Consider the following 63,865-nt stretch of genomic DNA (forward strand, 5'->3'; position numbering starts at 1 on the left):
ATCGGCTGTGTCTTTGTAGTGTTGTATTCCCGGGTGACACCCACCAGGTGCATTGACAGTAGGGCCAAATAGCTGTGTGTGGATGTCCCATTAAGGACACTCAGCCCTCACAAGAAACTCATCCTACCCAGTAGGCAGGCTCTGGCTTGAGTGGAGCCCAGCACTGCCCCAATAAATCATCTCCTTAGAACGGGGGAAAGGACTGACTTCTCGGAACTGATCAAGAGTCGCAGTGCCTTGAAAGTTGACTGGAGAAGAGTTACACTGGACAGGACCTGAAGCCTGGAATGGCCTTGAGACGTTGCAGTCTATATGGTTTTATAAAAATATGCTAATGAGTGAATATAATGTAACTGGAATATGCTTCATGCGAAAGGTCTCTTGTAAGGTATTGTTACAAAGCTTATAATCTACTGAGTGTGGTTATCCTATTTGTATAAATGTACCACTCTTCTATCTGACACTAGAAATATAACTCTGAGGACCTATTGTAATTATGCAAAGTGTGGGCCATTAATGGTGCTTTGGAATCTTGACTCCCATTAACCAGGACAACTGTCTGCAGATGGGTGTGTTTTACCTGTAAGTCTTCCTGTGCACATGTGTGCTGGCAAGTGTGCAGTGAAGTCTTGCAGTGCCATGTGCTCATGTCACCTGAGCTGGAATCCATCTTTAACCTGGTGTCTTTCCATTGAGAAGGAGGGGGTAGGAACCCAGAGCGGGACAAAAGATTCCCACCTTGTGCAAAAGATATATACAAAGGGGTGGGACAGAACAGAGAGGAGAGAGGAGCCATCATGAGCAATCCCCTAGCTATCACCTGAACTGGAACAAGAGCTGTGCCAGGGGAAAGAATTGTGCCCAGGTTGGAAGGGATCCAGTCTGAGGAAAAAATTACTGAAACATCTCTGAGGGTGAGATTATCTGTATTTAGTTTGATTAGACATAGATTTGCACATTGTATTTTATTTTGCTTGGTGACTTACTTTGTTCTGTCTGTTACTACTTGGAACCACTTAAATCCTACTATCTGTGTTTAATAAAATCACTTTGTACTTATTAATTAACTCAGAGTGTGTATTAATACCTGGGGGGAGGGGCAAACAGCTGTTCATCTCTCTCTATCAGTGTTATAGAGGGCGAACAATTTCTGAGTTTACCCTGTATAAGCTTTGTACAGAGTCAAACAGATTTATTTGGGTTTAGACCCCATTGGGAGTTGGGCATCTGAGCGTTAAAGACATGAACACTTCTGTGAGCTGCTTTCAGGTAAACCTGCAGCTCTGGGGCAAGTAATTCAGACCCTGAGTCGGTGTTGGAGCAGACGGGCGTGTCTGGCTCAGCAAGACAGGGTGCTGGGGTCCTGAGCTGGCAGGGAAAACGGGCAGAAGTAGTCTTGGCACATCGGGTGGCAGCTCCCAAGGGAGGGTTCTGTGATCCAACCCGTCACGGGCCTCTCACAAGCCAGTCGGCCAGATGGGGACAAACTTGACCCCTAACTTTCTCAGGAAGGCAGCTACCAACACCATTCATTTTGTAGTGCCTCAGGGTGCTGCTGACAGGCCGAAAGGCAGCACCATGAACTGGGAATGAGATTGGTATGGCAAGAATATCATACACCCGGTGGCCTTTTATAAAGGAACATACTTCCATGGGCAGTTTAAGTTGAGAATGGCATACCGGTCTCTGGGATCCAGGCAGGGGGTAATGGCAGCCAGCGTGACCAGGTGAAACCTTCATCTCTTTTAGATACCTGTTGAGTTGACATAGATCTAAAATTGGCCTGAGATCTCCCTTTGCTTTTGGGATAAGGAAGTAGCAGGAATACAACCCCATTCTTCTATGACACTGTGGGACCTATTCTATGGCTCCCACCCAGAGTGGAGACTGGGGCCACTCCAGGACGTCCAAAGAAGAAGGGGCAGGTGGGAAGGAGGGGGAAGAATCATATTGAAGGGTGTATCCCACTTCCACGCTCCTTTAGACCCTTTGGTCTGATGCAATTTGGGACCAAGCACCAAGGAAGACCTGCCTGGCATCTCAACTGACCCATCAAAATGGCTGCTAAGTCCCCCAGTGGGCCTACGTAGACCAAGAGCTGCTGCAGAAGAAGGGTCAGCCTGTGCCTTTAACTCCTACTCTCTTGCCTTGATAGGCCCTGGCGAGGGGCAAGACTGGGGTATGGATGGGACTGCTGAGGATGAAAGGGCAGGAGTATGTACCCTCAGACTTCAGCATCTCCTGGGAGCCCTTTAAACTCAGATGTTTATCATCCACCTGCACTGCAAAGAGGGCCAACCTTTCAGTGGCAGGCCCTGCACAGTCTGCTGTACTTCTCGAGGCAACCGCGGAGACTGAAGCCATGCGCAGCTGCACATAGTGAGGGCAGAGGCCATGGTCCTAGCAGCCAAATCAGTCGTGACCAAACTGGCCTGAAAGAAAGTTCTTGCCACTAACTTCCCTTCCTCCACCAGCTGAAGGAAATCCTCCTCAGGGAGCTTATCCTTGCATTTCAGAACAGAGTCCTGGATGTTAAATCATGTCACCCGCGTGGTTGGTGATTTTAGGCTGTAGCCTCACCGTAAAAGAAATGTTTTTACCCAACAAGTTGAGCTTTTCGGCATCCTTTGACTTAGGGACAGATGCCTGGTGCCCATGGCGTTTTCCTCTCGCTCACAGCCGAGATGAGTGACCCTGGAGAGGGGTAGGGGTGAAAATGCTCCAAGCCTCGGTAGAGTTCATAATCTCTGTGCGCTGCACAATGTGGTGTGGGAGGGAGTTTGCCACTGAATCTTAGCGGGCTCCAGAATCACCTCATTAATCAGACCAGCGCCACAAGATGGAGCAGCCAATGCCAGAACATCAGTGAGACGATGAGAGGACTCCTCAGCGCTACTTGGATGCTGAAGGCAGAGGTAAACTTCCTGAGACCTCCTGGCGAGCTCCTGTGGGGGCGAAGACACTCCAGAGCAAGTGGCTCCATGCGGAGAGGAGGTGGGTGAAGCTAACAGGGGTGAGGCTGGGCCTCCTCAGACAGTTGCCCCTTAGGTCCTCTTCAACTTCTTCCTTCTTCTCGGTACCAAGCCCGGCGCAGGATCAGGAGGAGCTGGATGAGACGACTCCCCAGGTCTAGATGAAGAAACGGAATGTGAATGGCATGGGGAGGATCTGGAAATGGGGGGGGTCACTGAAAGGGCATTGCACCCCAGTGACTTCCTCGCCACGATTCCATGCCAGCACTGGCAGAAGAATCTCTCTAATACCCCGAGTGGTGAGGTCTAGGAGGGGGTTGTGACGGGTTGGACCCCTTGGGAAGCCACCTGATGTGCTGAGATACCACTGAGTCTGCCTGTTCTGCCAGCCTGGGCCCCCTTCACCTGTCTTGCTGAGCCAGGCTCTTCAAACCTCCTCTAACACACACACAGGCAGGGCCACCCCCAGCTGCAGATCAGCTCTGGGCAGACTCAGCTTCAGGGACTGGCTCCAGCACTCGGACATCCCCCTTCCTTGGTGTGCAGACCCAAACACATATTACATAATTTGCCCGTTCCCTCTCTATGGAGAGAGGTGTGCACACTTCTTACCTCCCCCCGCCCCAGTTAGAAATGACTGGAACTGGGTTTAATAATAAACAAAACAAATTTTAACTATAAAAGGCAGATTTTAAGTGGTAAAATGGGTAACAAACAGTACAAAGCCGATTACTAAGCAAATGAAATCAAACACGCAAACTAAGCTAGTTTCACTAAAGAAATTGGTTACAAAGAGTATTTCTCCCCCTAGATCAGGGGTTCTCAAACTGGGGGTTGGGAACCCTCAGGGGGTCGCGAGGTTATTACAAGGGGGGGCGTGAGCTGTCAACCTCCACCCCAAACCCCACTTTGCCTCCACCATTTATAACGGTGTTAAATATATAACAAGTGTTTTTAATGTACAAGGGGGGGGTTGCACTCAGAGGTTTGCTGTGTGAAAGGGGGCACCAGTAAAACAGTCTGAGAGCCACTGGACTAAATAGTGTTGTAGGCAGTTTGCAAAGTTCCTGTGGTTCAGAGTTCTGGTCTATTCCTTTTCAGACTGGACCCCTGTCTCAGGCTGGACTCCCCCTTCCCTTCAGTTTTCCTTCTTCGGCAGACAGGCCATGGAGAGGAGGAGGAGACCAGTTTGCCTTCCTCCCTACCCTTCAATAGGATTTACATAAGGCAAGAATATTGTTTCCTAAACTTGATCCTCCCCTTCCCTTGCGGTGGAAAGTTACAAGAAGTCCCAGGTAGTGTTTAGGATCAGGTGATAAGATCACCTGACTGTAGGATCACAGCGTCCATGAGTCAGTGGCAATATGGAGTGTCCACGGGAAGGCCAAGCTTTTCACAGTCCATTGTCCTCTCTGATAATACAGATCATAGACTATCTAGTTCAACCCCCTGCTCAAAGCAGGACCAATCCCCAGACAGATTTTTACCCCAGATCCCTAAATGGCACCCTCAAGGATTGAACTCGCAACCCTGGGTTTAACAGGCCAATGCTCAAACCACTGGGCTGTCCCTCCACCAGATACAGAGTCAATATTCCTAACTTCAGATACAGAAATGATACAGGCATACAAATAGGATTATCACATTCAGTAAATCAGACCCTTTCCAGTGATATCTCACATGAGCCATCTTGCTATGACGGTGCTGCCCATGGGAGCCAGCTGAGGTCACTCAATCAGGATGAACTGCAAACAAAATGGGGCAGACAAACCCCAAATGCTGGTGGTTATTCCAATACTTCGATTTACCAACCAGCACAAAACAGCTTCTATAGTACCTCACTGGTTACGTAGAAGTTTAAACCACGCAGTTCCCTTAAAGTGCCCAGCCTCAGGCCTCCATCCAGACACACCTGTCAGATATGATGATGATTCCTGATAATCTTACTTCATCGTATAAAAGAAAAGGTTCTTCCAATCCCAAAGGATCAGCCACACACCCAGGTCCAATTATAACTTAGATCTTACTCAAAATATACGCTACAGCCAATTCTTATTAACTAAGCTAAAATTTTTTTAGAAAGAAAAGAGAGAGAGAGAGAGTTGGTTAAAAGATCAGTATACATACAGACTTGAATTCAATTCTTGAGGTTCAGATACATAGCAGAGGTGAGTGTCTAGTTGCCAAAAGTCCTTTTAGAAATATAGTCTATAGGTTATAGTCCAATTTTCATATTCAGGGTGGCTCCAGTCAATGACTCGGGATCTCAATCCTTATGGTTTAAGGTTTCCCCCTCTTGAAACCCAAAGCAGATCTGAGATGAAGCAGGATCGTGTCCCAGGGTTCTTATACATTTCCAGCAGCCTTTCGGCCTGAGAAAACAATAGGCTTACCTCCTTCTCCCAAACATCCTGGCAATTAGCACAGAGTAATTTATTCCTTAAACAGTTCAGATACAGGTTACCACAACCTTCAAAGAGACACATAGACAATAATACTATTTCACTCAAGTATCATCTTAAATGCTAATATTCCCTTTTTGATCTTTGAATTAAAGCTATAGCAATAGACAAGCCTTGTTTGCTGACATCCCAAGACCTGAGCAAACATCCACCCTTCTACCTCTAACAATGCAGACTTGCATTTCAAAGCTCTGTTCATTTACAGATCTTGCTAATCAGTCCGTAAGGTTCACCCATGGGTCAGGTCAGTTAATTAACTCTTACTGGCCCTGTCCTCTTTCAATGAGATATTATATTACACTCCTAAGGTCACACTTGCATAACGTACATCTCAGTTATGTCATAGTCATATCACAAGCATATTTTCATAAGGAATATGGAACGACATGTCACACGGGTGGCGAAACACACTCTGGGCTGGAAGATGTAAGAATCTGAAGAAGAAGAATCATCTCACAACCGTGGAGGGGCCAGTGCTGGAGGCTGGTACCCAGAGTCTGGGGAATAAGGAAGAGAAGCCATCAGGAATGGTACTGATGGCCGAGAGCTCTGGGAGCCGGGAGGATTACTGGTACCGGCTGCTGCACTGCAGAGGCTGGTGCCGTGCGTTCTACTGGTACCGCTGAGGGTATCTCCTGCACCACTGGGCACACCAGAACTGATAAACTCAGCAAGTCCCTGGCTGCTGCATATGCCTCTGGCATGGCCAGTCCTGGAATAGTCTGACCAATGCACAAGAGATGACGACGGTGCCCCAGATAACGAAGGTGCCGCTTTGGGCCCTGGTCTGACAGTGCCTGCCCTGTGCTGGAGTCATGGTGCCATCTGACCCCATGAGCGAGTGCAGGAGTGCTTCGATTTTGCCTGCACTCTACTCGACCCTTCATCCCTTTGCTTGGTAGATTTAGGAGTGGCAATCTGCCTCTCCTGGCAGCATCCTTGGAAGCCTGATGTTCCTTCTTGGGCACCAGCCAGGATGAGCGGTGCCGGGACTCAGCCAGTATTGGAGGTGTCCTTCTCACACAGTCCGAAGTGCTCAGTACCCCTGCGACTGAAGATGGTCTCACGAGCGGCCTCCAGCAAAGGAAACTTTGGCCTGGCCTCTCTCTCCTTCTTGGTCCTCAGCTTGAAGTCCATACAGATCTGGCCCTGATCCCTAATGTGGGACTCACCTAGACACACTAGAAAACTAGAGCACGGGTTGCTCACAGGCTCACAGGTTTACAGCATGAAAGGCAGAGCTTGAAGCCCGGTGACCCAGGTATTCCTTGGTACCGACAAACAGAGCCCCAGAGCTGGGGAACCGAGAAACTAACTTCTGCTAAACAAAAATGTATCTATTACAACTAACACCAAAAAAGGAGTCTATGAACAGGTAACTCTGCATCTGGATGCAAAGAAAACTTGCTGAAGCAAGATAAACAGATTCCAAGAACTGTTACAGGTGGTAAGGAGGAAGTGAGGGGGGACAGGGATGGTGTAACAGGGTGCGCTCATCCCTTGTGAGTGCCCCCTTGGCCGAGTGCATGTGCCTGCACTCTCTCTCTCTCTCTCTCTCAGTTTGTTCCTTCTCCGGGATAGAGCAGTGCCCCAGGGCTCCCTCCCAGAGACAATGTCTTCGCCCTCTTGGGGCTTCCTGGCCACAGCTCTCCAGCTGGGCCACTACAGTTCAGTTCCCCCCCGGGGTGCTTCACTGTCCAGGCCAGTTCCCCCAGGGGGTTGGGGGGACCCAGGCCCACCCACTACTCTGGGTCCCAGCCCAGAGAGCTGTAGATAGCAGCTGTCTGCTGTTATCTAAGTCATGCTGCTGCACTAATTCCCTGGGCCACTTCCCCACAGCCCTGTGCCATCTTCACCTGTGCCTCAGGGCCTTGTCCTCACGGAGTCTCTGCAACCAGCTCAGGCTCCTTCTCGCTCTTCCTGCTTCTGGCAGCTCTGCCCTGTCTGGGGTCCTGTAGCTGTCGGCCAGCCACACCCCATCCACACTTCTTCAGCTCCAGCACGGAACTGGACTCCCACTCACCCTGCAGCTCTTTTTATACTAGGCTGCTGGGCCCTGATTGGCTGTGTCCCACACAGCCACTCTAGGCAGCTTGGAGGACTCTCTCCACTGCCCTTTTTTGGGGCAGGGTGTGGCAGGGCCACGAGGCCTCCAGCAGGGGGCCTCAGAGCAGGGCCGGCTCCAGACCCCAGCGCGCCAAGCCCATGCTTGGGGTGGCACGCCGCAGGGGGCGTTCTGCCGGTTGCCCGGAGGGCAGCAGGTGACTCTGGTGGACCTCCCGCAGGCGTCCCTGCGGAGGGTCCGCTGGTTCCGCGGCTCCGGTGGAGCATCCGCAGGCACGCCTGTGGGAGGTCCACCGGAGCCGCGGGACCGGCGAGCGGCAGAGCGCCCCCCGCGGTGTGCCGCTGTGCTTGGGGCAGCGAAATGGCTAGAGCCGGCCCTGCCTCCGAGGGTCTGGTGTACCCCATCACAGATGGTTTCGCCCTTTATACCTGCTTGCAGTGGCATGTGGCAGCAAAGGGTGCTCAAGCCGCCCCCGACGAGTGCTGCTGAGAGAAAAATTTCCAAGCCCCATGCTGGAGGTGAGCACACGCCAAGAGTGCAATGCACATGTGCAGACACTCAACGAAGAACTAGTGGGGCCTCCTAGGGGTTAGTCCTGGGTCTGGCACTATTCAATATTTTCAGTCATGAGGTGGATAATGGAGTGGAGAGGCTGCTTATGAAATGTGCAGACAACCCCAAGCTGGTCACAAGCACTTTGGAAGCAGGATCAGAATTCAAAGCGACCTTGACAGCTGAGAACTTGTCTGAAATCAGGAAGACGAAGTCGATAGAGACAAGTGCAAAGTACTACAGTTGGGGAGGAAAACTCAGCTGCACAGGTACAAACTGGGGACTAACTGGCTCGGTAGTAGCACCGCTGGACAGGATCCGGGGGTTACAGTGCATCACGAACTGAATGAGAGTGAACAGTGTGATGCAGCTGTGAAAAGGGCGAATCTCATTCTGAGATGTAGGAACAGGAGCATCGTATGTAAGACATGGGAGGTCACTGTCCTGCTCTACTTGGCACTGGTGAGGCCTCAGCTGGACTCCTGTGTCCAGTTCTGGGTGCTGCACTTTAGGAAGAGAGTCCAGAGATGAGTTACAAAAACGATAAAAACTTTAAAACACCCAACCTAAGACTAAAAAAACCTGGGCATGGTTAGTCTTAAGGAAAGACGACTGTGGCTGATAACAGGCTTCAAATGCATTGTGGGCTGTTCTAAAGAGGGCAGGGATCAGTTGTTCTCTGTGTCCACTGGAGGTAGGACAAGCAGCAATGGGCTTAACCTGCAGCCAGGGAAACTGAGGTTAGATATCAGGAAAAACTCTCGCTTTCAGGGTAGTTACGCTCTGGAACAGGCTCCCAAGGGACCTGTGGGCTCCCCATTGCTGCAGGTTTTTAAGAACAGGCTGGACAAACCCCTGTCAGGGCTGGTCCAGGTTTACTTGGCCCTATCACAGCACAGGGGGCTGCACCTGATGACCTCCTGAGATCCCTTCCAGTCTGTCCCCTGGGCCATCTCTCCTTCCTGGCTCCAAAGCATGCTCTGCTGTGGCTGGCTTGTCCAAGGAGCTGCATTTCTTTACACAGGGGTTATCAGGCAAGCAGAACACAGTCTTCACTCAATCTGCGGCCCCAGGCTTCAGGGCAGCCCCTCCCACGGGTCTCTGGCCCTCCAGTTCCCGCCCCGGCAGCCCCCCAGCCTCAGCCAGCTCTGCTCCCTTCCTGGAGCAGCAGTTGCAGGGCTGCTTCCCTGAGCCCTTGGCTCCTTGCTCCAGGGACTCACCCCAGGAGCTAGCTCCACTCCAGCATGACTTTCCCTCTCCAGGGCTCAGCCGGTCTCAGTTCTTCCTTCCCAGCTGCTCCTGAGCAGCCCTTTCTAGGTTCTAGTGCAGCCCAGCCCTCTTTAATTGCTGGACTGGGCTCCCCTGCTCCAGTCCAGGGCGCTGGGCTCAGTCTAGTCGCAGGGACCAGTTACATGTCTATGATTCTGCACCAGCAGCTGAGCAGCCCTGAAGGAATCATGCACCTGTTCCCTTGAACCACATGCACCCGTCCTGGCCACAAAAGTGAGACAAGAACAGGCCTGAGGGAGGCCTTTGGGGACTTCCTGGACACACTTGTCCATCCATCCATGCTGTCAAGTTACCGGAGAATCAGCAATAACCAGACACTTGCTGTCCAGTGCCAGGCCTGGGGGGGTTCTCAACCTACCTCCTGTGAGCGTCGAACCAGCCATGGCTGGACAATCCTGCTGCTGTTTCGTCTCTGAGAAGTGTCCAGAAGCCAGGCCCAGCCCTTTAGAAGCTCCTCAGCCCCGAAGCTGAGAGCGGCTCAGTCCTGTAGCAAGAGGGAGAGAAATGCAATAGTAACATCCCAGTGGCTGAGTGAGACGTTTTTTCCTCCGTGTTTCCCTTTATTCCGGTTAGGGACCCCTGCGCAGGCACCGTGGGATCTGCTGACTCCTGAGCTGCCCTCCAGCCTTGTGTGGCAAGGCGGGTGAGCGAACAGCTGCTGCTGGGGAGAGAGACCAGCGTTCCAGCCTGCCCAGGGCTCTCCTTAGCTCTGCGGGTGGGCTCTGGGTGACTCGACAGTGGGTCTGTCTCACCAGCAGAAGCTGGTCCAATCAAAGATATTCCCTCCCCTGCCTTGTCTCTCTAATATCCTGGGACCCACACGTCTCAGCACCACTGCACTCCAACCTCTGGCACCATACCACTCACCACCACACGAGGGTGCTCCAGCCCCACGCATGGAACCATGGCCCTTGCCCCCCTCCTCCAGAGGCACAACTCCTGGCCGGTGGGGACTCCTTGGTCACCCTGGTGCTCCCCGCCCAGCAGGACTGGGAGGCTGCTGATGCGGACTACTGGGCCCCTGGATCCTGGGAGGACATCGCATGATGACACATGAAATGTCCTGTCAATACATGCACAATGGAAGGAAAAACAAACTCCTTGGACACCTCCTGGAGGGGTTAAATGAGCAGTATCCTCTGGGGAAAGGGACCTGGCTGTCACTGCAGACAGAGCAATCAGGACGTCTGCTCAGTGTAGGGCTCATCTGAACAACACATGGAGGGTGACAGAACAAGCAGCTGAAGGCATGCTGCCAGTGCAGTGCTGGAGCTACGAGGCAAACGCGATGCTTGGATTGAGAAGCCGGGATGCACCCCGTTGGGGGCAGGGAGGGGCTATTATCTCAGTGTACAGCATTAGTGAGGCCTTTTCTGGATCCTGCGGCCAGTTCTGGTCTCTACGCTGTGAGAGGCATTGGAAAATTGGGAAGGATTCTGAAAAGAGGCTCGGAGGGCTCCCTAGAGGAGAGACTAAAGAAGGTCAGTCTGTTTAGTGCATCCAAGAGAAGGTCCAGAGGAGACCCGAGTACAGTCTGTCCGTACCTACGTGGCAGAGAGATTTTGGAGAGTGGAGGGCTCTTTAAGCTAGCAGAAAAAGGATGCAAGATGCAGTGGCTGGACAATTCAGACTAGAAGTAAGCTGCACATTTTACCAGCAAGGGTAATTAAGCATCAGAACAACCTAGCAAAGGAGGTGGTGGATTCATGGCTGCCAGAGGGGGGCAAGTGGGGCAAGGGGCCCTGCGAGCCCTGGCCCAGCAGCGCTCCGGGTCTTCAGCGGCATTTTGGCGGCAGGGGGTCCTTCTGTCGCCCGGGTCTTCTGCTGCATTTCGGCGGCAGGGGGCCCTTCTGTCGCTCCGGGTCTTCTGCTGCATTTCGGCGGCAGGGGGTCCTTCTGTCGCCCCAGGTCTTCTGCTGCATTTCGGCGGCAGGGGGCCCTTCTGTCGCTCCGGGTCTTCTGCTGCATTTCGGCGGCAGGGGGCCCTTCTGTTGCTCTGGGTCTTCTGCTGCATTTCGGCGGCAGGGGGCCCTTCTGTTGCTCCGGGTCTTTGGCTGCATTTTGGCGGTGGGGGGCCCCTCAGTGCTGCCAAAGACCCGGACCGCCGCTGGGTGAGTACAAGCGCTGCAGCTCTCTCACTTTGCCCCAGGCCCCTGAATCCTCTGGGCAGCCCTGGGTGGATTCTCTGACATCTCTGCTCGAGCTCAACCAGAAGGTCTGGGTTGGATGAAGGAATCCTGGAGAGGGTCCCTGGCTTGTGTGATGCAGGAGGGCTCAGACTAGATGACTATGGAGGTCCGTTCTGCCTTAACATCACTGACTCTATGAATGTGTGGCTGGTGTCAGAAAAGCAGAGGGTGCTGGGAGCCCAAGGAATGGGAGGGGAATATTTTAAGGCCTTGGTGTAAATTGATGGTGTGGCCTCATCTGGACACTGTGTGGCACTGCTCACCCTGTCTCACAGTTACAGGGGTCCCAGGGGAGGGTGACAAGAACCACCAAGGGCTTGGAAAACCTCTCCTGTGAAGAGAATTCAAAAGACTGAGCTTGTTCCCTTAGAGAGGAGCTGGAGAAGAGGGGACGTGACAGAAGTCTATAAAATACTGACTGGTTGAGAGAGGAAAGGTAAGGAGGGTCTGTTCTCCTGTCTCATAGAACAAGAAGAAGGGGACAATGGATGAAATGGAAAGGTGGGAAATTCAAAACTGATCAAACAAAAAACTTTTTCATATTGTCTAATTAGCCAGTGGAACTCACGGAGGTTTGTTTGGTGTAACCAAGGCCCTGTGAGGCCCTCGTTGTGTGTTGCAGTGAGCTGTAACCCAGAGACAGCTCAGCAAAGGGCTGCGTGACGAGCAGCGCCCTGCACAGCCATCCCGCCACAGCTGTTACTAACAACAAACCCTCCCTCCCGGTTACTATAAAAGGTGCAGCTCAGAGCAGCTCCGTTCTCAGCCTTCGTCCTCCGAGCCCGTTGCTGTCGGATCGAAGAACCTCTGCAGCATGGTGAGTCCCGCCTGGGACGGGGGCTGCCTGTCCCCACAGGGCGAGTGGGGGGCAGTCCCAGGCTAGGGAGGAGCAGCTCCCTGATTCCCGTGGTGCCCTGGGAGGGTTTAGATGTAAGGGAGCTGTACGGGGGGATCGGTCCCGGCCCCTAAAGCCCCAGGTGAGCAGTGTGGGCAGGAGCAGGCGGGCTCCAGAGCTCAGAGGTGTCACAGGAGGGACAGCGCTTGGTGGGTGCTAGTCCAGTGGCTGTTGCTGCTGGGACGGGGAAGGGGGTGCAGATGACACAAATTCAGGAGTAGGCAAAGGAGCCAGAACAAGCTGGGGCCGTGCAGGCTGGAGTGGGGCTGAGACGCAGGCGGGCGGGGCCGTGTGGAGGGGAGGGAGCCTGCCTGTGGCCTCAGCCAGAGAAGGGAGGAGAGCAGGGGGAGAGAGGCCAGAGAGGAGGTAGCCTGGGAAGTGGGGAGATGCAGGGAGGCCAGAGAGGAGAGGTGACGGGGGCTGGATCCGTGCGGCTGGTGGGAAGGGGGAACTGTAGGGAAATGCAGCAGGAGGGGCCAGATGTGGGGCGAGCGTGAGGAATGAGGTCCCTGAGCCAGGCCGAGAGTCAGGACGGCAGAGGGATGGAGAGGAAAGATAGGCCTGGGCTGCAGCTAGCGACTTGGAGGAAGCAGCACCAGGACTGTGGAGAGGCCAATTGTCACGGAGTCCCCGGGTGATGCTCTGGAACTGCTCCCCACCAAGCCAGTCAGGACTTTGGGGAGCCTCCTCTCCCTTGGAACGGACTTGTTCAGGGCAAGAAGCTCACACAGCTTCACCTCCTGGGTCTCTCCTTGGAGCATTCAGCATCCTCTGCCCCTCCATGTGCTTCCCACAGCGAGTCCGCCCAGGTGGGGTCCTGGGGAAGCCACTGGGTTCTGCACCCCCACTTCGCAGTCAGACGTGACTCTCAGCCAGCCAGTAACACAGAGGTTTATTCGATGACAGGAACAGGGTCTAAAACAGAGCTTGTAGGTACAGAGAACCGGACCCCTCAGCCGGGTCCATTCTGGGGGGCAGTGAACCAGACCCCCAGGTCTGCAATTCACTCCCCGTCCCCAGCCAGCTTCAGACTAACAACCCCCCCCAGCCCCTCTTCTCTGCTCAGCCCCTTTCCTGGGCCAGGAGGTCACCTGATCCCTTTGTCTCCAACACCTTCAGCTGGCACCTTTGCAGAGGAGGGCCCCAGGCCATCAGTTGCTAGGAGATAGAGGGTCAGACATTTAGGGGCACTGGCCCTTTGCTCTGCCGGATACTTAAGAACTGCCATGGGGACACTGAGGCACCAACACAGTATTCAGAGAAAACATTAAGCACATTCCTAGCTCGTCACACCAATGAACAACACTGAGCAGGTTTTCTGGTGCACAGGCAGCCGGCCAATCTTTCCCTGCTGCCCCCCCGAGCCCAGTTTGAGTGGGGCGGGGATGGCGGGTGGCCCTCCCCGGTGTCAGGATCCCTCAAACCCAGAGACTGTCTGTAGCGAAGGGTTGCAGGTCCTGTCCTAGGACGACATGCCCCACAGACAGCAGCTGGGCCCCCCGTCCCACCACGGTTCCTTGTTCTTCGCCTCCAGCGCGAGTGCATTTCCATCCATGTCGGCCAGGCCGGCGTGCAGATTGGCAATGCCTGCTGGGAGCTGTACTGCCTGGAGCATGGCATCCAGCCGGACGGGCAGATGCCCAGCGACAAGACCATCGGGGGAGGGGACGACTCCTTCAACACCTTCTTCAGCGAGACGGGCGCCGGGAAGCACGTCCCCAGGGCTGTCTTTGTGGACCTGGAGCCCACCGTGATCGGTGAGCACTGCAGGCCGGGGGAGGGCTGGGGCTGGGGGCTAGTGATCCCTGTGCGAGCAGGGCCTGTCTCAGAGTTTGCATGCAACAGTCACAATCCGCTGAGCCAGGCAGCACCTCTGGCCTGGGTGTGACAGGCTCTGACTCCCTGGGCCACCCTCTGGAATCAGATGGCACAGAGCAGGTGTATGAGCCCTTTGTGGGGCTGCAGGGGCAACACACGTCTAGGGCAGGAACATCAGGGTCTGCGGTTGGTCAGTGTCACAGGAACAAAGCTACGTGAGCCCTTCAGTTCTCACTCGCTAACCCATGCAGCCCTGCTCAGGTGAGGCACCGAGGTCCCTCCGGGAGGGGCGGGCGCTAATCGGGCTGTGCTGTGAATTCCAGACGAGGTTCGGACCGGCACTTACCGCCAGCTCTTCCACCCAGAGCAGCTCATCACCGGCAAGGAAGATGCTGCCAATAACTATGCCCGTGGGCACTACACAATCGGCAAGGAGATCATCGACCTGGTGCTGGACAGGATCCGGAAGCTGGTAAAGATGCTGGGGCAGGCAGGGGTCTGGGAAGCTCTTGGATTCCCAGTGGAGATAATGCCGAGCGGTGGTTGGATGGTGAGGGAGCACAATCAGCTTCTGCTGCCCACACATTTGCTGGCTTCACCACCAGCTTCCTCCGTCACCCTGGGGCAACATGCAGCTGGGCCGCAGAGTCTGCAGGTCCCAGCATGCAGGGATCCACTTGGAGTCGAGTGGCCTCTCTGCTTGGATCTAGCTGGAGACCTGCAACTGCCTCCCCAGGCTACACCTCAGTCTGGAAGACGAGGACGGCTAGAATCTGCCCTATTGTATGGCAATGAGGCGCGGCCTCGGAGTCATGGTGACCTGCTAAAGCAGCCTTCATCTGGGCTCTGTCTGTGCCCTCAGGGTGCAGGGGAACTCCAGTGCCCGAGTGTGTGCAGTGAATTCAGGCTGTCTCAGGCACTGGCTGGAGCTGTGCTCACCCCTTCCCAAGGGAGCTAGAACAGTTCCTGTCACTCCTGGGGCAGGGGACCCCAAACTGCTTTCAGAGAAGAGGCAGAGAAGTGCAGCTCCAGGACAGGCTCTGGCATGGGAGGCACAGGATGGGAAAGCCTGGGATGGGGGACGAGTTCCCCATCCACACAGGAAAAGGAATCGGTGGAAAGGCTCTGTGTATCCAGCCTCTTGCTTTCAGCAGTGCTGGCGCTACTCCGCATCCAATGCTGAAGTCGTGCTGGTGCCTCCCTAACTGACACCAGCAAGCTCCCCGGTGAGCCGGGAGGTTAGCGGTATTGGCAGAGAGAAGCACCGGACCCAGAGTGGTGAGAAGGAGATTAAAGTGAGGGTTAGTAATGGGGCTCTGGGAGCAGAAGGGCGAGTTGGGGGTGTGTGTGAGGAGGCTTTTAAGAGTCAGGCTAAAGACAGGCAAGGGGTGAAAGACAGAGAGTGGGTGAGAGTGAGTCAGGATGAGGGTCCTGGAAGCTGACACATTTTCCATAAATCTCTTTCTGCTGGAACCCATTCACCTTCCCCCCTGGGGTCCTGAGCATCGAAAGCCCTCTGGAGCCCTCCTGCCATCGCACAGCAAAGCTGTGAAATCCTGGGGCCCCGCTGCACAGTGGGTGGGACGACTGGCAGGGTGCTGAGCAATACAGGCTGCTCTGCTACAAGGCCTGGGAGAGAGACACCCGTCTCACTCCAGCTGACTGCCCCGTTCCCAGGCTGAGCCCTCTCTCTTTTCTGGATCCCCGCAGGCCGACCAGTGCACAGGGCTCCAGGGCTTCCTCATCTTCCACAGCTTCGGGGGCGGCACTGGCTCCGGATTCACCTCCCTGCTGATGGAGCGTCTCTCCGTTGACTATGGCAAGAAGTCCAAGCTGGAGTTCTCCATCTACCCCGCGCCGCAGATATCCACTGCGGTGGTGGAGCCCTACAACTCCATCCTGACCACCCACACCACCCTAGAGCACTCGGACTGTGCCTTCATGGTAGACAACGAGGCCATCTATGACATCTGCCGCAGGAACCTGGACATCGAGCGCCCCACCTACACCAACCTGAACCGGCTGATAGGTCAGATTGTGTCCTCCATCACCGCCTCCCTCCGATTCGATGGTGCCCTCAATGTGGATCTGACTGAGTTCCAGACCAACCTGGTGCCTTACCCCCGTATCCACTTCCCGCTGGCCACCTACGCCCCCGTCATCTCTGCAGAGAAGGCCTATCATGAGCAGCTCTCGGTGGCTGAGATCACAAACGCCTGCTTTGAGCCAGCCAACCAGATGGTGAAGTGTGACCCCCGTCATGGCAAATACATGGCCTGCTGCCTTTTGTACCGCGGTGATGTGGTACCCAAAGACGTCAATGCTGCTATTGCCACCATCAAAACCAAGCGCAGCATCCAGTTTGTAGACTGGTGCCCAACTGGCTTCAAGGTTGGGATCAACTACCAGCCTCCCACTGTGGTTCCTGGCGGTGACCTGGCCAAGGTGCAGCGGGCCGTGTGCATGCTGAGCAACACCACAGCCATTGCCGAGGCCTGGGCTCGGCTGGACCACAAGTTTGACCTGATGTATGCCAAGCGAGCCTTTGTGCACTGGTACGTGGGAGAGGGCATGGAGGAGGGGGAGTTCTCCGAGGCCCGGGAGGACATGGCTGCCCTGGAGAAGGATTACGAGGAGGTGGGGACAGACAGTGTGGATGGAGAAGGAGAGGAAGAGGAAGGTGATGAATACTAGAGGGTAAATGTCCTGTTTGGACGGCTGGGAAAGAGGCTCATGTCTTCCTCACTGATGCACTTGGGACAACTGTCCACCTTAAATAAAACAGTTCCTCCAGTCACGTTTGCTGCATCCATTTACCTGTTCCCAATCTGAGCTGTGCCCCTTCGTCCCATGCCTGGCGCAGCCACGGGAAGGACGTGGACGCAATCCCTGTTATCAGCCAGGCTAAACTTGACAATCTGCCAGCTGCCCAAGTGCACTTCACTAGCTCGACATGGAACTGCTGTGCCATTGTCCCATCCCCCGGCACAGAGCTGTGTGTGAGGGGCTCCTGGTGAGACACGCAGACCGTAACCCTAGACAATGGTGTCACGGAGTCCCCGGGCGATGCTCTGGAACCGCTTCCCACCAAGCCAGGCAAGACTCTGGGGAGCCTCCTCTCCCTTGGAGCAGACTTGTTCAGGGCAAGAAGCTCACACGGCTTCACCTCCTGGGTCTGACCTTGGAGCATTCAGCATCCTCTGCCCCTCCGTGCACTTCCCACAGTGAGTCCACCCAGGCAGGGTCCTGGGGAAGCCACAGGGTCCTGCACCCCCACTTTGCAGTCAGACGTGACTCTCAGCCAGCCAGTAACACAGAGGTTTATTTGATGACAGGAACAGGGTCTAAAACAGAGCTTGTAGGTACAGAGAACCGGACGCCTCAGCTGGGTCCATTCTGGGGCCCAGCAAGGCAGACACCCATGTCTGCCCTCACTTCCCATCCTCCAGCCCCTCCTTTCTGGCCTTTGTCTCTTTCCAAGGCCAGGAGGTCACCTGATCTCTTTGTTCTCCTTTAGCCATCCCCTTTCAGGGGGGAAGGGCCTCTGCCATTTGTTGCCAGGAGACAGTGTTGGCCATTTATTTACACTGGAGACTTAAGAAATGCATAGGGGAAACTGAGGCACCCACACAGTATTCAGAGGAAACATTAAGAACAGTCCCACTTTGTCACAAATGCTGACTGGGTCATGAGTGACAGGGAGAATCAGATGGAGGGGAACAGGGAAACCAGTGGGACGTGTAGATCCCTGGGGTTGGGATGCTGGGGCCAGCCCATGGGCCCCGAAGATCATGGGCCCCGAAGATCATGGGCCCAATCCAACACTATATATTGGCTGGGGACATGGAACCCTCCTCTGTGGTGCTGCTAAGAAATAACCCTCCCTGGTCTCTTCATTGCTCTCCCAGGTCTTCTCGTCCATCTCTGCTTTTCCCTTTGCCTCCCATGTCACCTCCGATACCTTTCACACGGGGTCTCGTACAACACAGATACTGGTGATGAGAGGACTGACAGTGTCCATTAAATGTCCATGTTCTCGGTAGCCTAGCACCTTGGAACCTGGTTCACTCCTTCAGAATACAGTGGGAGGGGAGAGGTCTGCCCCTGACCTTTGACTCATACGCCATCCACAGGGAGCCCATCTGGCAATGGCATTTCCTTCCATCAGGCAGTCAGGTTGGGCGGGAGAGTCCGCCTGAGCTTCCCTATCCGCTGGACAGCCGTTAGTGAAGACATTGTCAGCCGGGAGGGAGGGAGAGCGCTGCAGGGGCCAATCCTGAGAGCGTGGACCCCCACCGGACTGATGGCTGTTTGCCAGCATCCTTTCCTGTTTCTCTTTTCCTTTAACCTAAGTGCTCTCCACCCCTTCTCTCCTCTGTCCCCCAATGCCTCCTGGCTCCTAGCAACTGTGCTCTTGGGAGAAGGGCTGCTGGACTCCAACCGCTGGGAAACCACCCATGGAGAGGGTACAGGAACGGGCAGCCCGTTCTAGGAGAGCCGGGGTGCAGCCGTGTGGGTCCCAGGATGTTAGAGAGACAAGGGGGGGGAATAGCTTTGATTGGCCCCACTAATGTAGGTGAGAGAGAGCAGCTTTCACAGGCCTGAGGCAGAGCTCTGTCTCTCCCCCCCTCAGAAACGGGCCCAGTAGAAGCTATTCCCTCCCCACTCACACAAGGGACGTCAGCCTCCCCGCCCCTATCAGCGCCGTGTGTGCTGGGTGTCTGGCCGTGCCCACATGGGACTCCAGCAGCGCCCGCGCCCTCAGAACAGCACCTTGTCCGTGCCCTGACATCACAATCAGCCTGAGCTTTCCATTGGCTGCAGCACCTGCCAGTCAGCAGGGGAGGAGTGTGATGAGCTGCTGGTGAGCACCTGCCTTGCACCCCCGTGTACCACCGAGGGCGCCTGCAGGCAGGGGCAGTGCAGACCTCTCCTGATGGACTAAGGTAGAGCGGTGGGGATCCCAGCAAGCACTGAGATGCCTTGGGAGAGGGAAGAGCTGGACGGGGGATGGGGAAGGGAACAGCTGGTGACTGGAGAGCACCTGATGCAATTGGTGCAGAGCAGAGAGGGGAAAAGGGATGTAGGAAGAAGCACGAGGCTCAGACAAGGGCTGGTCTCCTGGACACGGGCCTAATACCCTCAGCCTACAGGGAGCCTGGCCCCACGCTCTGCCCTGGGAAGGGTCATAAACCTCAGCCAACGGTGAGCTCAACAGCTCCCCACCCCAGCAGGCCTCCCCTGCCAGGACAGGGGTGGGTCTGGCCTGTGGGCTACAGCTCCCCAGCACGTCTTAGAACCTCAGCGAGGGTGGCTGGTCAGATCTCACCCAAAGTATCAACAAAACATCTATGGCCAATTGGCTTAAAGAGGGGAAGAAGTTTATACACTATATCAGAAAAATACTAGTATTAGCAATGGTATGGGCCCATCTCGAGATGGAGTGGTAAAACTGTCAATAATGATGTAGAAAAGGCAGAAGTGTTCAATAAATATTTCGGGGCTGTATCTCAAAACAAGCTGAACGATGTCTCCACATTATACATGACCATCACTTACTTGCTTTTTCACTGGTAATGAAGGAAGATGTTAAACAGCACCTGCCAAAGCTAAACATTTTAAAATCAGCAAATCAACATAACTTGCACCCAAGAGTTTTAAGAGAGCTGGCCGGGGAGCTCTCCAAATCAATGGTATTAATTTTTTGTAAGGCTTGGAAAATTGGAGAAGTTCAAGAGGACTGAAAGAAAGCTGAAGTTGTGTAATTATTTAAAAAGGGTAAACAGATGACCCAGGTCACTCTAGGTCAGTGAGTCTGACATCACTCCCAGGGAAAATTATTGAACAGCTGATATGACACTATCAATATGACCAGGTAATTAAGACCAGTCACTATAGTTTCCTGGAAAGCAGGTCTTGTTAGACAAACTTGAGATCATGCTTTGACAAGGTTACAAGTGGGTCTGAAAAAGGGATTGGTGTTGACCCACTACACATGGATGTGTGTGAGGCACTTGACTCATTGCTGCACAACATTGATTCAAATATGTGCACCGTGTAAAATCAGTGCAGCACATATTAAAAGGAGTAAAAACTGGCTAACTGATAGATCTCAAAATGTAACTCAGTGGTTTGAGCATTGGCCTGCTAAACCCACAGTTGTAAGTTCAGTCCTTGAAGCGGCCACTTAGGGATCTGGGGCAAAATCAGTACTTGGTCCTGCTAGTGAAGGCAGGGGGCTGGGCTCAATGATCTTTGAAGGTCTCTTCCAGCTCCATGAAACAGATATAACTGTTAATGTAGAATAACTAGCTAGTGGGGTTCCTGGGGGCTGGTTTTTAGCCCATTATCTAATATTTTTATTAATGATTCAGAAGAAAAACAATCATTGCTCAGAGAGTTTCCAGATGATGTACGGCTTGGGGTGTGGCGGTAAATAGTAACAAGGACCGACCCCCTACACGGAGTAATCTGGATTGGTTGGACAGCTGGGCACAATCCAGCAACATGGGTTAATGTGGCCAATCACAATGTCACACATCTAGGAACAAAGAATGCAGGTCGTACGTACATGATGGCGAATTACAGTCTGGAAGGAAGTGAAACTGATTTGGAGATTATTGTAGATACCAGCTGCCTGAGAGTCAGGGGCACAGGTTGTTCTTGTCCAGCCTCCTGGTTGAGGGCAAGGGCCAGGCAGGAGCCCACGTGTGCTGCAGATGAACAAATGGCTGTGCAGATGGTGTCCATGGGAGGGCTTTGGCTTCCGTGACCATGGGATTCTGTTCCAGGCAGGAGGTGGGAGGAGATGGAGTACACAGACTCAGAAACCTAGCAAGGAGGGCTCTAAGCTAGGTTCCAGGGTAGGTGACAAAAGCCCAGAGGTAAGCATAAAAAAGGTAGCCTTAACAGAGGGCTGCCAAGAGAAGAATTCTTTGTCTCTTTAAATGAAGGATAAAGATGGAGTCACTCTCTGTTCCTTATATTTCCAAAGGTCCTGCCTCTGGTTTACATGCCAGGCGTGCTGGGGATTCAGTCTCCTGTGTCTCTTTGGGGTGCAGGAGCTGTGTTAATAATTCATTGTCTCTCGAGTTCAGGGTCCGGATAATCCCGGCTAGGTTGGCTCGATTCATAGATTCTAGGACTGGAAGGGACCTCTAGAGATCATCGAGTCCAGTCCCCTGCCCTCATGGCAGGACCAAATACTGTCTAGACCATCCCGGATAGATGTTTATCTAACCTATTCTTAAATATCTCCAGAGATGGAGATTCCACAACCTCCCTAGGCAATTTATTCCAGTGTTTAACCACCCTGACAATTAAGAACTTTTTCCTAATGTCCAGCCTAAACCTCCCTTGCTGCAGTTTAAGCCCATTGCGTCTTGTTCTATCCTTAAAGGCTAAGGTGAACAAGTTTTCTCCCTCCTCCTTATGACACCCTTTTAGATACCTGAAAACTGCTATCATGTCCCCTCTCAGTTTTCTCTTTTCCAAACTAAATAAACCCAATTCTTTCAGCCTTCCTTCATAGGTCATGTTCTCAAGACCTTTAATCATTCTTGTTGCTCTTCTCTGGATCCTCTCCAGTTTCTCCACATCTTTCTTGAAATGCGGTGCCCAGAACTGGACACAATGCTCCAGTTGAGGCCTAACCAGCGCAGAGTAAAGCGGAAGAATGACTTCTCGTGTCTTGTTTACAACACACCTGTTAATGCATCCCAGAATCACGTTTGCTTTTTTTGCAACAGCATCACACTGTTGACTCATATTTAGCTTATGGTCCACTATGACCCCTAGATCCAGGCAGGAGCCCAAGTGGGCTTTGTTCACTGCTAATATGTAAACTGAGGTAAACTCACATTGCTCTGTCTAGGACAGCCCTGTTTATCGCCTTTACCTAGGCTGGCCTGTCGTGTCTTAAACATGGCCAAGTAACATCAAACAGAGAGAATTCCTAACTTCACATGGAACATTAACACTTGCATTTTACACGGATATGAATAACCAGCGCGTTATTAGCTTTCAGGCGATAGCTCACGAGGCATATTTTGTACTGATCTGATTCCAGTAATGTGTTATGGTGTGAATAAGGGCGTACCGAGGGTCACTAATGGGGATTCCGTAGCCTCCCTTGGGAGCCTATTCCAGAATTTAACTACCCAGAGAGAAAGATTTTCCTAGGGCAATGTCTACACTATGGACCTGACAGCGGTACGGTGTACCACTACAGCTGCGCCGCTGTAAAGTCTGCCGTGTAGACACTCTTTGCCGGCAGCAGAGAGCTCTCCCGTCAGCATTATTAAACCACACCCAACGAGCGTCGGTAGCAGCGTCGGTGGGAGAGCCTCTCTTGCCAACATAGCATTGTCCACACCAGCGCTTTTGTTGGTGAAACTTATGTCTGTCAGGCGTGTGGTTTTTTTCACGCCCCTGACCAACAAAAGTGTTATAAACAAAAGTGGTGGTGTAGCCAAAGCCCTAATCTCTAACCTAAATCTCCCTGGCCGCAGAGTAAACCCATGCGCTGCATCTTAGGGTGCTAAAGGAGTTGGCACATGTGATTGCAGAGCCATTGGCCATTATCTTTGAAAACTCATGGCAACTGGGGGAGGTCCCCGATGACTGGAAAAAGGCTAATAGACTCATAGACTCATAGACTCTAGGACTGGAAGGGACCTCGAGAGGTCATCGAGTCCAGTCCCCTGCCCTCATGGCAGGACCAAATACTGTCTAGACCATCCCTGATAGACATTTATCTAACCTACTCTTAAATATCTCCAGAGATGGAGATTCCACAACTTCCCTAGGCAATCTATTCCAGTGTTTAACTACCCTGACAGTTAGGAACTTTTTCCTAATGTCCAACCTAAATCTCCCTTGCTGCAGTTTAAGCCCATTGCTTCTTTTTCTATCATTGGAGGCTAAGGTGAATAAGTTTTCTCCCTCCTCCTGATGACACCCTTTTAGATACCTGAAAACTGCTATCATGTCCCCTCTCAGTCTTTTCTTTTCCAAACTAAACAAACCCAATTCCTTCAGCTTTCCTTCATAGGTCATGTTCTCAAGACCTTTAATCATTCTTGTTGCTCTTCTCTGGACCCTCTCCAATTTCTCCACATCTTTCTTAAAATGCGGTGCCCAGAACTGGACACAATACTCCAGTTGAGGCCTAACCAGCGCAGAGTAGAGCGGAAGAATGACTTCTCGTGTCTTGTTTACAACACACCTGTTAATGCATCCCAGAATCATGTTTGCTTTTTTTGCAATAGTATCACACTGTTGACTCATATTAAGCTTGTGGTCCACTATGACCCCTAGATCTCTTTCTGCCATACTCCTTCCTAGACAGTTTCTTCCCATTCTGTATGTGTGAAACTGATTGTTCCTTCCTAGGTGGAGCACTTTGCATTTATCTTTATTGAACTTCATCCTGTTTACCTCAGACCATTTCTCCAATTTGTCCAGATCATTTTGAATTTTGACCCTGTCCTCCAAAACAGTTGCAATCCCTCCCAGTTTGGTATCGTCCGCAAACTTAATAAGCGTACTTTCTATGCCAACATCTAAATCGTTGATGAAGATATTGAACAGAACCGGTCCCAAAACAGACCCCTGCGGAACCCCACTTGTTATACCTTTCCAGCAGGATTGGGAGCCATTAACAACTACTCTCTGAGTACGGTTATCCAGCCAGTTATGCACCCACCTTATAGTAGCCCCATCTAAATTGTACTTTCCTAGTTTATCTATAAGAATATCATGCGAGACCGTATCAAATGCCTTACTAAACTCTAGGTATATCACAATCACCGCTTCTCCCTTATCCACAAGGCTCGTTATCCTATCAAAGAACGTTATCAGATTAGTTTGACACGATTTGTTCTTTACAAATCCATGCTGGCTATTCCCTATCACCTTACCACCTTCCAAGTGTTTGCAGATGATTTCTTTGATTATCTGCTCCATTATCTTCCCTGGCACAGAAGTTAAACTAACTGGTCTGTAGTTTCCTGGGTAGTTTTTATTTCCCTTTTTATAGATGGGCACTATATTTGCCCCCTTCCAGTCTTCTGGAATCTCCCCCGTCCCCCGTGATTTCCCAAAGATAATAGCTAGAGGCTCAGATACCTCTAGCTAATGTAGTGCCCATCTTTAAAAAAGGGAAGGAGGAGGATCCAGGGAACTACAGGTCAGTCAGCCTCACCTCAGTCCCTGGAAAAATCATGAAGCAGGTCCTCAAGGAATCAATTCTGAAGCACTCAGAGGAGAGGAAAGTGATCAGGAACAGTCAGCATGGATTCACCAAGGGCACAGTCATGCCTGACTAACCTAATTGCCTTCTATGAGGAGATAACTGGGTCTGTGGATGAGGGGAAAGCAGTGGGTGTGTTATTCCTTGACTTTAGCAAAGCTTTTGATATGGTCCCCCACAGTGTTCTTGCCAACAAGTTAAAGAAGTATGGGCTGGATGAATGGACTATAAGGTGGATAGAAAGCTGGCTAGATTGTCGGGCTCAGTGGGTAGTGATCAACGGCTCCATGTCTAGTTGGCAGCTGGTTTCAGGATCGGTCCTGGGGCCGGTTCTGTTCAATATCTTCATTAATGATCTGGAGGATGGCATGGACTGCACCCTCAGCCAGTTTGCAGATGACACTAAACTGGGAGGAGTGTTAGATACGCTGGAGGGTAGGGATAGGATACAGAGGGACCTAGACAAATTAGAGGATTGGGCCAAAAGAAACCTTATGAGATTCAACAAGGACAAGTGCAGAGTCCTGCACTTAGGATGGAAGAATCCCATGCACTGCTACAGACTAGGGACCAAGTGGCTAGACAGCAGTTCTGCAGAAAAGGACCTAGGGGTTACAGTGGATGAGAAGCTGGATATGAGTCAACAGTGTGCCCTTGTTGCCAAGAAGGCTAGCGGCATTTTGAACTGTATAAATAGAGGCATTGCCAGCAGATTGAGGTCGCTTTGGATCCTGATCCTGCTTCGAAAGTGCTTGTGACCTCTCCCAGCTTGGGGTCATCTGCACATTTCATAAGCAGCCTCTTCACTCCATTATCCACGTCGTGAATGAAAATATTAAATGATACCGGACCCAGGACTGCCCCCTGCAGACCCCCCCTAGATACACACTCCCAGTTTGACAATGAACCCTGGATAACTACTCTTAGGGTGCGGCCTTTCAGCCAGTGGTGCACCCACCAGACAGGAATCTCATCTAGACCCCATGGCCCTAGTTCGTTTAGGAGAATGTCACGTGGGACTGTGCCAAATGCCATACTGCCAACCAGATAGATCACGTCCACTGCTTCCCCCAGCCACCGGGCCAGTGACCCAGGAAGGGAGGTGGTTTGCCATGATTTGTTCTTGGCAAATCCATGTTGGTTTTTGCTTATGTAACCCTTCTGCTCCTCTGAGTTGGCAGCAACAAGGGCCGGGTTCAGTATCCAGGGGTTCTGTTTCAATAACACAATGCATAACCGGCTCGAGCCCCCACCCAGTGACCTGGGACACTTACATACCACACCCCCCTGGGCGCCTCTAGGAGGCAATACTTCCCCTCTCGCAAGTATGGAGTCTGAGTGTAGCAAAATCCTTTTAATAAAGGAAGGAAACAATGTGGCATCCCACTGGAGAAACACCACAAACAGGATTATAACACAAACCATAAGCAAAAACCTACCTCCAAGTATGTTTGGCACTGTCCTTTTCCCCTTAGGGTCTTAAGTCCAATCACTCCAAAGCCCAACAACCCAAAAGTCTCTGGTCAGTGCCACTCCAGAGTTCAAAAGTTTATCTGCAGAGTTTTACCCCCCCAGCCTGGGTGGAAATGCGGGGGGGGGGCCCACACAGAGTGTTAAGGGGCACCTTACGTGGGCCAGGGCCAACTGCTCCGCCTCTCCAAGGAGTTCAGCTGCAGCCTTCACCACGACCAGCTCCACCACACCAGCTGTGCTGCTCCTCCAGCCGACCCGTGAGCCATGCCAGCCGTCCCTGCAAACCGCTCCACTCCGCTCACTGTTCCATGGGCTGCTCCAACATGCTGCAAACTTCTCCGCTCTGCCAGCCGCTTAGCGATAGGTCTTCAGGCTTCCCCACTAGTTAACACAGCACTCCATGATCTCAGCTCAGTAAGCTTAGCTCTTTTAGTGATTTCAGCTCGTAGTAGGGGAGCCCCAGTGCTGGTGCACCATTGGCCCAACGTGAATTCAGCTCAGCCACCTCTAGATGGACTCCTACTGGAATCAAAATTAGCTCTACTCTTTAACAGCGGAGAGAGGAGGATGTGCAATTGGTGTTCCAGGCCCTCAGAAGGGACCCATACCATCAGGCACACACATCCCAGTCCCCAACCTCTCTCAATTCACTGGGTTTTGGAACCCATGTCCCTTGTCTAGCAAGTGTCACTTAATTGATACTGAGACATCTCTGTCATAAAGCAGTCTCATAGTTCCTCATTCACATAATCAGGGTGACAACACTTTATTCCTCCTGCCCCAATAACAAAGAAATTGGGGATCCCAGAGCTGTCAAAATAACCATCCCAGGCTGCCGTGGGCTATGGTAGGTGGGGTGGGTGAGCCAATGCAAATACCTGGAATTCCTTTCCACACTCCCCATATTTCACCACCAGATATCAGGGTAGAGCTCATCCTGACTCTGCTTACATCTAGAACCCTTTTATTCTTCGGGTTCTTTCAAACTGATTGTTCAATCATTTGTTCCAGCTTGTACTATTCCTTTGTGCTCCTCCTTAGCAATTTGGCATCTTTCCCCTTTGTGTGGGGTTCCCTTTTTGATGTTCAGGTCATTAAAGAGCTCCTGATGGAGTCATACTGCTCTCTTACTATTCTTCCCATCTTTGTTTTGTTTCGGGGTAGGTTGCCGTTGTGCCTTTAGTACTGTCTCCTTGAGAAACTGCTAGCTCTCCTGAACTCCTTTTTCCCTTAGATCGTCTTCCCATGGGACCTCACCTCCCAGTTCTCTGAGTCTGTTACAGTCCATTGTCCTGCTCTCGCTCCTTCTTTCCTCAGAATCATGAAATCTGTCACTGTCACCCAAACTGCCTCCACCTTCGGATTCGCTACCAACTCCTCCCTGCTGGAAAGACTCAAGTGAAAAGTGCTGTCCCCCCGGTACCTCCTCCACTTTCTAAAACAAAATGTTGTTTTCAACAGGTGCCAAACATTGACTGGACATTTTCTGTTTTGCTTTATTACTTTTGCAACAGATGTCTGGATAGTTCAAATCCCTCATTATTTGTTCCAGAAATGCCTCATCCACCTATTCTTCCTGATTTGCTGGGCTATAGTAGACTCTTACCATGATGTCACCCCATTTCCCCCCTTTTATCTTTACCCAGAGACTTTCAACTGCCTTGCCTCCCACCTCCGTCTGGCTCTCAGAACAAGTGCATATATTCTTGATGGATAATGCAACCCCTCCTCCCCTTTTTTGTGCCTGTCCTCCCTGACAAGCTATACTCCTTGGTACCAGCATTTCAGTCACAAGATTTATCTCATCACATCTCTGTGAATTCTTCCATCAACCCAGCTACCAGCTCTCAGGGAGGTGGATTTACGACAGTGGTGAAAGATCCCCTCCCACCACTGTGGTAAGTGTCCACACTGAGGCGCTAGAGCAGTGCAGCTCCAGCTATAGCATCTGAAGTGTAGACAGAGCCTTAATCCAGGCTATTTTGTGAATTAACTTGTTTTACTTTCACTAGAATCCAGTTCAGGGCTGGAGTGGAAGGGGCGGGTGCATTCACCCCAGTTAAAGTAATAAACTGGGACATGCTGTGTAGAACTGATAAATGAAACTGTTTTTAATTGTTCACTTTATTAATGTAACTTCTGTTCACTATTCACTATACTTGCCTACACTGTAACTTCTGTTCTATATTGTAATTCAAACTCCATTTTAAAACACTCACTCCATTTTGTAAAAGCTTCCTCCAACCTTCATTTCTGCAAACCCGGCTGTAATCTTATTAGTTTAGTTTACATGTGTGAATGAGGTATGCATGGGTGATAGAATCAACCTCCAGCCCCAGCCTGTCCTGATGAGATAAGTTCAAATACCAACGGCTGAAAACCTAGACAACAGCCCTAAACAAAGTAAGAAGCATCCACCCTAAAAAGAAAAGGACAACAGAACAACAGAGGGAAGATCAAAGCCAGGTCCCAGGCTGACAGTCACGCCTGCAATTGACGGGTGATCAAGCAAACCCAGAGGCGGTGTGACACAGCAAGACCTAGGAACTTTGAATCCAAACTAAACTCCTATAAAAAAGGAAGGGTGAGATGAGAAACTTTGGGTAACGTTCTGCTATCAACATCAAGGAGCATCGGTGCGCGCCCGACAGAGACCAGGCTCCTCCTCGTGCTCAGCTTTCCTGGCCAGTTAGCTGCCACGAGCTCTGATCCCAAGCTGCAAACTCAAACTGCAATCAGGACTGGTAACTATCCAGCAGCTGCAGAACATTTTGGTGTGTGTGTGTGTGTGTGAGTGTGTGAGTGTACGTGTATAAGCATTAAGGTATTTGCTAACAGTTATGGATTAATAATAAATGTGGCATCTTTGTCTTGACCCCTAAAACGATCCTGTGTAAGTTTGTGGGACAACAGCTGACTCCTTAGAGAACTTAATATCTTCTGCGACGGCCCCCTGCTTGTTACCTGCCTGGCAAGATCTGGGGCGGGAGAGGCTGCAGGAGTGTGCTGGTGAGGAGGACAGGCTGGCGTGGCAGAGAGCTGACACTGTCTAATCATCAGAAAAGTTCACACTCACTGAGGCAGAGAGGTCATGCAGGGGCTCACAGCTCTGGGTAGCCGCAGCAGCGTGTTCCACCATCGCTGGAAGGTTTGAAGAATAGGTTGGACAAACCCCTGTCAGGGATGGTCTAGGGTTACCTGGCCCTGGCTCAGCACCGGGCGCTGGACTAGATGACCTCTCGAGGGCCCTTCCAGCCCCACATTTCTATGGTTCTATGAGCTCTGAGTGCGACGCGCTGGCAAAAAAGGCTCATGTTATCCTGGGATGTATAAACTGGGTGGGCACTGAGCAGAAGGCAGGGTGTTCTAATACCTCCTCCCGAGAGGACTGTTGTCCTTTTGGCTCAAGAACTTAGCCAAAATCTGGGGCCCAGCAGGCTTGGTTCTGTTAGGAAGGGCAATCAGTGAACCGAGTGAGGCCTATTCTTGGCGTAATCTTGTTCATTCACAAAGAAAACCCACCAAGTCCTCTCCCTCTGGAACGCAGCAGAACCAAACAGCCCAGAAAGCCCCATGCACCACTCCAGGGAACACTGCCCAAGAAGCCCTGTCCCTCGGAGGGCAGGGCCAGCTTTAGGCCTATTCTACCAATTCCCCCAAATCGGGCCCTGCGCCTAAGAGGGCCCCACACCCAGTGAGAATCCCTTCCCTGGCTAGAGGCACCTTTTTAATTTTTACTCACCTGGCAGCGCTACGTGTCTTCAGCAGCACTTCAGCGGTGGGGCTTTCAGTGCCGCTGAAGACCTGGAGTGAGTGAAGGACCCACCGCCAAAGAGCCACCGAAGACTCGGAGCACCGCCCGGTGAGTACAAGCCCCACGTGTTTTTTTTTAAATCATCCCTGCTGAGGCCCCGTCGAAACTGTTAGAATTGGGCCCCGCACTTCCTAAAGCCTGCCCTGTCGGAGGGTCACACTCACAGCTCCTTCTCCTGCCTCCAACACCCCCAGCCTGTACCAACACCCCAGCCCTCACGCCGCCTTCACCACCAGGCAAAGCCCTCAGTGCACGAGGGTAAGCTCTGACGTGCCACGCACCCAGCCTAGCACAGGGAGCCCCACGGACCCGGACTGTTTTTTCTAAATCAAAGGGCTCAGTTGAACCTTCTGCTGAGCCTGAAAGAGGGTGCATGGCAGAGCCACTGGCTATAATGAGACTTGTGAGGCTCTTTGGATCCAAGAGCTCTGTGCTGGCAGCTAGTAGCCCCTTTCAGCTGCACCCTCCACGGTCGCGACCACTCTGATGGGCCGCATACCAGTCTGGTGTTGAGAACTGGAGACGTTTCAGGCAATATCTACATGAATGAATCTGGGGTCTGGGAAACCTTACACTGAGGTTGCTCAGTCTTTGTGGTTTATCAAAGAGGTGATCACACGGTGACTTGATCGTGCCCTGTAAGTATCTACACGAGGGGATTTCTGGCTCATTAATCTACCAGGGAAAGACAGAACAAAATCCACCGGCTACAAGCTGAAGTCAGGAAAGTTCAGATAAGAAGGAAGATGCAAATTTGTACCAGTGAGGGGGATTAATGGAGCTGGCCGAACTCCCAACTTTTCACAGGAATGGGGATTTTCACAAAATTTTGTTTAGAAAAATATTGAAAAAAGTGTTCTGATAAGAACAGCACATTCTGTTTTTTTTTGTTTCAAAGTGACTTTTAATCCCAAAATTTATTTAATTAAAAAAAGTAAAAAAACTGGAGGCAAACGTCTCAGTTTTATCCAAACCGAGCACTTTATGTGACCTGAAACAATTCTTCTTCTGCAAAATGTTGCTTCATGAAAATGTGGTTTGTTTTCATTCCCATGGAATGGAAATGGAAAGTTTCCACCAGCCCGAGGAATTAGCTGTGGAGCAGGTCGCCGAAGGGCCGGGGGTGGGGGGTGGGGGGGATAATGATCAATGGATCCATGTCTAGTTGGCAGCCGGTTTCAAGCGGAGTGCCCCAGGGGTTGGTCCTGGGGCCGGTTCTGTTCAATATCGTCATTAATGAGCTGGAGGATGGCGTGGGCTGCACCTTCAGCAAGTTTCCAGATGACACTAAGGTGGGAGGAGTGGTAGATACGCTGGAGGGTAGGGATAGGATACAGAGGGACCTAGACAAATTGGAGGATTGGGCCAAAAGAAACCTGATGAGGTTCAACAAGGACAAGGGCAGAGTCCTGCACTTAGGATGGAAGAATCCCATGCACTATTACAGACTAGGGACCGAATGGCTAAGCAGCAGTTCTCCAGAAAAGGACCTAGGGGTTACAGTGGATGAGAAGCTGGATATGAGTCAGCAGTGTGCCCTTGTTGCCAAGAAGGCTAGCGGCATTGTGGGCTGTATAAGTAGGGGCATTGCCAGCAGATCGAGGGACATGATCATTCCCCTCTATTTGACATTGGTGAGGCCTCATCTGGAGTGTTGTGTCCAGTTTTGGGCCCTACCCTACAAGAAGGATGTGGATAAATTTGAAAGAGTCCAGCGGAGGGCAACAAAAATGATTAGGGGGCTGGAGCACATGACTTAGAGGAGAGGCTGAGGGAACTGGGATTGTTTAGTCTGCAGAAGAGAAGAATGAGGGGGGATTTGATAGCTGCTTTCAACTACCTGAAAGGGGGTTCCAAAGAGGATGGATCTAGACTGTTCTCAGTGGTAGCAGATGACAGAACAAGGAGTAATGGTCTCAAGTTGCAGTGGGGGAGGTTTAGGTTGGATATTAGGAAACACTATTTCCCTAGGAGGGTGGTGAAGCACTGGAATGGGTTCCCTAGGGAGGTGGTGGATCTCCTTCCTTAGAGGTTTCTAAGGTCAGGCTTGACAAAGCCCTGGCTGGGATGATTTAGTTGGGGTTGGTCCTGCTTTGAGCAGGGGGTGGGACTAGATCCCTCCTGAGGTCCTTTCCAACCCTGATATTCTGTGATTCTATGATTCTATGAATGCTCCGTCATGTGGAGCCATGAAATCAAGATGCTGTTTTCTAAGAGCAAACGTTCCAGCTCCGCCACAAGGTACTGGGCTGTGAAATTCTCTGTCCAGGGTCATCCTGGAGATCAGCCTGGCCTTAACATGCATGAAGGGAGATGCCTGATGCTGGGGCATCAAGACAGATGGCCAGGGTGGGTGGGCCTGTGTATTGGGGTGTGACCCAGAGACTGCTGGCTGGACTGAGTGTGAAACAGAACAAAACTGAACCATTCAGTGGACAAATAAGTGTGTCTGTGAGTTGGACAGAGACAGACTTGGACAAACAGGGGTTCAAGACAGACAGATAGTAACAGGGCTAGGAGGGTGCAAGGAGAGGAAGGGAGATCGGGTGAAGGGCTCTGTGCTACAGAAGGGCTAATGATGGTGTGAGTCAATCAGCAGAGTCCTACTGAACTCAAGGGGGGTACGACAGCTCACAGCTGGAGAGGATCTAGGCTACCAGAGTCTGTTCTCTCTGGGGCTTACAAGCTGGCTGGTACGTCTCCTTAACTGTTCTGTCCCATGCGCCTTAGGGCAGGTATTGACAGCATGCAGCTGCTGCCATTCTGCATGGAGCTGGCCAGCCACAGGAATGGCCATGACCACTACTAACCACAGGCCTGCAGACTTTGGCTGCATCTCCAGAGACATGCCCCAATTTCTGGCTGCTTCTTCTCCCCAGCTGCCCAGCTGGCCCCTGCACAGGACAGATGGTCACCATGGGGGAGTACTACAAACTGCTGGAACTTCCCCAGGACGCCTCTGACGAGGACATCAAAAAGGCGTAAGTCTCCCTTCCTTGGAGCGTCCCTTTCCCCACGCACCCCGATGGCTTGGTTCCTGCTGCCTCTCTCTGCAATTGCCAGTGTTCTCCGCCTGGCCCTGGGGAACTGGAGGTCTCTCCTGGTCTCTCTGCTCTGAGAGCACCTCACGAGCTCTCAGCTGTGACAGAGACAGGAGAGGGGTTCCTGGGGTAGGACAGCTCCACTGGTAAGTGGGGTGTGACTTGAGCTAGTGACCATTTGAACAACACTGGGACGGAGAATTGAGACGTGTTCAAAGGAGCCTGCTCTGAAAGGCGCATTCCTTACTGAGGTGGGTGAGTCACCAGGGTGGAGAAGGGCAGGGGTCAGCTGGGGTCCCGAGCTGGCCTTGTAAACTCCAGGGGAGGAGGCGGTAAGAATCCCATAGTGGCTAGGAGACAAGGGCAGCTAAAGGGAATTCTACTTGCTGGGCTTTCCGCAGCAGGAGTCGGTACCTATGGGGGGCTCTGAGGGGCTGCACAGCACATAACAACGGGGCATGGCCAGGTGTAACTGCCTGTCTTTCTGGGCCCTGTGCAGGTACAGGAAGGCAGCGATGAGATGGCACCCGGATAAAAACCCAGAGACCGAGCAATACGCCGAGCGGAAGTTCAAAGAAATAACGGAGGCGTATGAAGTGCTGTCAGACAGTAAGGGGCCTGCCCACCCGTCCCCTTCTCCAGCCATCCACCCTCGCTCGGCTCATTGCGGGTCCTTGATGTTCCCACACTCCTCGCTGCACTTGTGTTGTGCTCCTTGTGGCTGCTGGAGCAGCAGCTTCTGCCTCACACGCTCGGTGTCTGTCTCCTTCCTCTGGGTGCAGCATTGCTGTAGCCATGCTGGTCCCAGGGCATTAGAGAGACAAGGTGAGGGGGGGGATATCCGTTACTGGACCAGCTTCTGTCGGGACGAGAGAAGCTTTCGAGCTCCACAGAGCTCTGCTTCCAGTCCCTGTCTCTTTCACCACAGAAGTTGGCCCAATAAGATATTATCTCACCCACCTTGTCTCTCTGCCTCCTCTGGGGCACCCCAGTGCGCCACACAACTCCCTGGGGACACCTCTTGGAGCGGGTGGGGAGCCACCTTCTCTGGCCCCATCATTCCAGGCTCTCTCTTCCTCTCCAACGCAGGCCCCAGAGACGAACGTTACTCTGCAGCTGTGCCACGGGGCATCCTTCTGCTAGGCCCAATCCCTGCCTGTGGTTAGGTGCGGGGCACCCAGGTCAGATGCCATAGGCCTCACGGGCAGAACCCAAAGCTCCCTCTCATGCTGGAATCCTGCCTGGTAGCACCTCTGCACACAGCGCAGCCCTGGCACCATTTACCCACTGTCCATTTACGTTAGGTATTTCCATGGTGGCTAGCGCAGCGGTTACAAAGTGCCTCCCAGAGTGGGCAGGGAGCACTGGCATAGGTGCTGGTCCAGGCCAGCCTCTGGCAGTCCCATGTCTGTTTCTCCGACTGCTTCCCCATTTGCAGGCAGGGCACTTCTGGCTCAGTACTGGGGTGGGGGTCAGCCTGGTGAAAGGGTCTCTGTGTCCGGACTCGGCTGAAGATGGGCTGGGTGATCTCTTGCTCCTTCTCCCTTCCAGAGAGCAAGCGCGACCTCTATGACCGCTATGGCAAGGAGGGGCTCACGGGGGCAGGTGAGTGACCCACCCTGCCTTCAGCTACATCTGCCCAAACCTCTGGCTTCTCTTAGGCCAGAATTTATCCCTGCCGTTGGAACTTTGCTCCCAATTCTGCTGGTGACGCACAAACCAGAATGGACCCCGGCTCATTCTCCCCAGGCTGGGCTGGCTCTGCAGGGCTAGCAGGAGCCCAAGGCACAGAATGTTTGCTTCTGTCCACCTGCGAATAGCCACAGGGAGCCCATTGGCTGAGGGAGGAGGGGCCACGTTTCCACAGCCACGTTCCAGATGAGCATCTCATTCAGGGACCTTTTCTCACGGCCCCAGAGCTCTGCGGTGGGGAGAGATGGGATCCCAGCCTTGGCAGCCCCAAGTATGGTGTACTGTTTGCTTCCTGTTCTCATTTCTTTTGAGGGCCCTTGCGAGGGCCTGCTCCAGGGCCTGGGAGCTGCGTTTGCCATTTCCTGTCTCTGCCTTTCCCCAGCAGGGCCTGGGGGATCGAGGGCTGAAGACAGAGCCCCTGGATTTACTTTCAACTTTGCCGTCATCCGTGACATCCTGAGAGAGTTCTTTGGGGGACGAGATCCTTTCTATGGTGAGTTTTAACCCCACTCAAGTCTCTTGGGTAGAGCTGATGGCAATTTTTGGATGGAAAAGTTTTCCTGACAAAAAATGAGATTTTGTCAAAAATGAAATTTCAATTAAATTATTCAAGGGAAAATTTCAAGATGAAATAAATATTTTCATTCCATTTTATTTGGAATTGAAAATTTTCCTTTGCTTTGTTTCACACAAACCAAAATATTTTTAAATTTCTGGGTTTTGTTTCTTTCCTGTTCCCCACTGAATGAAAGGGAAGGAAGGATGATGAAGGTTTTTTCCCACTTTTTTCTTTTTGAAAGTTGAGAAAGTTTTAAAAAGTGACAAAGTGGTAAAAGAATGAGATGCTGGAAGTCTGCCACAGAGACTTTTCCAACACAGGGGAAGTTTTGAAAAGTTACAGAGAGGTAAAAGGAAAAGAAAACAAAAGACAAAACTGCCAAGAAAGCCCTAGGCTGGATTCATTTTAGTGACCTGGTGGCAAAAAGGTAACATGGGCAAGACTGAGGGGGGGAGGGAGAGGGAGATGGGGACGACAGAAAATTAAAAATAAAAAAAAATCATGAAATTTTCTAAATAAACCAAAAAATTCACCCCTCTATAGAGTTTCAAGCCAGAAGGGACCATTATGATGGTCTAGTTTGAGTTCCTGCCTAGCACACGCCTGAAAATCTCCCCCAGAACTCTATCAAGCCCGTAACTCCTGCGTGAGCCACAGCATCTCATTTACAAAATATCCAGTTATGACAAAAATGGCACGTGATGGAAAATCCACCCCAGCCCCGGGCAAGTTCTGCAAATGGTTAATTACCCTCGCTGTCAAAATGTGCCTCATTTCTAGTCTGAATTTGCAGTGCTTCAGGTTCCAGTCCCTGGATCTCCTTTTCTGCTACCCTAAAGAGCCAGCTGGTGTCACAAATCTCCTCCCCAGCTAGATTCTTACAGACTGGAATCAAACCCCCTCTTAACCATCTCTTTACCAAACAAAGCACCTGCCTCAGTGTGACCTTGAGCCAGCTGCTTCCCACCTCTGTGCTGCAGTGACCTCTCCAGTGAAGGAGGGATGCTGACACCACCCTTCCTCTGTGCTATTCTGTACCTGGTTGCACTGGACATTGGCTTTCGTCTGCTCTGATCTCGGCTGATTCTCCTGCTAAAATCCTGATGCTTTGCTTGCCTGGGGAACTGAGAGTACAAAGGCAGGGATCATTGTTACCCGGCCTATCACTGCAGTCCTGGAGCACCTCCCACTCTTTCCTGTATTTATCCTCACAACCCCTGTGCAGCAGCACCACTGTTATCTGCCTTGCGCAGGGGAGTGACTTGCCCCAGGGAGCCAGAGGTAGAGCAGAGCCTTGAACCAGGCCTCTCCAGACTCAGGAGAGTCTGGAGAGGCCTGGTTCCCTGATTCCCTGGTTCCCCTGGACCATCTTCCTGAATAACAAGCTATTCTATTGTATTCAGTGAACGCAAGGGCGGCGCAGGTAAGAGGCTGGGGGGCGGGGGAGCTAAGCCACCTCCCAAAAGGCTGGTCATGCAGGAGGGCAAATGCCATAGGTGCGGCGTGGGTCAGCTCCCTCTGGAGGCCTGCTGCCTTTGGAGCGAAGCTCCCTAGAACTGGGGGAGACTGTGCACCACCTGCTCACCACTCTGAGGCCCTGTCATTGCTCCGCCTCTCCCCCCGGCGCCACCCACCCAGCGCGGAGAGGAACAAATAGTGGGTGGGTGGGTCTCAGGGGAAGAGGCAGAGAGGAGCCGGTGAGTGGGTGGCCGGGTGGGTCTCAGGGGAAGAGGCAGAGAGGAACCGGTGAGTGGGTGGCTGGGTGGGTCTCAGGGGAAGAGGCAGAGAGGAGCCGGTGAGTGGGTGGCCGGGTGGGTCTCAGGGGAAGAGGCAGAGAGGAGCCGGTGAGTGGGTGGCTGGGTGGGTCTCAGGGGAAGGGGTGAGAGGAGCCGGTGAGTGGGTGGCCGGGTGGGTCTCAGGGGAAGAGGCAGAGAGGAGCCGGTGAGTGGGTGGCCGGGTGGGTCTCAGAGGAAGAGGCAGAGAGGAGCCGGTGAGTGGGTGGCCGGGTGGGTCTCAGGGGAAGAGGCAGAGAGGAGCCGGTGAGTGGATGGCCGGGTGGGTCTCAGGGGAAGGGTTGAGAGGAGCCGGTGAGTGGGTGGCCGGGTGGGTCTCAGGGGAAGAGGCAGAGAGGAGCCGGTGAGTGGGTGGCCAGGTGGGTCTCAGGGGAAGAGGCAGAGAGGAGCCGGTGAGTGGGTGGCCGGCTGGGTCTCAGGGGAAGAGGCAGAGAGGAGCCGGTGAGTGGGTGGCCGGGTGGGTCTCAGGGGAAGAGGCAGAGAGGAGCCGGTGAGTGGGTGGCCGGGTGGGTCTCAGGGGAAGAGGCAGAGAGGAGCCGGTGAGTGGGTGGCCGGGTGGGTCTCAGGGGAAGAGGCAGAGAGGAACCGGTGAGTGGGTGGCCGGGTGGGTCTCAGGGGAAGAGGCAGAGAGGAGCCGGTGAGTGGGTGGCCGGGTGGGTCTCAGGGGAAGAGGCAGAGAGGAACTGGTGAGTGGGTGGCCGGGTGGGTCTCAGGGGAAGAGGCAGAGAGGAGCCGGTGAGTGGGTGGCCGGGTGGGTCTCAGGGGAAGAGGCAGAGAGGAACCGGTGAGTGGGTGGCCGGGTGGGTCTCAGGGGAAGAGGCAGAGAGGAACCAGTGAGTGGGTGGCCGGGTGGGTCTCAGGGGAAGAGGCAGAGAGGAACCGGTGAGTGGGTGGCCGGGTGGGTCTCAGGGGAAGAGGCAGAGAGGAGCCGGTGAGTGGGTGGCCGGGTGGGTCTCAGGGGAAGAGGCAGAGAGGAACCAGTGAGTGGGTGGCCGGGTGGGTCTCAGGGGAAGAGGCAGAGAGGAGCCGGTGAGTGGGTGGCCGGGTGGGTCTCAGGGGATGGGTTGAGAGGAGCCGGTGAGTGGGTGGCCAGGTGGGTCTCAGGGGAAGAGGCAGAGAGGAGCCGGTGAGTGGGTGGCCGGGTGGGTCTCAGGGGAAGAGGCAGAGAGGAACCAGTGAGTGGGTGGCCGGGTGGGTCTCAGGGGAAGAGGCAGAGAGGAGCCGGTGAGTGGGTGGCCGGGTGGGTCTCAGGGGAAGAGGCAGAGAGGAACCAGTGAGTGGGTGGCCGGGTGGGTCTCAGGGGAAGAGGCAGAGAGGAACCAGCGGCAGATAGGGAGGTTCAGGGAGGAGACGGACAGGAGGGGACGGGGAGGCTTAGGAGAGGGGGTGGGAAGAGGCAGAGCGAGCGTGGGGCCTCGGGGGAAGAAGGGCCTGAATCCATAGGCAGCGGACGAGTCTTCTGTTAGGGGAGGCTTACACACGAGTGATGGAAGCTCCCTAGAAGTGTGGGAGGGGGCCACTGGCATCCGGACCATGCCCCCGCCCCCGAGGCCCTGCCCCCACTTTGCCTCTTCCCCCGAGGTCTGCTCTTGACCAGCACCCGTTGTACCATCCTCTACAGCTCGCCCGCGAGTGCAATAAGGGCCTTAAGCTCAACCAAGGTCCTTAGTGCTGAGTGAAGGCCCAGCTGCCGGGTGAGCCTGGGCTCGGTTACCGTCCTAGCTGGGGTCCCAGTGGGGGATGGGGGTTTAAAGCTGGGCCTCCAGGTTCTGGCCCAAGGACTCTTCTCAAGGGGGTGCTGGGGGGGCTGAGCCCAGGCTCATGGCAGCTGCTGCTCTATAGCTGGAGGGTCCACAAATGCTGACGAGGGTCAATTCTTGGCGGCTGAGGAGACAAGCAGCAGAGCAGCCACAGGGAACGACTCTCACGCTGGGCCTAGTGTAGAACTGATAAATGAAATTGTTTTTAATTGTTCATTTTATTAATATAACTTCTGTTCACCATTCACTACACTTGTCTATATTGTAACTTCTGTTCACTGTTTGCCCTGTTGTAATTCAAACCCCATTTTAAAACACTCACTCCATTTTATAAAAGCTTCCTCCAAGCTTCATTTTTGCAAACCCGGCTGTAATCTTATTAGTTTAGGTTAGATGTGTGACTGAGGTGTGTATGGATGATGGAATCGACCTCCAGCCCCAGCCTGTCCTGATGAAATAAAGTTCAACCCCCCCCCGGCTGAAGATGCAGACAAGAGCCCTAACAAAGTAAGCAGAGTCCACCCTAAACAGAACAGGTACAACAGAAGGAAGATCAAAGCCAGGTCCCAGGCTGACAGTCAGGCCTGCAATTGACAGGCGATCAGTCACCAAACCCAGAGGCAGCCTGACACAGCAAGACCTATAGACTCTGGATTCAGACTAAAGCCTACAGAAAGGATGGGTGAGATGGGAGACTTTGGAGGGTAACATTCTGCTGTGAACATGGAAGGGCATCGGTGCAGGCCCAGTAGAGACCCAGCTGGTCCTTGTGACCAGCTTTCCTGGCCAGTTACCGCCACGAGCTACGAACCCAAGCTGCAAAATCAAGCCACGAACTCAAGCTATGTCCAGGACTGGTAACTATGCAGCAGCTGCAGAACATCTGATGGGGTGTGTGTGTGTGGGGGGGGGCGGGTATTAGGTATAATGTGTGTGTATAAGGATTAAGATATTAGTTATTAGTCATAAATCAAATTGTTATCATAATAAATGTGGCATCTTTGTCTTGCCTCCTGAAAAGATCCTGTGTAGTTTTGTCTGTACAACACTAGGGAGGTGCATTCTGGGCGTAACAAGTCTGATTTCTTGCAGGTGTGACTGGAGCTGAGAGAAGCAACATGGAAGCAGCAAGGAACGAATCCCACCCTGGATCCGAGTCCCATGAAGCCGGCAATGACTTGCATGGGGGATATGAGCCGCAGGGCGCATGGAATGAGTCACATTATGAGTCTGAGTCTGCTTCTGGACGCAAGTCGCATGAGGAGTGTGTGTTGTATGATGGGTGGAATAACACACCAGACAGACAGGAGACGACTCCTGGATACGAGATGCACGAGGTGTATACGTCGTACGATGGATGGAATGATACGCCGGACAGACAGGAGATGACACCTGGATACGAGATGCACGAGGCGTATGTGTTGTACAATGGATGGAATGATACGCCGGACAGACAGGAGACGACACCTGGATACAAGATGCACGAGGTGTATGCGTTGTACGATGGATGGAATGATACGCCGGACAGACAGGAGACGACACCTGGATACAAGATGCACGAGGTGTATGCGTTGTATGATGGATGGAATGATACGCCGGACAGACAGGAGACGACTCCTGGATACGAGATGCACGAGGTATATGCGTCGTATGATGGATGGAATGATACGCTGGACAGACAGGAGACGACACCTGGATACGAGATGCACGAGGCGTATGTGTCGTACGATGGATGGAACGATACATCAGACAGAGACAAGTCAGCTGCTGTATATGAGCCACATGCTGGATGGAGCGGGGCACATGACAGACCTGAGGCAGCTCCTGGATACAGGTCACACGAGGAGCATGTGTTGGATGATGAATGGAGCGGGGCACAAGACAGACCTGACTCGGCTCCTGTGTATGAGCCGCATGCTGGATGGAAGAAGTTGCAAGCTGGACGCAATGCAGCAGCTGCTGGCTGGGAAGGGTCGGCTGCTGGCTGGGAAGGGTTGGCTGCTGGCTGTGCCCCAGCTCCCAGACACCTGTCACCTCGTGAGCGGAACAGGCCAGCAGCCAGCTGCACCAAGGCGGCTGACAGGAGCAGTGAGCCGGCTACTGGGCAGAACAAGCCAGTTGTGGATGGGAAGAGTCGACCCCCCAGTGAAACGAGGGGGCTCCCAGGTGGGAGGAGGCTGCTCCTGGGTAAATCAAAGACGAGGCGCTCAGATGGAATGGACAAGCTCCTAGAGGGAATGAAGAAGCTCCTGGACGGAACCAAGAAGCTCTTGTGTAGACGGAGTGAGCTCCAAGGAGGACCAAGTCCAGGCCCACCAGGAGAATCTCAGCTGTTGTCTGAAGGAGCCAGCCGGCTGCTCCCGGAAATAATCCACTGGCCGCAGGCTGAAATGAATCGGTTACAAGGCAGAACAAGTCAGGGATTGCATGCAACCAGTCAGCTCCCAGATGTCACCAGTCGACTGCAGGATGAAACGATACAGATACAGCCACTCACAGATACAGCCAATCTGCGTCTGAGTGCAAGACGCAGCCTGCTACATGGAACAAACGTAATTGGTCAGCCCCAGGGGGGAGTAAGTCGGCTCCCACACATAACCAGTCGTCTCCTAGGCAGAACGAGCAGGTTCCCAGTCAAAAGCCACCTTGGTGTCCAGTCCTCTGATTCCACCTGTTCCCATAACCCCTCTATCACCAGGCTGGGGAGAATGCTGTGAACGCAAGGATCCACTGGGAGGGAGGTTTCCAGAGGTCGCTGGCAGAGCAGGCAAGGGGCTGTTCAGTAAAGGCTGGGACCAGAGCTCTCAGCATCAGTCTCTTTATTATTCACTGAGAAGCCAGCTAAACAGGACCTGCTTCGACAGGGATGGGAGCACTGCTCTGAGGGCCCAGGGCCTTCGGGCAATTGTATCAGGGGCCGCAGGGAGCTGGGGGGGCTCAACATTGCTGCTGTTTCATCGAGTCCTGCTCGCTGCTCACACACTAAGGTGACGGGGGCGTATAAGAGCCCAGAGAGCCCCTGGCTCCTCTGGTGCTGTCAGGAGGTTACAGCTCCCTGACTGCTGTGGCTCGGGGCTCTGGTTTGGCTCTCTTTGAGGGGTGCCCAGGGCACAGAGATGCCCACGGAAAGGGGGGGCTCGTGCACAATGCAGCAGGGGAAGAAATTTGGCCTGGCTGGGCTGAGGGAGGGGGGAGAGAAGAGAGGGCACATACCTCATGGCAAAGGCAGCTATGACCTGAATGCCAGGTTGGGTTGTGTGAGCATCTGTCTGGTGACAGTCTCTGGGATACTCTGCAGGAGACCGTTGGATCAGAGAGCGCTGGACAGGGTGGGAGGTCCTGGGGTTTGTCCTTTCCTCCTCATGCCTATTGGCTTCTAAATCCAAGGAGGGCAAGAACTGAAGCCTGGAATGACCAAGGAGATGAAGCGTTTTCTGTGGATCAGGCTGACGTGTTTGTGCTCTTTGGACCGAGTCCCTCTTTGTTTATTATCTGTCCCAAAAACTTGATTTGAGGTCGACGGAAAACACACTTTCCTTGTTTAGGCTTAGAACTTCCTTGAGGTTTTGTTGTGCACTTACCAAGGGTTGTGCTGGATTCTCCATCACGGACAAGTTTTAAATCAAGGTTGGGTGGTTTTCTAAAAGCGCTGCTCCAGGACTGATAGTGGGGCCTGTATTCTACAACAGGCCAGAAGAGATGATCACAGTGGCCCCTTCAGGCATTGGAATCTATGAAGCCCATCCCTTAGCCACTCTAACATCCTGTTTGCTTTTTTGACCACAGCTGCACATTAAGTAGAGGTTTACATTGAGCTTCTGCAATGACGCCCAGGTCTTTTCTTGGGTTGGTACAGTTAATTCGGACCCCTGTAAGGGGTGTGAGTCGCTTACACTTCCCCCCCATAATGTGGATTACTTTGCATTTATAAACATTGAATTTCATCTGCAGTCATCTCTCCCTTCACCCAACCTGTTCAGATCTCTCTCAAGTTCCCTGCAGTTCTCCATGGTCCCGAGGAACCTAAACAATTTTGTGTCAACTGCGCATTTTTCTGCCTCCCTGATACATCTATTAAACAACATGGGACCTAGCACAGAGCCGTATGGCCCTGCTGTTAGCCTTTGGCCATGATGAAAATTGACCATCGAATCCCACTCTTTGCTTTCGGTCTCCTCGCCAGTTTTAGAGCCATAACTGTACTTTGCCTCTCACCCCATGACAACTTCGCTTTTTAGTAGCCTCTTGTGTGGGGCCTTGTCAAAGGCCTTTTGAAATCCAAATAAATGATGTCACCTGGTCGCCGTTAGCTGTTACTTCATTGGTACGTTTAAAGAATTCTAAGGGACTAGTGAGACATGACTTTCCTTTGCAGAAACTATGCCAGGAACAGATCCAAGTCTTACTGGTCTATAATTCTCCAGATCACGTGTCCAGAGTTTGTTAAATATTGGTACAACACTTGCTACCCTCTAGAACAGTGACAGAACAGAAGAAGAGTTGGCATATTTTTGCTCGGAGCCCAGCCACTTCGTACTTAAGGTTCTTCAGAGTTCTTGGCTGGACTGGATGACCTCATGACTAATTACACTGTAAATGACCAGTTCACTTCAGCAGCTCTGCTCTGACACCTCCATCTCCCAAAGTCGTTGGTGCCTCTTTCTCTCTCTCTCATACACACACATTCTGCTCCTCTCTTCCTTGTTCTGGAATCCTGGTTGCTTCCCTCCACCCCCACCTCTCTTTTTCAGCCTCTGTTTCACTCCAGACCACTGTTTCCTCCTCCCTCTAACTCTTCCTCCCTCATTTCCCCCCAATTCTTTTCTACAGCCCCTCTCCTGCAGCCACCCACCCACAACACACCTGCTGGATCATCGGCTCGCTGCTCTCACTCCATCCCGTCTCTTCCATTTCTCCCTGTCTGACTCACTCTGTGTCACTCAGACAGTGGGACTAACTCAAAGGGAGACTGTCCCAAAATGGGCCCTGGCTCCAAACCACTAGGATCTTGGGAGGAATCCAAGCAGCTTTTCAAAAAACCCACTGAGAGGTTACACAAACTAGCCTGCCCTGTTTTCGGAGCCACAAAGGAGGAACTTCTACCTCCCAAAGCCCGAGCAGTGCCATGTGTGCGGGTGTTCGGCAGTGCTCAGCTTGGACTCCAGCAGCACGACAGCCGGCTGGGATTCCAGACATGGGAGCAACATAGTGCGTGGGACCCAATGCAGCCCCAGCCTGGGAAACCCCTGACGTGGGAGGAAATATGTGCTCAGGGCAGCGCTCTCCAGCGGCAGGCACACGCAGGCAGAAGCTCTATTATTTCATAGAACACCCTGGGTGTGGATGGGGCGAACGCTAACAGAGCTGTAGAGGATGTTCTGTATCTGTCAGGCCACAGAACGAGGTGACTCAGTCCTGGGGATCCCGTATCACCCTCAGGGGACAGAGAAGAGTGTAGGCAGCTCTGCAGCAAGGTACGACTCATGAAAATGCTAATACATGTCAGCAGCGAAAGAGTTAATAGTGGGGGGTGCACTGCAGGTGACAGGAAGGACTGTCAACAAAGGGTTAAACCGTTCAAGCACCTTGCCCACTTGCTGCCTGTGGTTGATTATTGTAACCTCTTGAATGAAAGTGCAAAGCTCTGACATCACAATCAGACCAAGCTTTCCATTGGCTGGAGCCGTTGTTAATCAGCAGTGGAGGAATATGAGGGGCTGCTAGTGAGCTCCTGCCCCGCCCCTCCTCCCCAGAGCAGCCGCAGGTGTGCAGTGAAATCAGAGGGGTGGGATTTTGCAGACCAGGATGCAGCTGGGATCCTCTCTCCTGCAGCAGCAAGGTGTGGGCTGCGCTGTGTTCAAGGGATGGAGCCCCAGGGGAGCAGCCGAGCAGGAGAGGGGCTCTGGGCAGTGGGGAGAGCTGGGCTGAGGTGCCAAGGTTGGGGAAGCAGAGAGAAGGGGGGTTGGTGATGGAGAAGAGGTGGCGACAGGAGAGCCCGTGATGCAACTGGACCAGAGCGGAAGACAGAAAAAAAGGGTGAAGGATGAAGCATGAGTGTCGGCAGGAGTGTCTCCTGCGCATGGGCCTAATAAAGATCATTCTCCTAGCACGTGGTTTGACCATGTCACCCCCTTTGCCTCCATTCCCTGGCTCCCTCTTCCATACTGCATGAAACAGAACTGACCCGCCTTCATTTTCAGTGACCTTCATTGCCAGGCCCGTTAGATAACCCTAGGACTAGAAGGGACTTTGCAAGGTCTCTAGTCCAGTCCCCTGCCTCATGGCAGGACTAAGTATTATCTAGACCATTCCTGACAGGTGTTTGTCTAACCGGCTCTTAAAAATCTCCAGTGATGGAGATTCTACAGCCTCCTTGGGCAATTTATTCCAGTGCTTAACCACTTTGACAGGACGTGTTTCCTAATGTCCAACCTAAACCGCCCTTGCTGCAGTTTAAGCCCATTGCTTCTTGTCCTGTCCTCAGAGATTAAGAAGAACAATTCTTCTCCCTCCTCTTTGTAACAACCTTTTATGGACTTGAAAACGTTATCCTGTCCCATCTTAGTCTTCTCTTCTCCAGACGAAACAAACCCATTTTTTTCAATCTCCCCTCATAGCTCATGTTTTCATCATTTTTGTTGCTCTTCTCTGGACTTTCTCCAATTTGTCCACATCTTTCCTGAAATGTGCTGCCCAGAACTGGACACGATACTCTAGTTGAGGCCTAAACATGGCAGAGTAGAGCAGAAGAATTACTTCTTCTGTCTTGCTTACAACACTCCTGCTGATACAACCCAGAATGATGTTTGCTTTTTTGGCAACAGCCTTACACTGTTGACTCAGATTTAGCTTGTGATCCACTGTGACCCCCCGTTCCCTTTCCGCAGTCATTGCCTTCCTAGGCAGTCATAGCCTATTTTGTGTGTGTGCAGCTGATTGTTCCTTCCTGAGTGGAGTACTTTGCTTTTGTCCTTATTGAATTTCATCCTATTTACTTCAGACCATTTCTCCAGTTTGTCCAGATCATTCTGAATTTTAATCCTATCCTCTAAAGCACTTGCAAACCCTCTCAGCTTGGTATCGGACGCAAACTTTATAAGTGTACTCTCTATGCCATTATCTAAATCGTGGATGAAGATAGGGAATAGAACCAGATCCAGAACGGATCCCCGCCGGACCCCATTCGATATGTTCTTCCAGCATGACTGTGAACCGCTGATAACTACTCTCTGGGAATGGTTTTCCAACCAATTTTGCACCCACCTTATAGTAGCTCCATCTAGGTTGTATTTCCCGTTTGTTTATGAGAAGGTCATGCAAGACAGTAACAAAAGCCTTACTAAAGTCAAGAAATATCACATCTACAACTTCCCCCCCATCCACAAGGCTTGTTACCCTGCCAAAGGGAGATATTAGGTTGGTTTGACATGATTTGTTCTTGACAAATCATAAGAACATAAGGACATAACAATGGCCATACTGGGTCAGACCAAAGATCCATCTAGTCCTGTATCCTGTCTTCCAACAGTGGCCAAAGCAGGTGCCCTAGAGGGAATGAACAGAAAAGGGAATCATCAACTGATCCATCCCATCTCCCGTTCCCAGCTTCTGGCAAACAGAGGCTATGGACACCATCCCTGCCCAGCCTGACTAATAGCCATTGACGAACCTGTCCTCCAGAAACTTCTCTAGCTCTTTTTTGAGCCCTGTTATAGTCTTGGCATCCTCTGGCAAGGAGTTCCACAGGTTGACTATGCGTTTTGGGAAGAAATACTTCCTTTTGTTTGTTTTAAAGCTGCTGCCTATTAATTTCATTTGGTGACCCCTAGTGTGAGTGTTACGAGGAGGAGTAAATAACACGTCCTTATTTACTTTCTCCACACCAGTCATGGTTTTATAGATCTCTATCATATACCACATTAATCGTGTCTTTTCCAAGCTGAACAGTCCCAGTCTTATCAATTTCTCCTCATACGGCAGCTGTTCCATACCTCTAATAGTTTTGGTTGTCCTTTTCTGAACCTTTTCCCATTCCAATATATCTTGTTTGAGGTGGGGCGACCACATCTGCACGCAGTATTCAGGATGTGGGCGTACCATGGATTTATATAGAAGCAATATGACATTTTCTATCTTATCTATCCTGTAACAGAGCGAGACTCACCAGCGCAGCATCTCCTGCCCTCCAGGAGGGCTGCACTGACTCTCCGAGTTTAGGACCTCTGGTCCCGCCACCTCCTGGGACTGTACCTATGTAACCCTTCTGCCCCTCTGAGTTGGCAGCAACAAGGGCCAGGTTCAGTATCCAGGGGTTCCGTTTCAGTAACACAATGCATAACCGGCTTGAGCCCCCACCCAGTGACCTGGGACACTTACATACCACACTCCCCTGGGCGCCTCTAGGAGGCAATACTTCCCCTCTCGCAAGCACGGAGTCTGAGTGTAGCAAAATCCTTTTAATAAAGGAAGGAAACAATGTGGCATCCCACTGGAGAAACACCACAAACAGGATTATAACACAAACCATAAACAAACCCCCCCACCCACCCCCAGGTACGTTTGGCAATGTCCTTTTCCCCTTAGGGTCTTAAGTCCAATCACCCCAAAGTCCAACAATCCAAAAGTCTCTGGTCAGTGCCACTCCAGAATTCAAGAGTTTATCTGCAGAGTTTTACCCCCCCAGCCTGGGTGGAAAGTGGGAGGAAGTCCACACAGGGTGTTAAGGGGCACCTTACGTGGGCCAGGGCCAACTGCTCTGCCTCTCCAAGGAGTTCTGCTGCAGCCTTCACCACGACCAGCTCCACCACACCAGCTGTGCTGCTCCTCCAGCCGACCCGTGAGCCATGCCAGCCGTCCCTGCAAACCTCTCCACTCCGCTCACTGTTCCATGGGCTGCTCCAACATGCTGCAAACTCCTCTGCTCTGCCAGTCGCTTCGCAATAGGTCTTCAGGCTCCCCCACTAGCTAGCACAGCACTCCGTGATTTCAGCTCTTAGTGGGGGAGCCCTGGTGCTGGTGCACCATTGGCCCAACATGAATTCAGCTCAGCAGTCTCTAGACGGACTCCTAATGGAATCAAAATTAGCTCTACTCTTTAACAGCAGAGAGAGGAGGATGTGCAATTGGTGTTCCAGGCCCTCAAAGGGGACCCATACCATCAGGTGCACACCCCAATCCCCAACCTCTCTCCATTCATGGGGTTTTGGAACCCATGTCCCATGTTTAGCAAGTACCACCCAACTGAGGTTGAGTCATCTCTGTCACAAAGCAGTCCCACAGCTCCCCATTCACACAATCAGGGTGACAAACTTTTTTTTCCTCTTGCCCCAATAACAAAGAAATTGGGGATCCCAGCGCTGTTAAAATCATCATCCCAGGCTGCTGTGGAGTTATGCTAAGTGTGGGGGGGGAGGTGGATGCCAATGCAAATTCTTGAAATTCATGCTGCCCCGCTACCTGCCTGGCCTTGGTCACCCTGGGGGAGCTCTGCATTCCCTGGGACGCCTCTGACGAGGACATCAAGAAGGCGTAAGTCCTTCCTTGGAGCATCCCCTTCCCCATACATCCCGAGGGCACGGTTCCTCCCGCCTCTGTCGGTGGCTGCCAGCACTCTCCCAGCCTCAGGGCCCCCTCCTAACTGAGACAGAAGTTGGGGTCCTGGGTTGAGATCCCTCCTCTGGTAAGCGGGGCTGTTGCTCCTCTTATCACCGGCCAGTGCCACTGGAGGGCTGTGGCACAGTGGCTGGCACCTGCAGCTGGGTGTAAGGGGTAGCGTAGGGCCCCTGTTGAAGCCAGCATGGGCAGGTGTCACTGACTGTCTCAGGGCCTGTGCAGGTACAGGAGGGCGGTGCTGAAATGGCACCCGGATAAGAACCCGGAGAACAAGGAACACGCCGAGCGGAAGTTCAAAGAGATCGCGGAGGCCTACGAAGTGCTGTCGGACAGTAAGGGGCCGGCGTCTCCCCAACCCAGCCATCCGCCCTCGCTTACTGCACTGCTGGTCGATGCTCCCACGCTCCTCCCTGCACTTGTGTTGTGCTCCTGGCGGCTGCCTGGGCAGCAGCTTCTGACACACATGCTCTGTGTCTGTGTGTCTGTCCTGGGGCACCAGCCTTGCACAGCTCCCTGGAGACACCTCCTGGAGCGGGTGGGGTGCCACCTTCTCCGGCTTCATCATTGCAGGCTCTCCCTTCCCCTCCAACACAGGCCCCAGGGATGAACGTTACCCTGCAGCTAAGCCATGGGGCATCCTTCTGCCAGGCCCAATCCCTTCCTGTAGTTAGGTGTGGGGTACCCTAGACTGATGCCGTTGCCCTGGGCAGAAGCCAGAGCCCCGTCTCATACTGGAATCCTGTAGCTTGGTGCACCTGCACCCTCTGATGTGGAGTTGCCCTGGCACCCAGGGTCTATCTAAGTTAAGTATCTCTATGGCATCTAGCGCCACGGTATCCAAGCGTCTCCCATAGCTGGGCAGGGAGCCTGTGGGAGGTCATGTCTGTTCCTCCCAGGGTCTTTCTCTGTGGGTCTTTCTCTGTGGCCAGGCCCCCTCTGGCTCAGTACTGGGGTGGGGGTCAGCCTGGTGAAAGGGCCACTGTATCTGCAACCAGACCCGGACTCAGCTGAAGATGGGCTGGGTGACCTCTCGCTCCTTCTCCCTTCCAGAGATCAAGCGCGACCTCTATGACCGCTATGGCAAGGACGGGCTCACGGGGGCAGGTGAGTGACCCACCTTGCCTTCAGCTACATCTGCCCAACCCTCTGGCTTCTCTGAGGCCAGAATTTGTCCCTGCGCTTGGAACTTTGCTCCCAATTCTGCTGGTGACGCACGAACCAGAATGGACCCCGGCTCATTCTCCCCAGGCTGGGCTGGCTCTGCAGGGCTAGCAGGAGCCCAAGGCACAGAATATGTGCTTCTGTCCACCTGCGAATAGCCACAGGGAGCCCATTGGCTGAGGGAGGAGGGGCCACGTTTCCACAGCCACGTTCCAGATGAGCATTGCACTCAGGAGCCTTTTCTCCCAGTCCCAGAGCTCTGTGGTGAGGAGAGACGGGATCCCAGCCTTGGCAGCCCCAAGCAGGGTGTTCTGTTTGTTTCCTGTTCTCGTTCCTTTCGAGGACCCTTGCGAGGGCTGGCTCCAGGGCCTGGGCGCCATGTTTGCCATTTCCTGTCTCTGCCTTTCCCCAGCAGCGCCCAGGGAATCGAGGGCTGAAGACGGAGCCCCTGGATTTATGTTCCACTTTCGGAGCCTCCATGACATCTTCAGAGAGTTCTTTGGGGGACAAGAGCCTTTCTATGGTGAGCGGAAGCCTCAGATTCTGTGGGACCAGCTGGCCCAGTAATGAACCTGGGGCCTGAGGAAGCAGAAGGGAAGTTTCGGTGTGATTGAGCAGGTGCTTAGGTCTTTATAGCTGGGACAGAGCATGGCCTGGGTATTTGGCTAGAGAGCTGAAGGGAGAAATGAAAGAGGAATTATCCTGAACTCTCCCAGTGGTGAATGTCAGGGCTTTCTTCAAAACTCCAATGGGGTCTTCACATGCTCAGCCCCTGAACAGTTCCCACGGTCCGAGGGTCTGTTAGGGAAGGAGCATATATCGGTACAGTGGTGCATGTTCTCTGAATCCAGGGCAAAGCTACTTCAGAGAACATCCGGAGCCCTGGCTGCCTAGCAGAGGTCGTGGAGTCTCCATAATTCATTGTCATGGGAGACAAACACTCCCAAAGCCCCAGACAGGCCCCCAACCTTATCTCGGCCTGTCAGCAACGGGATCCTCCCACATGGCCAGATACCCTTCTTCTTAGCCAAGGAGTGGAGACGGGGAGTAAGAATCACCTCCTATTCCTGTCCAGGGGCTTTCTGCCATTCTCTGCAGACCCGCTTCCTCCTTGTTCTTTACTGTTTTCATCTCCAGCCTGCCTGCCCGCCAGCTCTTCTGACTCACAGGGACATTCTCTCTCAGAACCCCGGAAGAACGTTTTCCCTTTACATTTCACACCTCCCATATATTTCATTCCCCATGGTCCCCCACCCCACACCCATGCTCTAGGCTAAGAGATCCCTGTGAAGCCATTTGGTGCCTGGGGCTGGCTGAAAGCACCTGACAATGTATTCGCCATTCTGTTTTTCAGGATCCTCTGGACCCTTCAACTCCAGCATCGACGCAGGAAAAGGCTTCTGCTTCTTCTCTACCTCGACCATGTTCGTCAATGGCAAACGCATCACAACCAAAAGGTAAGTAAGGGGCACCAGCTGGTGGGAATTTGGCTAAACCAGCCTGTCTCACATCAGCCCAGAGGAGCAGCCCATCAGGCCAGTAGGCATGATAGGCCATTGTTTAGGTGAGCAGCATGGCCCAGTGGATTCAGCGGGTCAGAAGACCCGGGTTCAACTCCTGCTGCACGGGGCAGTTATCATCAGGCTAGGCGATGTGTCTGGAACAGCATTCTAAGGGGTTTAAAAGAGAACAGCTGCAGCTGGGGATTTTGGGGGTGGTGAGGAGGGTCTGGGGGTGATATATAGGGGATGAGGTGTTTAGGTTACTCCTACAGAGATGCTTCCCCTTCTTTGGCTCTCGTCTACTTCCCAGGACTGTGGAGAACGGGCAGGAGCAGGTGGAGATTGAAGAGGATGGGGAGCTGAAATCTGTCCACGTCAATGGTGAGAAGCAGCGTCTTCCTGGGCCATGGACAGCGCAAGAGACTGAGAGCAGGGAGGGAGCAAAGCTGGTTTCTTGGGGCAGGCACTGGGTCTTTGTTAGGTGCTTGTTCTGCCCCCAGCACAGAGCAGCCAGCTTGAGAGTGGAAGTCCTGGCACACCTGCAGTGCAAGTTACCGATGAATCAATTCCCAAACAAAGCACTGCCAAAGGGAACCTGGGACAAGGTCCCCCACAGTGTTCTTGCCAGCAAGTTACAGAAGTATGGGCTGGATGACTGGACTATAAGGTGGATAGAAAGCTGGCTAGATTGTCAGGATCAATGGGTAGTGATCAATGGTGCCATGTCTAGTTGGCAGCCAGTATCAAGCGGAGTGCCCCAAGGGTCGGTTCTGAAGCCGGTTTTGTTCAGCATCTTTATTAGTGATCTGGAGGATGGGTGGACTGCACCCTCAGCAAGTTTGCAGATGACACTAAACTAGGAGGAGTGTTAGATACGCTGGAGGGTAGGGATAGGATATAGAGGGACCTAGACAGATTGGAGGATTGGAGCAGAAGAAATCTGATGAGGTTCAACAAGGACAAGTGCAGAGTCTTGCCCTTAGGATGGAAGAATCCCATTCATTGCTACACACTAGGGACCAAAATGGCTAGGAAACAGTTCTGCAGAAAAGGATCTAGGGGTTACCGTGGATGAGAAGCTGGATATGAGTCAGCAGTGTGCCCTTGTTGCCAAGAAGGCTAACGGCATATTGGGCTGTATAAGTAGGGGCATTGCCCGCAGATCGAGGGACATGATTATTCCCCTCTATTCAGCACTGGTGATGCCACCAGTTTTGCGTCTAGTTTTGGTCTCCCCACTGCAGAAGGAATGTGGATAAATTGGAAAGAGTCCAGCGGAGGGCAACGAAAATGATTAGGGGGCTGGGACACATGACTTAGGAGGAGAGGCTGAGGGACCTGAGGTTATTTAGTCTGCAGAAAAGAAGAATGAGGGGAGATTTGATAGGAGCCTTCAACTACCTGAAGGGGGTTCCAAAGAGGATGGAGTTCAGCTGTTCTCAGTGGTGGCAGATGACAGAATAAGGAGCAATGGTCTCAAGTTGCAGTGGGGGAGGTCTAGGTTGGATATTAGCAAACACTATTTCACTAAGAGGGCAGTGAAGCACTGGAATGGGTTCCCTGGGGAGGTGGTGGAATCTCCTTCCTTAGAGGTTATTAAGGTCAGGCTTGACAAAGCCCTGGCTGGGATGATTTAGTTGGGGATTGGTCCTGCTTTGAGCAGGGGGTTGGACTAGATGACCTCCTGAGGTCTTTTCCAACCCTAATCTTCTATGATTCTGTGACCTGCGAGGAATATCTCAAGTTTACACTTCTGCCTTCTGGCTTTTTCGGGCAGCCTGAGAGGGATTTTTTTCCCTTACCCTCTTAATTTTGAATTAGAAATTGACACCCTAGGGTGGAAGATTCTGTGATGACCAGAGGACAGTGCGAGAGTTGGACAGTTGACAGGGGAGGGGATTTTTAGTCAGACTGATTAAAACCCTTGGGAAGGCTGTTTGTTTTCCTTAACACATCCCTCAGTCCAGTGGCTAAGTGTCAAGGTATTATTGCCACTTTGAACTTTAGCGTCCAAAAGGTGGGACCTGCATGCACCGTTCTAAGCTTAATTTCTAGCTTAGATTTGATAACGCTGCCACCAACCAAAAATATAGTGTTTTGGTACACTTTTTGTCCCCCAAAAATCTTCCCTGGGGAACCCAAGACTCAAATCCCTTGGGTCTTAGAACAGAGAGAAATAAGCCATTCCCCCTCCTTTCCTCTCCCAGACTTTCCCTGAGAGATACACTGATCCAAACTCCTTGGATCCTAAAACAGAGAGGAATTAACCTTTCCCCCCCCCATTCTTTCCCCCCACCACTCCTGGTGAGTTCAGACCCAATCCCTTTGAGTTTTACACAAGGAAAAAAATCAGTCAGGTTCTTAAAAAAGAAAGCTTTTAATTAAAGAAAGAAAAAGTAAAAAAAACTCTCTCTGTAAAACCAAAATGGAAAATGTTTACAGGGTCTTCAGCTTATATAGACTAGAGGGAATCCCTCCCCCCAGCCCAAGATACAAGTACAGCAAACGGAGTTAAAATATCCTTCCAGCAAAATACACATTTGCAAATAAAGAAAACAAACATAAAGACTAATCCGCCTTCTATCTAGTACTTACTATTTGGAACATGATAGACGGTCTCAGAAAGACTGGAGAAATCTGGTTGCATGTCTGGCCCCTCTTAACTCCAAAAGAGAACAAAGAACAACCCAAAGAGCACAAACAAAGACTTCCCTCCACCAAGATTTGAAAGTATCCTGTCCCCTGATTGGTCCTCTGGTCAGGTGTCAGCCAGGCTCACTGAACTTGTTAACCCTTTACAGGTAAAAGAGACGTTAACCCTTAACTATCTGTTTATGACTCTAAGGAACACTTGAATAAAGGAAAGGATAACACCCACTGATTGGAGCTCATTAATAGCCTGCCTGTGACCTTCCAGAGATCAGCCAGCAACTGGAGAGAAAACAGAACTTCACTGTCCTAAGAAAAAATCACCCCCCCTTTCCAACCTGTCTCTACATCCTGGTGCAGCAAAGAGGACTGAAGCCATAGTTAGGGTTGTTACTAGGGCCCTACCAAATTCATGGTCCATGTTGGTCAATTACATGGTCATAGGATTTTAAAAATTGTCAATTTCATGATTTTAGCGATTTAAATCTGAAATGTCACGGTGTTGTAATTCAGGGGTTCTGACCCACAAAGGAGTTGTGTGGAGAGGGCACAAGGTTATTGTAGGGGGGGTTGCAGTACTGCCACCCTCACTTCTGCACTGCTGCTGCCGCGGCGGCTGCCTTCAGACCTGGGTGCCTGGTCAACAGCTCTCTGGCTGCTCAGCTCTGAAGACAGCGCAAAGTAAGGGTGGCAACAGGACGCCTGGCCATGGTGTGCCATTAAGGCTGGTAACTCACTCAATGACTGGCAAGATGGAAGTTCATTAAGGAGGTGGGAGGGAGCTGGATTGATCTTTGGGGTGTTACAAAGACTAGGGCTCAACATGCTGGTGTTGCTGCCTTCCTAAAGGAGGGTGAATTGGAAGCTGCTCGCTGGCCCAGCAGGCAGCACAAACAGGGTGGGTTGGTGGCCTGTGTGGGACAGTGTAGTGCAGGAGATCTACCATGTGCAAGCAAATGTCTGTTTCATGATTTTGGGAGGTGAGGCGTGAGTATGGGAGGGGAGAGCTAAGGGGATTTGGGAACCGGCACTGCCAGACTTTCTACAGGGTGACCCATTTTCACAGATGTTTCCATAATAAACATGTTCAAAATTTAAACACTCAGACCTTGAACATGGCCAATGGAGTTCCCCACCTTTGGCTTTCTAGATCTCACTGAGATGTAAAAATCAAGCCAAGCATGAAGGCTCTGAGTGGGTCTCCTTTCACTGGTGTAACTCCGGCCTGACACCGTGGAAGTGAGCACAAATCAGCCCCTCTGCACGCTGTGCTGCATCTGCGGTGTCTCGGACTGTACAGGACATTAGTTACATGATATAGTGCAGTGTCAGCTACTAATGCCATCCAGAGCGACTAAGTGCCCATTCTCTCTGGGAAACCCTTAGGAGGCAGGAGAACACTCTTGCAGAACTCCCTCATCATTCTCTCATGGCTACAGGCCGTCATGGGCAGGTTCTAACCTGCACTCTGTCTGAGATCAGCTCTGATCTGAGGGGTCCACTTCCATACACACACCTTTTGCATCTCCACTGGCTCAGAGCCCAGCTCTGCTCAGTTTCATTACAGTCACACTGCCAAGAACTCTGGCTGCAACTGCCTCGGAAACTCTCCTTTAATGGATTTTCACAACATGAGGGTGTCATGGTATAATTCCCCAATCTGAACCTTAGAGTCCAAAAGATGGGGTACCAGCATGAATTCCTCCAAGCTTAATTACCAGCTTAGATCTGATAGGCTGCCACCACCCAAACATATAGTGTTTTGGGGCACTCTGGTCCCCCCCAAAACCTTCCCTGGAGACCCCAAGACCCAAATTCCTTGAGTCTCACAACAAAGAGAAATAAACCATTTCCCCTCCCCCTCCTTTCTTCCTCCCAGATCTTTCCCGCCCTGGGTACACTAGGAGATCACCGTGATTCAAATTCCTTGAATCACAACACAGAGAAATCAGGCTTTTTCTCCCCCTTCTCTCCCCCTCCCAGGCTTTCCCTCCCTGGGCTATCCTGGAGAGATAGACAGATTCAAGCTCCGTGAATCTAAAACACAGAGGAAATTCACCTTTCCTCCCCCACTCCTCCTTCCCTTCTCCCACCAATTCCCTGGTGAGTACAGACTCAGTTCCTTCGAGCCTTAACAAGGGGAAAAAATTAATCAGGTCTTTTAAAAAGAAAAGCTTTTAATAAAAGAAAGAAAAAAGTAAGAAATCTCTGTAAAATCAAGATGGAATTGTGACGAACTGGGAAAGTTCTTAATGTTTGCTCTGAATACTGTGTTGGTGCCTCAGTGTCCCCATGGCAGTTCTTAAGTACCTGGCAGAGCAAAGGGCCAGTGCACCTAAATGCCTGACACTCTGTCTCCTAGCAACTGATGGCCTGGGCCCCTCCTCTGCAAAGGTGCCAGCTGAAGGTGTTGGAGACAAAGGGATCAGGTGACCTCCTGGCCCGGGAAGGGGCTGAGCAGAGAGGAGGGGCTGGGAGGGGTTGTTAGTCTGGAGCTGGCTGGGGTTGAGGAGTGAAGTGCAGACATAGGGGGTCTGGCTCACTGCCCCCCAGAATGGACCCGGCTGAGGGGTCCGGTTCTCTGTACCTACAAGCTCTGTTTTAGACCCTGTTCCTGTCATCGAATAAACCTCTGTTTTACTGGCTGGCTGAGAGTCACGTCTGACTGTGAAGGGGGGGTGCAGAACCCGGTGGCTTCCCCAGGACCCCGCTGGGGCGGACTCGCTGTGGGAAGCACACGGAGGGGCAGAGGATGCTGAATGCTCCAAGGAGAGACCCAGGAGGTGAAGCCGTGTGAGCTTCTTGCCCTGAACAAGTCTTCTCCAAGGGAGAGGAGGCTCCACAAAGTCCTGCCTGGCTTGGTGGGGAGCAGAGCGGGAATTAGACAAAGGGACAAAGAAAGCAAAACAGGAAAATTCACCTGGGGCACAGCATGCATATCCTATTTCCTTACTAACTGTTATCGATTTAAGGCTAATACTTCACCAATTGCCCTCAAACGGTGCAATTGTTCTATGTTAATGTCTGTATTCCTGACACCTGGATTGCAGCATTCCAACAGTTTTGCTTAAAGGTACAGACAGCATTTCTTTAATCCTTTCTATTCTTACTATATAATTCATTCTACTTTCACAGAGGTAAGTACCCCCTGTCACGGAGTCCCCGGGCGATGCTCTGGACCTGCTCCCCACCAAGCCAGGCAGGACTTTGGGGAGCCTCCTCTCCCTTGGAGCAGACTGTCTGCAGGGCAAGAAGCTCACACGACTTCACCTCCTGGGTCTGACCTCGGAGCATTCAGCATCCTCTGCCCCTCCGTGCGCTTCCCACAGTGAGTCCACCCCAGCGGGGTCCTGTGGGGGCCATAGGGTCCTGCCCCCCCACTTCGCAGTCAGACATGACTCTCAGCCAGCCAGTAACACAGGTTTATTAGACGACAGGAACAGGGTCTAAAACAGAGCTTGTAGGTACAGTGAGAAGGACCCTCAGCTGGGTCCATTCTGGGTGGGCAGCGAGCCAGACCCCCACGTCTGCACTAACTCCTCATCCCTAGCCAGCTCCAAATTGACTCCCCCTCCAGACCCTCCTCCTCTGGGCTTTGTTTCTTTCCCAGGCTAGAAGACCACCTGATTCCTTTGTTCTCCCACACCGTTAGCTATCCCTTTGCAGGGGGGAAGGGCCCCGGCCATTAGCTGCCAGGAGATAGAGTGCCGGCCATTTATGGGCACTGGCCCTTTGCTCTGCAACAATCTCACCCCCTAGAGACTTAAGAAATGCACAGGGGAAACTGAGGCACACACAGTATTCAGAGGAAACATTAAGAACAGTCCCACTTCGTCACATCCCCCAGTGACACGGCTCTAGAAAGGGAGATAAATACATTCAGAAGGTTAATCAAAAAGGCCCTAAAGCTAAAAGTAAAGGAAGTAACATTCATAGAGGTGGCTTGAATGCTCCTTACAAAATACTTGTGGAGTCTCAGCAGGCGCGCAGAGTGCTGAGCACAAAGTGAACCAGGACGGCAAAGCGCAAACCATTTTGGCTAAAAGGCAACCAAGAGGCTATTTGACTCAAACAGAAATCCTTCTGTACGTGAAAATCTGACCGTAGTGAAGCTGACCACCAGAAGCATAAATGACAGCAGGCAAGAATAAGAAGGAAAGAAAAGCCAGAATGGAGTTTTAAGAGCAAATGGCTAAAGGTATAAAAACCAAACCGATTTTTTCAGTATATTAGAAGCAGGAATCCTGCAGATGACTCAGTAGGTCTGCGGCGTGCTAAGGGACTATCGAAAAAGCGATAAGGGCACTGCGGAGAAGCTAGAAGATTGCTTTGCATCGGTCTTCAGCACCAAGGATGCTGGGGAGATTCCTGCCCTGGGCCTGCTCTTTCTTGGAAACAAAGGCAAAGCGCATCTAGAGACAGATAAGAACATAAGAATATCAGAAAGGCCAGACTGGATCAGACCAAAGGTTCATCCAGCCCAGGGTCCTGTCTGCTGACAGTGGCCAGTGCCAGGTGCCCCAGAGGGAATGAACAGAACAGGGAATCATCAAGTGATCCATCCTCTGTCACCCATTCCCAGCTTCTGGCAAGCAGAGGCTAGGGATGATGATGGAAGAAGAGAGGCTGGAACAAATTTCTAATTTAAAAAGCAACAAGTAACCAGGCCCAGATGGTCCTGACAGTAGCCTGGGTTCTCCCCCACAAACACTAACTCTTACCCCAGGACCACTTCCTCCCTCCCAGCAACTGCCTCTGCCATTCCCATGCCCTTGTCTTCTCTGGAACTCCTGGAGCAGGGTAACGCTGCGTTCTCTCGCCTGAAAGGCCCAGTATACCCTGTTACACTCACTACAGACAGAAGAGTGGAAGGAGGCAAATGTCATATCCATATTTAAAAAGGCTCTGTAATGACCTGTAAAAGCCTTACATCTATATCTGCCAAATTGGTTGATCTGATAATTAATAACAGAATAAAATCTGGAAGATCATAATAATAATTAATAATAATAGGAGATATATCTGTCTCCTAGAACTGGAAGGGATCTCGAAAGGTCATTGAGTCCAGCCCCCTGCCTTCACTAGCAGGACCAAGTACTGATTTTTGCCTCAGATCCCTAGGTGGCCCCCTCAAGGACTGAACTCACAACCCGATTTCATAGGTCTAACCAGCCTGGATCTGCAAGGGAAAGTTGTGTCTTGTTACTCTCTTAAGAATTCTTTGAATGTGCCAATGAAGTGATGGCTAAAGCAGACCAGTGGGTATGTTATATAGACTTCCAAAAGGCCTTTGGCAAGATCCTGCACAATCCACTTCTAAAGAAACAAAGTCCTCAGGGGGGTGAGAGGCAAAGTATCGTTGTAGATCAAAAACTGGCTAAGAGATGGAAACCAAAGAGTAAGATGAAATGGTCAATTTTCATCATGGCAGAAGGTTAACAGTGGGGCTGCAAGATTTCATACGAGATCCCTTGTTTCAAATATTTATTAATGATCTGGAAAGGGGGTGAGTAGCAAGGTAGCAAAATTTGCAGATGACAAAGTTATTTAGGTTAGTCAAGATCGGAGAGGGCTGTGAGGAACTTCCGAGAGCTGAACAAGTTAGGGGAATGGGACTCACGATGGCAGATGATATTTAATGTTGACAAATGGAAAGTAATACACACTGGAGAGAAAAAAATTAAAGGACTCTACCTTGCCGGAGTCTAAGTGAGCTGTATCAACCCAAGAAAGGAACTGGGACATAGTGATACGGAGTTCAGTGGAGACCTGGCCCCAACGGGCGGATGTGGTCAAAAGAGGATGTTTGAATACAAAAAAAAGGGGACAGAATAGTACAGAAAATATTACAAGGCCTTCATATAACTCAGTGGTGCCGCCTCCTCTGGGCCCCGTGTCCCCCACCTCACGCGGGATGCTGTAAAGCTCGAGGGAGCTCAGAGAAGAGCAGAGCCATGTAGGCACTCAAGGACTCACCAGCGCCGTGACCTGATGAGGAAAGATGCTCTAGTGAAATGAAAGATACCAGCTCAGTACAATGGTTTCCATCTGCATGGCTCTACAATCTATTCGTTCCTAGAGCAGTTAGTGTCCTGGGTGGCCCTAAGGAATGTGTGCAGTGCAGGCAGATGCTTGTGCACAGCTCAGGCAACGTACAATGAAGAACAAACAAAGGCAGACTATGACGAACTGGGAATGTTCTTAATGTTTTCTCTGAATACTGTGTTGGTGCCTCAGTGTCCCCATGGCAGTTCTTAAGTATCTGGCAGAGCAAAGGGCCAGTGCACCTAAATGCCTGGCACTCTGTCTCCTAGCAACTGATGGCCTGGGCCCCTCCTCTGCAAAGGTGCCAGCTGAAGGTGTTGGAGACAAAGGGATCAGGTGACCTCCTGGCCCGGGAAAGGGGCTGAGGAGAGAGGAGGGGCTGGGAGGGGTTGTTAGTCTGGAGCTGGCTGGGGTCAAGGGTGGAGGGCAGACCTGGGGGTCTGGCTCACTGCCCCCCAGAATGGACCCAGCCGAGGGGTCCGGTTCGCTGTACCTACAAGCTCTGTTTTAGACCCTGTTCCTGTCATCGAATAAACCTCTGTGTTACTGGCTGGCTGAGAGTCACGTCTGACTGTGAAGTGGGGGTGCAGGACCCTGTGGCTCCCCCAGGACCCCGCTGGGGCGGACTCGCTGTGGGAAGCGCACGGAGGGGCAGAGGATGCTGAATGCTCCAAGGAGAGACCCAGGAGGTGAAGCCGTGTGAGCTTCTTGCCCTGCAGACAGTCTGCTCCGAGGGAGAGGAGGCTCCCCAGAGTCCTGCCTGGCTTGGTGGGGAGCAGTTCCAGAGCATTGCCCGGGGACTCCGTGACACAGACGGAGAGAGTCAATGGTGAGAGCAGCACCCTGGGTAACAGGAAGGATTGACAAATAAGGGGTTAAGCCATTTATTCCCCGTGTTGCCTGTGGTTGATTTTTGTAACCAGCCGCAGACCTCAGATGCCAAGTGCAGAGTCCTGACATCACAATCAGTCTCCAGGCAGCGCCTGGCCAGGCAGGAGCTGGGCTCTGCAGTGTGATGTGAAACCAGAGCGAGGTGCAGTGTGGCTGTGACCCAGCCAGCAGCGCAGGCTCTTCCGAGACAGGGAGGTACGGTGGAGCTGTACGCGTGGGGCTGAGTTCCGGGGGAGCTCAGTGGAGGAGGGTGGATGCTGAGCTTGGCAGTGGTCAGACAGTGGCTGATGCAATTGGTGCAGAGCAGAGAGGGGAAAAGGGATGTAGGAAGAAGCACGAGGCTCAGACAAGGGCTGGTCTCCTGGACACGGGCCTAATACCCTCAGCCTACAGGGAGCCTGGCCCCACGCTCTGCCCTGGGAAGTGTCATAAACCTCAGCCAACGGTGAACTCAACAGCTCCCCACCCCAGCAGGCCTCCCCTGCCAGGACAGGGGTGGGTCTGGCCTGTGGGCTACAGCTCCCCAGCACGTCTTAGAACCTCAGCGAGGGTGGCTGGTGAGATCTCACCCAGAGAGGTGACATCTGTCCTGCCCTAGCCCAGACCTGCTGCCATGGAAATGGCCAGTCTGGCCCATGCCCGACCAGGCTTGTCTGTGGAGTACAGAAATTCTGAATGGGTTGAAGTGGAATCAGCTGGGGTTCATCTGGCAGCAGGAACGGCTCGGCAGCTCAGGCCTTCGTGGGCATGATGGTGGGGAAGGAAGGAAGCCTTCTCCACGGCCGCCAGAGCCAGGGCAGAAACTTGTCTCTGAGCTGCCATCTGCCAGACTCAGGGGAAGACAACCATTGTCAGCTGCCATCTGCCATGGCTCATGGTGTAACAAAGCGGCCTGGGAGGATTGGGAAGAAGGGTTGTCATGTGGGCAGTACGCTGGCCTGGGCAGTATGCTGGCCTGCACGCATACATGACCAATTCCAGGGAGAACGGCTTTATCGCATAGCGCGAGCAAGACAGACAAGGAAGCTAGGGCCCAACTGCTAGTCCCCAAAAGTGCATAGGCAGGAGGTACTCCACTTGGCCCATGAGGTGCCCTGTACAGGCACCTAGGGAGAGAGAAAACCTTTGACTGCCTCATGGCTGGCTTCTACTGGCCTGGGGTGTCCAGGATGTTGCAGGCTACTGAGCGCCTTGCCCAGACTGCCAACTCTCAGGGATTAAGGGGGTCACACCAGCACCATTGCCCCTAGTAGAAACCCCCTTTGAGAGGACAGGGTTAGATCTAGCTGGCCCCTCAGAAAAGAGCTCGACAGGACATCAATATACATTGGTAATAGTGGCTTAAGCAACACATTATCCAGAAGCTGTTCTCTTGCGATCTGTCAACGCAAGCACAATAGCAAGTAAGTTAACGAAACTCATTGCCAGGGTAGGCCTGCCATGGGGAATCTTGACCAACTAGGGACTCAGCCTTACATTCAACCTGATGCAGGATATGTGTAGTCTCCTGACGACGGGCTGAGTTAAAAACATTGTCCTACCAGCCCCAGACTGATGGCTTAGTGGGACATTTTAATAAGTCCCTCAAGGTGATGTTGAAAAAGTTTGTTGTCACAGACCCCAAGCACTGGGATCACTGTTGCCTCTGTTACTACTTGTTATCCAGGAGGTTCCCCACGCATCCATGGGTTTCCTCCCTTTCAGCTTGTTATATGGCAGGCAGCTCTGGGACATCCTCGATTTATTACGGGAGTGCTGGGGAAGTCAAGGACCACGAGCAGAAAAACTTTGTCCAATGCGTCTGTCAGTTGCAGAAGCAGCTGGAAAGGCTGGGGGCATTTGCCCATGAGAGCCTACAGGAGGCTCAGCATCATCACGAAGTGACAAACAACCACGAAGGCCGGTTAGGAGAGTTCAAGCTGGGGGACCAAGTTCTTCTGCTGTTGCCAAGCACAGAGTCCAAGCTACTGGCTCAATGGCAGAGACCTTTAGAGGTATTGCAACTTGTACCTCATAGTCAGCTAGGCCTACAGCACCCAGGCAAAAGAAAAGACACCCACATCTGCGATGCCAACCTACTGAAGGCCTGGCGTGACAGGCAAGCCTTCTTTATCACCCCACTCGCCATTGACCCTGGACTGAGACCAGAGATTCCAACAACAGAGGCTAATAATGCTGTCAAATTGGGGGAGATGCTTGGGGCTGAACAAAAGGCCCAGATGGATCAGCTGGTACAAGCATTCCCTCAGGTATTCTCTGACCTCCTGGGGTGTACCCACTTGACATATCATTTCATAGAGACCTACCCTGGACAGAGGGTGAGGGAGATCCCTCAGCCCCTACCCCAGACGATGTGCGACACCATCAAGACTCAATCCAAATAATGTTAGACTTGGGTGTGGTGGAGGAATCCCACAGTGATTGGCCATTCCCATCCTGCAACCACCTCCCCGGTGGTCTCTATTTTGAGGATAATTATTGTTTAGTAGTACTGTGGTAGCATCTAGGAGCCCCAGTCATGGATCAGGGCCCCTTTGTGCTAGGAGCTGGACAAACACACAACAAAAAGATGGTCCCTACCTGGAAGAGCTTGCAACATAGGGTTATTGGGGTTGAGTTCACCCTATTCCTGCAGACACTGGCTAAGGCTTTAACTGCACCATGGGAGTCAGAGGAGATGGACATTTAGAGCAAAGGCACCACACTCCTAGCAACCTTCCCAACAGCCCATGTACACAGTGACCCAAAGGGAGGAGAGAATGGAGCCCTGCTGAGCCCCACATGTGAGAGCCCTCAGGGAAGGAGAGCAATCAACAGTACCTTCTGGGATCAGACAGCAAAGCCACTCCGAAGCAGCCTCATCCACCGCCCCACCATCTGCAGGAGAGACAACATCACCTGGTAGTCAGCAGTGTGGAAGGCAGATGATACATCTAATAGTATCAGCACTGAGACCTGACACTTGGATATTTCCTAGTGTCCACATTGCCTTGAACCTGCAGAGACTGGAGCTCTGTAAATAGCCCAGAAAGACTAGGGGAGCAGTTGTGATGGAGGTGGGGTTGAATATTTATGAATATTGTCCATGAGCTGGTTATTGGGATAACTACTGCATAGCTACGTTGCGGTATTGCAGCATTTGCAGTATGCACACACTGGTTTCGTAAAATGATTTACTAAGAGGGCTGTTAGGGGAAAAGCAGGAAGGCAAAACAATGGCTCCAGATAAGTGAACTGGTTGTGGTAGACAGGTCAGGGGCAGGACCAGCTTTATGAAGGGCGCGGCCTGATTTGAATACCTGGTGGTGGTCCAGGGCTTCAGCAGCAGGGGATCTGCTCCGGAACTTCCATGGCACTGAAGGATCTCCCTGCTGCCAA

At 52.2% G+C, this 63,865-nt stretch overlaps 3 protein-coding genes across 7 annotated transcripts; all 3 read left to right on the forward strand.

The window, feature by feature from the left end:
• The first annotated feature begins 11,947 nt into the window (after positions 1-11,947).
• LOC115659866 (tubulin alpha-1D chain) lies at positions 11,948-17,040 on the forward strand. The gene is made up of 5 exons (XM_030580591.1): positions 11,948-11,966; positions 12,269-12,347; positions 13,960-14,182; positions 14,567-14,715; positions 15,954-17,040. Exons 2-5 carry the CDS (start codon positions 12,345-12,347, stop codon positions 16,935-16,937), a joined length of 1,359 nt encoding a protein of 452 aa, XP_030436451.1. The 5' UTR covers positions 11,948-11,966; positions 12,269-12,344; the 3' UTR covers positions 16,938-17,040.
• Positions 17,041-28,695: 11,655 nt separating this feature from the next.
• LOC115659865 (dnaJ homolog subfamily B member 2-like) lies at positions 28,696-42,936 on the forward strand. 5 transcript variants are annotated; one of them, XM_030580587.1, is made up of 6 exons: positions 28,696-28,712; positions 32,662-32,763; positions 33,323-33,432; positions 34,375-34,428; positions 34,898-35,008; positions 39,720-42,936. In XM_030580587.1, exons 2-6 carry the CDS (start codon positions 32,690-32,692, stop codon positions 41,342-41,344), a joined length of 1,974 nt encoding a protein of 657 aa, XP_030436447.1. In that variant the 5' UTR covers positions 28,696-28,712; positions 32,662-32,689; the 3' UTR covers positions 41,345-42,936. The 5 variants fall into 5 exon arrangements, with proteins under 5 accessions (XP_030436447.1, XP_030436446.1, XP_030436450.1 ...); XM_030580586.1 differs by lacking the exon at positions 28,696-28,712 and adding an exon at positions 29,800-29,830; XM_030580590.1 differs by lacking the exons at positions 28,696-28,712; positions 39,720-42,936 and adding an exon at positions 35,618-35,785 and having other exon boundaries at positions 32,182-32,763.
• Positions 42,937-44,627: 1,691 nt separating this feature from the next.
• On the forward strand, positions 44,628-51,567 carry LOC115659379 (dnaJ homolog subfamily B member 2-like; the record flags this gene model as incomplete). Its single annotated transcript, XM_030579381.1, has 7 exons — positions 44,628-44,663; positions 48,112-48,155; positions 48,462-48,571; positions 49,290-49,343; positions 49,813-49,923; positions 50,755-50,857; positions 51,213-51,567. Coding segments are annotated over exons 1-7 (813 nt in total), but the record flags the coding sequence as incomplete, so codon positions are not given.
• Positions 51,568-63,865: the final 12,298 nt, after the last annotated feature.

Source organism: Gopherus evgoodei, chromosome 11 (assembly GCF_007399415.2).
Source record: "Gopherus evgoodei ecotype Sinaloan lineage chromosome 11, rGopEvg1_v1.p, whole genome shotgun sequence".
NCBI lineage: Eukaryota > Metazoa > Chordata > Testudines > Testudinidae > Gopherus > Gopherus evgoodei.

Coding starts and splice junctions, on each gene's coding strand:
- LOC115659866 (XM_030580591.1), top strand. Junction 14,183..14,566: donor CCTGGAGCCCACCGTGATCG/GTGAGCACTGCA, acceptor TGTGAATTCCAG/ACGAGGTTCGGACCGGCACT. Junction 14,716..15,953: donor TGGACAGGATCCGGAAGCTG/GTAAAGATGCTG, acceptor GGATCCCCGCAG/GCCGACCAGTGCACAGGGCT.
- LOC115659865 (XM_030580587.1), top strand. CDS start 32,690: ATGGTCACCATGGGGGAGTACTACAAACTGCTGGAACTTCCCCAGGAC. Junction 33,433..34,374: donor GTATGAAGTGCTGTCAGACA/GTAAGGGGCCTG, acceptor TCTCCCTTCCAG/AGAGCAAGCGCGACCTCTAT. Junction 34,429..34,897: donor GGAGGGGCTCACGGGGGCAG/GTGAGTGACCCA, acceptor GCCTTTCCCCAG/CAGGGCCTGGGGGATCGAGG.